Source organism: Triticum aestivum, chromosome 4B, assembly GCF_018294505.1.
Source record: "Triticum aestivum cultivar Chinese Spring chromosome 4B, IWGSC CS RefSeq v2.1, whole genome shotgun sequence".
NCBI classification, from domain to species: domain Eukaryota; kingdom Viridiplantae; phylum Streptophyta; class Magnoliopsida; order Poales; family Poaceae; genus Triticum; species Triticum aestivum.
The window spans coordinates 643,888,377-643,959,514 of record NC_057804.1 but is presented as its reverse complement, the minus strand read 5'-3'; the positions used below and the strand labels follow the sequence as shown (position 1 = coordinate 643,959,514).

General features: G+C 46.2%; 4 protein-coding genes across 4 annotated transcripts; 2 read left to right on the top strand and 2 right to left on the bottom strand.

Annotated features, from left to right (window-relative positions):
- Positions 1–1,291: 1,291 nt before the first annotated feature.
- Positions 1,292–3,665, top strand: LOC123089562 (protein HOTHEAD). The gene is made up of 4 exons (XM_044511210.1): positions 1,292–2,102; positions 2,183–2,586; positions 2,707–3,278; positions 3,408–3,665. The coding sequence occupies exons 1-4, from the start codon at positions 1,325–1,327 to the stop codon at positions 3,463–3,465; spliced, it is 1,812 nt and encodes a 603-aa protein (XP_044367145.1). The 5' UTR covers positions 1,292–1,324; the 3' UTR covers positions 3,466–3,665.
- Positions 3,666–34,214: 30,549 nt separating this feature from the next.
- LOC123093812 (uncharacterized) lies at positions 34,215–43,678 on the top strand. The gene is made up of 17 exons (XM_044515865.1): positions 34,215–34,704; positions 34,822–34,934; positions 36,581–36,687; positions 37,143–37,275; positions 37,505–37,648; positions 38,010–38,168; positions 38,304–38,377; positions 38,459–38,534; positions 38,672–38,727; positions 38,823–38,910; positions 38,999–39,139; positions 39,226–39,375; positions 39,476–39,652; positions 41,028–41,265; positions 42,071–42,975; positions 43,169–43,238; positions 43,349–43,678. The coding sequence occupies exons 1-15, from the start codon at positions 34,362–34,364 to the stop codon at positions 42,964–42,966; spliced, it is 2,895 nt and encodes a 964-aa protein (XP_044371800.1). The 5' UTR covers positions 34,215–34,361; the 3' UTR covers positions 42,967–42,975; positions 43,169–43,238; positions 43,349–43,678.
- A 294-nt stretch (positions 43,679–43,972) lies between these two features.
- Positions 43,973–46,019, bottom strand: LOC123093809 (uncharacterized). The gene is made up of 4 exons (XM_044515864.1): positions 45,758–46,019; positions 45,138–45,385; positions 44,870–45,050; positions 43,973–44,326 (listed from the first exon to the last, which is right to left on the bottom strand). Exons 1-4 carry the CDS (start codon positions 45,971–45,973, stop codon positions 44,204–44,206), a joined length of 768 nt encoding a protein of 255 aa, XP_044371799.1. The 5' UTR covers positions 45,974–46,019; the 3' UTR covers positions 43,973–44,203.
- A 4,295-nt stretch (positions 46,020–50,314) lies between these two features.
- LOC123089561 (uncharacterized) lies at positions 50,315–51,806 on the bottom strand. Its single transcript, XM_044511209.1, has 3 exons — positions 51,578–51,806; positions 50,856–50,968; positions 50,315–50,672 (listed from the first exon to the last, which is right to left on the bottom strand). Exons 1-3 carry the CDS (start codon positions 51,698–51,700, stop codon positions 50,531–50,533), a joined length of 378 nt encoding a protein of 125 aa, XP_044367144.1. The 5' UTR covers positions 51,701–51,806; the 3' UTR covers positions 50,315–50,530.
- Positions 51,807–71,138: the final 19,332 nt, after the last annotated feature.

The following is a 71,138-nucleotide window of genomic DNA, read 5'->3' as shown; positions in this document are numbered from 1 at the left end:
CAGAGACGTGTGCCGGCTAAGCCAAGTGCCACCGGTGATGGGGACGACGGGGATCTAGGCTGCAGCCCCGCGGTTTGTAGGGACTTGCGGCGCGGGATCGCCCTTTGATCTTCGCCCTTCGATCTCTAGCGGCTTCGTGGGGAGGACGGATCAGGAGGGGGATGTGGCCATGGGTGACTGGTCGGCGGCGCCTCCGGTCAGATCTGATCTGGCCAATGCCGCTGGCGGTGGTGGCCATCTCTTCCGTCAGAGGTGGTCGGCCCGAGGCTGGATGGTCAGATCTCGAGATACGCCATCTAGTTTCGGCTGCGAGTCGAGAAGACATAGTTGCCGGTGTAAACCAAGACGATTGCAGGCGATGGCGGTGTTCTGTGTCGTTACCTTGATGAAGGCATCGTCGTGTAATTACTGTCGACCCACTCGTGCTGCTCCGGGGGAAACCCTAGAATCTGGTCTTCCAGATCGGACGATGATGGTACTGCAGTGTTGTTTTCTCTCTTGGGAGCATCATTTGTGGAGCAAAGCTGGAATACAGAGGCAGGAGGTGGAGCGGCTTCGTATTGCACGGAGCTTTCGGTGGAGATGTCAAGTCATGCTTGGCCGATAGGTGCTACGCTGTGTCATGCCTGGTCGGCAGGTGCTACGCACAACAGATCTTCCAGAATCTTCGCGTCTGGACGGACGAGCGCGTGGTGGTGGCACCGTGGTGGCATTGACGGATGGACGGACTGGCAAGGATTATGCAGATCTCTCTCTTGAAGATGGGTCAGCGGTTCGATGATGATGGCGCCGTCTAAAACGTGTGCATGTGGTGTATGCTTTTGGTCTGCTGCACCGGCTGTGGGTTTCGATACGTTATGTGGATGGTCGGCGATGGCACCGGTTTTAGATATGGGGAGTGAGAACACTCCACTATCAACTTATGTAGGTGTGACTGGTGGCTTCGGGTGGCTGTGAGTATGTTCTTGTTAGAGCTATGTTGAATAATAAATAAAGATGGCTGTATGCATCGATTGACGCGGAGTTCTTAACCTTCTGTTAAAAAAAACAGACGACAACACTCGCTCGCCATTAAAAAAAGGCTAATTACTTTAGCCTGCATGCAAAGGATCCCCATGACGCCTCTGTTCTTTCTATCATCGCTCGTCCGGATCCCTCGGAGCTCATCTTTGCACTAGCTAGGAATCAATCAGCCCGCATCTGCACCCCTAATTGGCAACTACTCTTTATCTAATCGAACTCGAATCACGATCCCCGTCTATCTATATAAACAGAACCAGAGGTTTACCAGCAATGGCGAAGCTAGATTACCCTGACGAAATTCATGGCGGCGCCTGGCCTTCACGGCTTACCGGTGGTGCTAGTCGTCGTCGCGACGGTTCTTGGCTCATTTTGGATCAGACTCGCCGCCTCGCAGCAGCAGGGAGAGGAAGCTGCCGGCGAGGAGGCGGAGAGGCAGAGGTACAACTTCAGGTTCGTGCGGCACGCGCGGGACGCGCCGCTGGTGTCCCACTACAACTACATCGTGGTCGGCGGCGGCACGGCGGGCTGCCCGCTGGCGGCGACGCTGTCGGAGCGCTCGCGCGTGCTCCTCCTCGAGCGCGGCGGCTACCCGTACGGCAACCGCAACGTGTCCAGCGAGTACCACTTCGCGGACGCGCTGGCGGACACGTCGCCCCGGTCGCCGGCGCAGCGGTTCGTGTCGGAGGACGGCGTCGTCAACGCCCGCGCGCGCGTGCTCGGCGGCGGGAGCTGCCTCAACGCCGGCTTCTACACGCGCGCCAGCAGCGAGTACGTGCGCGCCGCCGGGTGGGACGCGCGCCTGGTGAACGCGTCGTACCGGTGGGTGGAGCGCGAGCTGGTGTTCCGCCCGGACGTGCCGCGCTGGCAGTGCGCGCTCCGCGAGGGCCTCCTCCAGGCCGGCGTCACCCCGGACAACGGCTACACCGTCGACCACGTCCCCGGCACCAAGATCGGTGGCACCATCTTCGACAGCGCCGGCCGCCGCCACACCGCCGCCGACTTCCTCCGCAGCGCCAACCCCAGGCGCCTCACCGTGTTCCTGCACGCCACCGTGTCGCAGATCCTCTTCCGGCGCAGAGGTGCGCACATGCAGTGCACGCTATGCCCCATGCATGTACGTATGCAAGTCGATATTGGTCTGAGCCACATTTAAATGCAGAGGGGTCGGCGAGCCCGGTGGCGTACGGGGTGGTGTTCACGGACCCGATGGGGGTGCAGCACCGCGTGTACCTGCGGGGCGTGGGGAGGAGCGAGGTGATCCTGGCGGCAGGGACGCTGGGGAGCCCGCAGCTGCTGATGCTGAGCGGCGTCGGCCCGCGCGCGCACCTGGAGAAACACGGCGTCCGCGCCGTGGTGGACCGCCCCATGGTCGGGCAGGGCGTGGCCGACAACCCCATGAACTCGGTGTTCGTCCCGTCCCCCGTCCCCGTCGCGCTCTCCCTGGTCCAGGTCGTCGGCGTCACCCGCTTCGGCAGCTTCATCGAGGGCGTCAGCGGCTCCCAGTTCGGCATCCCCCTCCACTCCCGCCGCCGCGGCCACTCCTTCGGCATGTTCTCCCCCATGGTATTGACTATTGACCGACACCTTCTCCATACTAACTCCAAACGTGGCAATGGCAATGCCATCGATGCCTCGACGGTGCCCTTAATTAACTAGTACGTGTGCGTGAATGACCGATAACAGACGGGGCAGCTGGGGACGCTGCCGCCGAGGGAGAGGACGCCGGAGGCGATGAGGCGGGCGGCGGAGGTGATGCAGGGGCTGGACCGGCGGGCGTTCCGGGGCGGCTTCATCCTGGAGAAGATCCTGGGGCCGCTCTCGACGGGGCACGTGGAGCTGCGGTCGACGGACCCGCACGCCAACCCGGCGGTGACCTTCAACTACTTCCGGGACCCGAGGGACGTGGAGCGGTGCGTGGGCGGGATCCAGACCATCGAGCGGGTGGTGCGGTCGCGGGCCTTCTCCCGCTTCACCTACGCGAACGCGAGCGCCATGGACGCCGCCTTCGACTGCGCCGCGCTGGCCAAGTTCCTCAACCTGCTGCCCCGGCACCCCCGGGACACGCGCCCGCTGCAGCAGTACTGCCGGGACACCGTCATGACCATCTGGCACTACCACGGCGGCTGCCACGTCGGGCCCGTCGTCGACCCGGACTACCGCGTCATCGGCGTCGCCGGCCTCCGCGTCGTCGACAGCTCCACCTTCAAGTACTCCCCCGGCACCAACCCGCAGGCCACCGTCATGATGCTCGGCAGGTCGGACTTGTGCTTCAACTCTTCTTCTCCTGCATCCGATTTACTCCCACGAAATTCAAATATGTGTGTCGACGTACGTTTCCTGGTCATTTTTTGCATGTGTTTGGATGATGAAACTGGGTCCAACAGGTACATGGGGCTCAAGATTCAGGAGGAGGGGTGGAGACCAGGACGACCCAGAGATTAAGCATATGCACTCCATCCGTTGATCCATTCATTCATGCTTCCTTCGTGCCGTGGTGGGTGGACCCTGCGGCTTGGGAGATGCATGGGATTTCTTGTTTATTTCTTCTAGGGATTGTTTTGTGGACTGGTTACATACACATTGTTGTTTGTTACATGTAATGTAAGCGTTTGCTGAGATAAAATTGCACGTTCGACGCAACATTTGTGAGATCAAACACTTTGCATCCATCGTTTGTGCGATGAAAACACTTTGCATTGATCCTTTTTATAGGGCAACTGTGCATCGATCGTTATTAACTCCAAAAAGGAAAATATTGTACCTCGAAACACACAAGGTGCATCAAATTTGAAATTCACAAACGTTATTATCTCCTCGTGCCCTAGTTGTGGTGATGCTTTATTCCGAGAGTTCACTTCATTTCAAGAGTTCACACTTCACAAACGTTATTATCTCCCCATGCCCTAGTTGTGGCGATGCTTTATTCCATGAGTTCACTTCCTTCCAAGAGTTCACACTTCACAAACGTTATTATGTCCCCGTGCCCTAGTTGTGGCAATGCTTTATTCCATGAGTTCACTTCCTTCCGAGAGTTCAAAACTTCACAAACATTATTATCTCCCCGTGCCTTATTGTGGCGATGCTTTACCGGGCTACGCCTCGGAACTAGATCTATGGTTTCTCTGCATGTTCGGTGCAATTGTTCTTGCGGGTTGAGAATATTTGTCCTTGCAGGACCGGCCTTTTCGATCTGTTTAGTTTTTGTCAGTGTGTCTTAGTGCTTTTGTTAGTTTGATTTTTTGTTGAACTAGAATCTTTCCTTGGCTCTACAGTGAAGACCTTGTGGTTCGACAATTTGCACTTCTAGGGGATCATCCCGTCCCAAGTTCATTCACAGTTGAAGGCTTCCCATATTAATAGGTGGGCGACTAAAGGGGCTCTCTAAAACCTCTACCGGTGTAGTGCCTTTCTTGATGCCTTGGTAGAATTCCGCCTTCCAAAATTTATTACCATATAGAAGGTGTATGTGAGAGGCTTTATTGAAATTCTTAGTTTTGGAAGTTACTTTCTAATTTTTGGGATCTTTGATCCAAGCATTGTGTGTGTACATTCATAAGGGTGAGTGTATGCGCGTGTATATGAGCGCTTGCGTCTATACTGTGTTCAAAACAAAGTTGGCACGTTTGAAAAAAAGTTATAGATATCTTTAAAAAAAAGGGAAGTGAGCCTACCCAAAAAGAGAGCCTATGTGGGCTTGATAAAGGTGAGATATTACACACACACACACACAATTTCTTGCCCACGAGGCTATTTCATAAAGAGCTCCTATTGGATGCCCGCATGCGTCCAATAGTCGAGCTTTCGCTGAAGAGGCGTGCAAACGGGTCGGCCCATTCGCAGACGTCTAGCAAATTTATATTTCACGAAAAATAAAATAATACATGTGGGGAGTCGAATTGCCGACCTCACACTGGTCAGCAGCGTCACTTACCAGTCGAGATGGCGACTAAGGTGTCGTAAAACGCAGCGCTAAAGTTAAAGTACATTTTTTTAAAGATTATCAATGTTTCTTTGAAAACATGCGACCATTTTTTCTTAGATAATACGAATAATGTATGAAAATTGTGAACAAATTTTGAAATACAAACAAACTTCAAAACGTGAACAATTGTCAAAAATTAAAATAAATAAAAACATAACTAATTATTCTAAAAGTGAAACAAAATTTTCAAATTCTGAACATTTATAATTTACATATGCTTAATTTTTTAAATATACATTGAACACTATACGTTGAACAATTTTCAAATACACATTGAATAGTTTTCTGATATACACTGAACAATTTTTAATCCACATTGAACATTTTTATGATATATGCTGAACAGTACTTAAGTACACAATGAATTTGTTTTTAAATATGTTGAACATTTTATGAATATATGTTGAACAATTTCTTAAATATATTATTTATATTTTTTAATACAGGATGAAAACTTATATAATACAAAAAAAAGGAAAAAGAAAAATACATAAGAAACACAGATTGTTTATCATATTAATGAAAAAACAAAAAATACACAATGGAATAGTTTCTTAATGTATTAATCAAAAAGGGGGGAAATAAATGGAAAACCAGAAAGAAAAATTGAAAATTAAACAATGTAAAAACAGAAAAGATAAAAGGAAACAAAAAAGCAACAGAAGAAACGAACGAAAAAAACGAAGCAGCGAACTCGCTGCCGCGAATTGGGCTGGCGAATCACAGGCCCTGAGGCCGAGCCACTGCTGTTTGCCGCCGGCGGGCGACAAATAGAATCTCCCTGTTTTCACCCGTTACGAGTCGTAACTCGGTCTTTCCTATGGGCTCAATGGCGTGGGCCAGCCCTGTACTCTAGCGCCTTTGGCTAGACTATCTATTTTCTCTATGTTGTCATTATTGGATTTTTCATTTTTTGTTCTTTCTTTACCGTTTTTTTCTGCTTTTCTTCACCGTGCTCCATCCTTTTTTTTTGTCTTTTTTTTAAGATATGTCTAATTTTTTCAATACGGATTGTACATTTTTTGTATACGTGTGGAACATCCTTTTGATACACGTTGAACATTTTTCATATACATAATGTACTTTTTTTCGGAAATACTTGCTTCGAAAGAAAATGCATATGAAATATTATTTTAAACTATGGGATTTATTTCATATACACGATGTACCTATCCTCCCCTCTTGGCTTCCTCGTTGACGTTGTTAGAGGAGGCATGCTGATGAATCATGTGCAGTAGGTGGGAACAACGGGGTTTCTCGGGGCCATAATAGTGATTGAAGCAACAATGTGAAGGTGTGGCACGGCGCCCTTGTTCTAGATCCAATGCAGAGAAACATGTGCATGATAGACAAAGAACCGAGCCGCTCTCTTCCGCCCTTCCTTCTTGGTGTCGTTGTTGTCAGTGATTGTCAACTTGTCATAGTGGCGATGGGGCTACTATGTGAGACCTTTTGTGGCGGCACATGGGTTCATGGGAACTGCAGTTTGTGGCCTTGGCAGCCGAAATGGGCCGTTTCGAGGCGGTGCGTCTTAACATAAATATGCCTGAGTGTGCTGGATGCGGCTCCCCGCTTCCTAGTGGTATGGGCATTAGCGTGGTGGCCTCAAGACTAGTGAGCCAAGGGTTGTTTTCATGTCGGAAGCCAGTAGCATTGATGTATAGATGCCGTATATTCGTTGATTGTATTGGTTAGAAGCTTCCTAATAATAACCTGAAGTTTGACCTTGTGGTTAGACCCGAGGTATGCCCATGATAAATTATTATTTTCTGGCGGTGTTGTCTTTGGGTACCACACTCATTCTTAAATTCCAAGTTTGTTTTGCTCGTACTTTTTTTCTATATGGTTCGTAGGTTTGCCACGGACTTTTAGGGATGCCGGCGGTCGTGACATTGGTCTCTAGTTTCTTTCTTAATTTCGTATACCGATTTAATCAGCATTGATAAATGGCAATTTTTAAATAAAATTATGGTTTTATGTGTAAATTGCACGAGGGAGTCAAATGCCTGGTTTCATACAAAACCGCCGGCTAGGAGAGCAACCTCTAGTCTAGTACTCTAGTCCCGTCGAACCCAATAGACAATAATATTTGATTTATGTTTGCCGTGGCGGCTGTTGCTTTTCTCCCGTTCCCGCTGGGGAAAGGAAATCAGCATTCAGACGTCAGCGGTAGGAATTAACAACAACTTTTGACTTTGAAGTAGACCGACATTCTTTATTTTCGTTGATGTTGCTACTTGCTAGTTACTACTAGTAATGCTGGTCGTAATGGTAGTATCATAGCTAGTATCATGCATGCCAACTAAGCTATTTTGATGAGGTGTCATAGTATTAAATGAAGAAAGAGAGGGTGTAGTATCATATCATGATACCGTATCATATTAAATGCTATGCAATTTTGTGTCATGCATGACAATAAATAGAGTACTATATGATACTATGATACTAGTATATGATACTCCTCATTACAACCAGCCTAACACTGTTTTGGCGCAGCCACGGCTGCGACTTGGGCGTGGAAGCAGCCACCATGACGCGCGACGCCCGACGGCGACTGTGTCTTCGTCGCCGCCGACCGGTCCCTTTCCGAACCCCGGTCATCCATGGTAACGGGGCGGCGATCAATCAACCTGATCGGGGGAACGAGGGCGAATTGATGGGGTGTGCACGCGAATTCATGGGTGTTGCCGTTCGTTCCCGTGCTTGGACCACGCCTCGCTCCCCTGCCGACGGAGACACCTCGCGGCCTACCGGATTAAATCCGCCGGGGATGCACCCCGCCGGCAACCAACCAACCGCCAACCAGCTCGCGTCCCCGCTACCTGTAGCTGCTTCCCATGCTGCCTCCATGCGGCGGCACTGCAGCACGCCGTGCCGGAGAGGACGCGCTGGTCCCCGGCCGGCTCGACAGACGCGTGCCACGACGCTCCAGTTCACTACAGTCTCCATGTCTGGATGTCTGATCGATGCTTCTTTTCTGCAGCAATGTCTGATCGATCTTGATCGTTCCTCGTCGTGGAATGTCCGGACGAGTTACTCAGCCGGGCAGTACAATCGTACAAGTGGGTGCGCGTTCTAGGAACGTCTCCGGACCAATACAGTGGCACCAAATGCGTACTCGTCTCAACATACTGTATCATTAGTGCATTTTCAACCTGCACCTCTAAAACGAGCACGCTATTTGTCCACATACTGATCCGGACTCCTCCACGAACATTACATCCGAGATAACCGAATCTTCAACAAGATTTTTGCATTCATATTTCCAAATTCAACGATAGTCATCTACTTGTGTCTCTTGTGGTGTTAATCTTTCTGCATGCTAGCTAAGTCGTGCCTTCTCCTGGGTGTCAATTTTTTTTTCTCTTCTTCTGTAACCTTGTTACCTTTATGATTTTCGGCCCGATTTTTCTCATAAACGTGATCAACTTATTTAGGTTTTCGATCCAGTTTCCCTTATAAACTGGATCAGCCAAAGCTTATAAAATTGAGTGAACCAATGAACTTGCCAATATGTAGAGCAACAAAAAGCAAAACTTACGAACGAAATGAAGATATGATAACCCACAAGTATAGGGGATCGCAACAGTTTTCGAGGGTAGAGTATTCAACCCAAATTTGTTGATTCGACACAAGGCGAGCCAAAGAATATTCTCAAGTATTAGCAGCTGAGTTGTCAATTCAACCACACCTGAAAACTTAGTATCTACAGCAAGGTGTTTAGTAGCAAAGTAATATGATAGTGGTGGTAACGGTAACAAAAGTAAAGGCAGCAAAAGTAATGTTTTTGGTATTTTTGTAGTGATGATAACAGTAGCAACGGAAAAGTAAATAAGCGTAAACCAGTATATGGAAAACTCGTAGGCACCGAATCAATGATGGATAATTATGACGGATGTGGTTCATTATGTAACAGTCATAACATAGGGTGACACAGAACTAGCTCCAGTTCATCAATGTAATGTAGGCATGTATTCCGTAAATAGTCATACGTGCTTATGGAAAAGAACTTGCATGATATCTTTTGTCCTACCCTCCCGTGGCAGCGGGGTCCTATTGGAGACTAAGGGATATTAAGGCCTCCTTTTAATAGAGAACCGGAACAAAGCATTAGCACATAGTGAATACATGAACTCCTCAAACTATGGTCATCATCGGGAGTGGTCCCGATTATTGTCACTTTGAGGTTGCCGGATCATAACACATAGTAGGTGACTATAGACTTGCAAGATAGGATCAAAAATGACACACATATACTCATGAAAACATAATAGGTTCAGATCTGAAATCATGGCACTCGGGCCCTAGTGACAAGCATTAAGCATAGCAAAGTCATAGCAACATCAATCTCAGAACATAATGGATACTAGGGATCAAACCCTAACAAAACTAACTCGATTACATGATAAATCCCATCCAACCCATCACCGTCCAACAAGCCTACGATGCAATTACTCACGCACGACGGTGAGCATCATGAAATTGGTGATGGAGGATGATTGATGATGACGACGACGACGAATCCCCCTCTCTGAAGCCCCGAACGGACTCCAGATCAGCCCTCCCGAGAGAGATTAGGGCTTGGCGGCGGCTCCGTATCGTAAAATGTGATGAAACTTTCTCTCTGATTTTTTTCTCCCCGAAAGCCAATATATGGAGTTGGAGTTGGCGTCGGAGGGCATCCAGGGGGCCCACGAGGTAGGGGGCGCGCCCAAGGGGGAGGGGCACGCCCCCACCCTCGTGGACAGGGTGTGGGCCCCTGGTCTTCATCTTTGGCGAGGATTTTTTATTATTTAGTATAAGATATTCCGTGGAGTTTCAGGTCATTCCGAGAACTTTTATTTTCTGCACATAAAACAACATCATGGCAATTCTGCTGAAAACAGCGTCAGTCTGGGTTAGTTCCATTCAAATCATACAAGTTAGAGTTCAAAACAAGGGCAAAAGTGTTTGGAAAAGTAGATACGACGGATACGTATCAACTCCCCCAAGCTTAAACTCTTGCTTGTCCTCAAGCAATTCAGTTGACAAACTGAAAGAGAAAAAGAAAAACTTTTACAAACTCTGTTTGCTCTTGTTGTTGTAAACATGAAAAGCCAGCATTCAAGTTTTAGTAATTATTATGAACTAACCATACTCACAATAACACATAGGTCTCACAATTACTCATATCAATAGCATAATCAGCTAGCGAGCTATAATAACAAAACTCGGATGACAACACTTTCTCAAAATAATCATAACATGATATAACAAAATGGTATCTCGCTAGCCCTTTCTGAGACCGTAAATGCAGAGCACCTTTAAAGATCAAGGACTGACTAAACATTGTAATTCATGGTAAAAGAGATCCAGTCAAGTCATACCCAAAATAAACCAATTATAATGAATGCAAACGACAGCGTGCTCTCCAGCGGGTGCTTTTTAATAAGAAGGGTGATGACTCAACATAAAAGTAAATAGATAGGCCCTTCACAGAGGGAAGCATGGATTTATAGAGGTGCTAGAGCTCAATTTTGAAATAGAGATAAATTATATTTTGAGCGTCATACTTTCACTGTCAATGCAACAACTATGAGATGGCTGTATCTTCCATACTACACGCATTATAGGCAGTTCCCAAACAGAATGGTAAAGGTTTATACTCCCCCTCATCCACAAGCATCAATCCATGGCTTGCTCGAAACAACGAGTGCCTCCAATATTCAACGGGTCCTAGGGGGAGCTTTGTTTAATTATTTTGATTTGCTTTGATCTTTTTGGATCATGGGACTGGTCATCCCGGTTACCGTCCCTTTCTCGTGAATGAGGAGCGGAGTCCACTCCTCTTGAGAATAACCCACCTAGCATGAAATATATAGGCAGCCCTAGTTGCACATGAGCTGTTCGAGCATATAAAATAGAATTTTATTTGAAGGTTTGGAGTTTGGCACATACAAATTTACTTGGAACGGCAGGTAGATACCGCATATAGGAAGGTATAGTGGACTCATATGGAACAACTTGGGGTTTAAGGAGTTTGGATGCACAAGCAGTATTCTCGCTTAGTGCAGGTGAAGGCTAGCAAAAGACTGGGAAGCGACCAACTGAGAGAGCGACAACAGTCGTAAACATGCATTAAAATTAATTTACACCGAATACAAGCATGAGTAGAATATAATCCACCATGAACATAAATATCATGAAGGCTATATTGATTTGATTCAACTACATGCGTGAACATGTGCCAAGTCGAGTCACTCAATTCATTCAAAGGAGGATACCATCCCATCATACCATATCATAATCATTCTAATAGCATGTTGGCATGCAAGGTAAACCATTATAACTCATAGCTAATCAAGCATGGCACAAGCAACTATAATCTCTAAATGTCATTGCAAATATGTTTACTTCATAATAACTGAATCAAGAACGATGAATCATCATATTTACAAAAACAAGAGAGGTCGAGTTCATACCAGCTTTTCTCATCCCAATAAGTCCATCATATATCATCATTATTGTCTTTCACTTGCACGACCGAGCGAAGTGTATAATAATAAGAGTGCACGTGCATTGGACTAAGCTGGAATTTGCAAGCATTCAACTCAAGAGAGAAGACAAGTAATATGGGCTCTAAGTTAGATAAACAATAATGCATATAAGAGCCACTAAGCGTTTTCAATATAGTCTTCTCGACCCCCAAAGAAAGGAAAAGAAATAAAAAAGTATTTACATGGGAAAGCTCCCAACAAGCAAAAGAAGAATGGGAAATATTTTTGGGTTTTCTTTTTAATTCTACTACAAGCAAGGAAAGTAGACTAACTAATTTTTTTATTTTTTTCTTAAGGTTTATCAAACACACAAGAAGAAAGCAGGAAAAAGAAAATAAACTAGCATGGATATTACAGTGAAAGAGTATGAGCACCGACATCTAGCAATGAGTGTGTGTGAACATGAATGTAATGTCAGTGGGAAATACATACTCCCCCAAGCTTAGGCTTTTAGCCTAAGTTGGTCTATTGCCAGGGATGGTCTGGTGAATATCCGTATGTGTAGCTGGGGTCATACTGTGATGAAGTGGCTATCGCCTCCTGAGCTGCAGCGTGGCGTCGAGCAGCCTCCGCTCTTCTCTCATACTCATCTGCCTCCTCTCTGGTAATAATATATCTCCCTTTTGTCTGAAAATCAAAGAAGGCAGGAGCAGGAAGAGCAATATGGACTACATGTCGTTTGTTAAAGATTAGTCGATACTGAAAAGGTGGTCCAGTCCTCTCAATGAACTGGTGAGAAAACATAGAATCAAGATCTAAATAAGAAGGGGGTAACTCCATATCACCCTCACGAATGTCTATATCAAGAAAACTAGCTAAGCGGGTTGCATAAATTCCTCCAAAGAAATATCTGTTACGTCTATTAAGATGCAACCTACGAGCTACAATGGCTCCCATATGATAAGCTTGGTCCCCTAACACAGCGCTTCTGAGAATGCTGAGATCAGGGGCACACATGTGACATGCTTCATCCTTAGCATTTATGCATCTACCAATAAAGAGAGCAAAATAATGTATAGCAGGAAAGTGAATGCTCCCTATAGTGGCTTGTGTTATATCTCTAGATTCCCCCATAGTTATTCTAGCAAGAAAGTCTCTATATTCGGATTTAGGGGGATCCCTGACATTACCCCAAGATGGAACTTTGCATGCAAGAGTGAAATCTTCTAATTCCATGGTATAAGATTTGTCATAAAGGTCAAACATGACTGAAGGAGAATTACGCGAAGATGAAAAATCAAACCTCCCCACAAATGAACTTGTGAGGTAATGATACTGGGGGCATTTATCAGCTTCAAAGTCCTCAAGACCGGCATTACGCAAATATGCGTAGAATTCTTCTTTAATTCCCACTTGATTCATAAAATTTTCTGAAGACCATTCACAGGGCCTCACGGGAGCGTCTCTTGGTGGTTCCTCGTCACCATCACGCATTGCAAGCCTGGGACCTTGCTTCCTTGAAGAACCACCTTGGAACATCCACCTAAACATATTGTTTTCTCTGAAAAATAATTCTGAAATTTTTAGTAACTTCAAATAAAAGTTAACCAACTTCAATAAAATCTATAGTAACAACTCCCACAAGTGCCTAGAGCCTATATAAAGCATTAGAACTACTTGGAACCAAATAAATTTGACATGCAAGCTCAAGAACATGGTCACCTATGCAGCACAAATTTGCAATGAATAAAGCACTAGAACAAAAACTAATTGGACCAATGGAGGAGTCACATACCAATGAACAATCTGCCCAAGCAGTTTTGCGAGAGGTGCTTTGAGCAAGGAGATCGAAAATCACAACAACGGGGCTGGAATTCATGCTTGAGTTGGTTTTTCGGGTTTGTGTGAGACAGAGGAAGAAGATGGGTGCAGGGATAACTGGAGGAGGGCCACCGTGGGCCCACGAGGGAGGGGGGCGCGCCCAGGGGGGTAGGGCGCGCCCTCCACCCTCGTGGCCAGGTGGCAGCTCCCCCCACGGTGATTTTTGCATAGTAAATTCTTAAATATTCCCGAAAAGATCATATAAAATTGGCATGGTATCTAAGGACTTTTATTTTCAGGATATTTTTATATTGTACGGATAAGTCAGGAGACAGACAGAAAAGTACTATTTTACTTTATTTCTACTAAAAATCAGAAAATATAAAGAGGGTACAGAAGGTTGTGCTTCTAGTTTCATCCATCTCATGCTCATCAAAAAGAATCCACTAACAAGGTTGATCAAGTCTTGTTAACAAACTCATTCCGATAATCATGGAACCGGAGAAATTTCGAATAACACTATGTTACCTCAACGGGGATATGGACATCCCCAATAATAAGTATATCATATTTCTTCTTGACAGTAGGGAGAGGAAATTCAAAACCTCCAAATATAATCGATGGAATTTTTCCAATAGAGTTGACACTATAAACTTGAGGTTGTTTCCTCGGAAAGTGTACCGTATGCTCATTACCATTAACATGAAAAGTGACATTGCCTTTGTTGCAATCAATAACAGCCCCTGCAGTATTAAGGAAAGGTCTTCCAAGAATAATAGACATACTATCATCCTCGGGAATATCAAGAATAACAAAGTCCGTTAAAATAGTGACGTTTGCAACCACAACAGGCACATCCTGACAAATACCGACAGGTATAGCAGTTGATTTATCAGCCATTTGCAAAGATATTTCAGTAGGTGTCAACTTATTCAAGTCAAGTCTACGATATAAAGAGAGAGGCATAACACTAACACCGGCTCCAAGATCACATAAAGCAGTTTTAACATAATTTCCTTTAATGGAGCATGGTATAGTAGGTATTCCAGGATCTCCAAGTTTCTTTGGTACTCCACCCTTAAAAATGTAATTAGCAAGCATGGTGGAAATTTCAGCTTCAGGTATCTTTCTTTTATTAGTAATAATATCCTTCATACACTTAGAATAAGGATTTGTTTTGAGCACATCAGTTAAACGCATACGCAAAAAGATAGGTCTAATCATTTCAGCAAAGCGCTCAAAATCCTCATCATCCTTTTTCTTGGATGGTTTGGGAGGAAAAGGCATGGGTTTCTGAACCCATGGTTCTCTTTTTTTTACCATGTTTCCTAGCAACAAAGTCTCTTTTATCATAATGCTGATTCTTTGATTGTGGGTTATCAAGATCAACAGCAGGTTCAACTTCTACATCATTATCATTACTAGGTTGAGCATCATCATGAACATCATCATTAACGTTTTTACTAGGTTCATGATCATTATCAGATTGTGTTTTAGCATCAGACATAGAGATATCATTTGGATTATCAGGTGGTTCAGCAATAGGTTCACTAGAAGTTTGCACAGTTCTATCATTTTTCTTTTTCTTCCTTTTAGAAGAACTAGGCATATCAATATTATTTCTCTGAGAATCTTGCTCGATTCTCTTAGGGTGGCCTTCAGGATACAAAGGTTCCTGAGTCATTCTACCAGTTCTACTAGCCACTCTAACAGCATAATCATTTTTCTTACTATTCATTTCATTAAGCACTTCTTTCTGAGCTTTAAGTACTTGTTCTACTTGAGTGGTAACCATAGAAGCATGTTTGCTAACAAGTTTAAGTTCACCTCTAATATTAGCCATATAATCACTCAAGCGTTTAATCATAAAGGTATTCTGTTTTAATTGTCTACCAAAATAAGCATTAAAGTCATCTTGCTTAAACATAAAGTCATCAAACTCATCCAAGCACTGACTAGCAATTTTAGTAGGAGGGACTTCAGTTTTATCATATCTGTAGAGAGAATTTACCTTTACTACCTGTGTCGGGATGTCGGGAGGTTCTTCATTAAATAAGTAATTGAGATCATATACTTCTTCAACAGGCGGTAAATTAAGACCATGTATTTCTTCAATAGGAGGTAAATTCTTAACATCTTCAGCTTTAATACCTTTTTCTTTCATAGATTTCTTTGCCTCTTGCATATCTTCGGGACTGAGAAATAGGACACCTCTCTTCTTCGGAGTTGGTTTAGGAATAGGCTCAGTAATTGGCTCAGGAGCTGGCTCGGGAGTTGGCTCAGGAGGTGCCCAATTATTTTCATTTGTCAACATATTATTCAATAGAATTTCAGCTTCATCCGGTGTTCTTTCCCTGAAAAGAGAACCAGCACAACTATCCAGGTAATCTCTGGAAGCATCAGTTAGTCCATTATAAAAGATATCAAGTATTTCAGGTTTCTTAAGAGGATGATCAGGCAAAGCATTAAGTAACTTAAGAAGCCTCCCCAAGCTTGTGGGAGACTCTCCTCTTCAATTTGCACAAAATTATATATATCCCTCAAAGCAGCTTGTTTCTTATGAGCAGGGAAATATTTAGCAGAGAAGTAATAAACCATATCCTAGGGACTTTGCACACAACCAGGATCAAGAGAATTAAACCATATCTTAGCATCACCCTTTAATGAGAACGGAAATATTTTGAGTAAATAAAGGTAGCGCGATCTCTCATTATTAGTAAACAGGGCAGCTATATCATCTAACTTACGAAGATGTGCCACAACAGTTTCAGATTCATAGCCATAAAAAGGATCAGATTCAACCAAAGTAATTATATCTGGATCAATAGAAAAATCATAATAATCCTTATCAGGAACACAGATAGGTGAAGTAGCAAAAGCAGGGTCGGGTCTCATCCTACCTCTAAAAGATTCTTTACTCCATTTAACTAGCAACCTATTATGTTCAAGACTATCCTAGCAAGCAAGAATAGCTTCAGTAGATTCAGCATTAAAAAGGTAACCCTCAGGAATAGCAGGCCTATTTTCATCATCACTAACATCATCGTGTTCAGTTTCAATAATTTCTCTTTCTCTAGACTTAGAAATTTGTTCATCTAGAAATTCACCAAGAGGCACAGTAGTATCAAGCATAGAAGTAGTTTCATCATAAGTATCATGCATAGCAGAAGTGGCATCATCAATAACATGCGACATATTGGAACGAATAGCAGAAGCAGGTTTAGGTGTCGCTAGCTTGTTTATAACAGAAGGTGAATCAAGTGCAGAGCTAGATGGCAGTTCCTTACCTCCCCTCGTAGTTGAGGGATAAATAGTTGTCTTAGCGTCTTTCAAGTTCTTCATAGTGTCCAGCAGATATAAATCCCAAGTGACTCAAAGAATAGAGCTATGCTCCCCGACAATGGCGCCAGAAAAAGGTCTTGATAACCCACAAGTATAGGGGATCGCAACAGTTTTCAAGGGTAGAGTATTCAACCCAAATTTGTTGATTCGACACAAGGGGAGCCAAAGAATATTCTCAAGTATTAGCAGCTGAGTTGTCAATTCAACCACACCTGGAAACTTAGTATCTGCAGCAAGGTGTTTAGTAGCAAAGTAATATGATAGTGGTGGTAACGGTAACAAAAGTAAAGGCCACAAAAGTAATGTTTTTGGTATTTTTGTAGTGATGATAATAGTAGCAACAGAAAAGTAAATAAGCGTAAACCAGTATATGGAAAACTCGTAGGCACCGGATCAATGATGGATAATTATGCCGGATGTGGTTCATCCTGTAACAGTCATAACATAGGGTGACACAGAACTAGCTCCAGTTCATCAATGTAATGTAGGCATGTATTCCGTAAATAGTCATACGTACTTATGGAAAAGAACTTGCATGACATCTTTTGTCCTACCCTCCCATGGCAGCGGGGTCCTATTGGAAACTAAGGTATATTAAGGCCTCCTTTTAATAGAGAACCGGAACAAAGCATTAGCACATAGTGAATACATGAACTCCTCAAACTATGGTCATCACCGGGAGTGGTCCCGATTATTGTCACTTCGGGGTTGCCGGATCATAACACATAGTAGGTGACTATAGACTTGCAAGATAGGATCAAGAACACACATATATTCATGAAAACATAATAGGTTCAGATCTGAAATCATGGCACTCGGGCCCTAGTGACAAGCATTAAGCATAGCAAAGTCATAGCAACATCAATCTCAGAACATAATGGATACTAGGGATCAAACCCTAACAAAACTAACTCGATTACATGATAAATCTCATCCAACCCATCACCGTCCAACAAGCCTACGATGCAATTACTCACACACGGCGGTGAGCATCATGAAACTGGTGATGGAGGATGGTTGATGATGACGATGGCGACGAATCCCCCTCTCCAGAGCCCCGAACGGACTCCAGATCAGCCCTCCCGAGAGAGATTAGGGCTTGGCGGCGGCTCCGTATCGTAAAACGCGATGAAACTTTCTCTCTGATTTTTTTCTCCCCAAAAGCCAATATATGGAGTTGGAGTTGGTGTCGGAGGGCATCCAGGGGGCCCACGAGGTAGGGGGCGTGCCCAGGGGGCAGGGGCGCGCCCCCCACCCTCGTGGACAGGGTGTGGGCCCCCTGGTCTTCATCTTTGGCGATGATTTTTTATTATTTATTATAAGATATTCCGTGGAGTTTCAGGTCATTCCGAGAACTTTTGTTTTCTGCACATAAAACAACATCATGGCAATTCTGCTGAAAACAGCGTCAGTCCGGGTTAGTTCCATTCAAATCTTACAAGTTAGAGTCCAAAACAAGGGCAAAAGTTTTTGGAAAAGTAGATACGACGGAGACGTATCAAGATACTCTTATGATTGCGGACGTGCCGGAGGAACTCCATCCGCTGATGCTATCTGAATGCACCAAGTGATGTCTTTGGTAGTTTTTAGGTATTCATCCTAAAAAAAGAAGCAAGACTTACGATCTCCATGATTAACACACTTGGTGGCCACCTTCTCTCCACTTGCGCAATCGCAGCGCAATACTTCATGACGGGGTTAGAGATGGTGCATCACCGATGGACTAGCGACTTCACATTGAGCTCATGGATCACGTGTAAGTCATAGGACACGAAGTGCTTTTGCTCATGAAACGTGTGGAGCCCTTTGCCCCGTGCCTACAAAGTCCACAGATACGACTAACCACACATCGCACAATAACTCATCCTCCATCACCAAGTCCACTGCCATTGTACTTACTCTAGGAAACAACGAGAAGGTAAAAAAACCTCAATGACATTTTACCGAACACCTGTCGGGTGTGGTGTCCGCCATGGACGACGTTGATAGCCGGCGGTGGGTACCTCGCTGCGGACAGATCCGAGGTGGACGACGATGTAGTGCAGAGCTGGCAAGCACGTGGGCGGGGGTTGCGGACGTTCGACAATGCTTGGTCGTCGGCCAAAGAGGTTCAATGGCGACATCAAAAAAGGAGGGTGTGGATGCAGAGCAGGGGGGTTAGGGACGGAGTTGGAAAAGGTGGCCCGGGAGGGGATTTGAGTGGGCCGGGGCGGTTTACAGGAATTTAGACAAGCGTGCATGGACAAATACGGGCCCATGTTGGATGACAAAGTCGACCCTTAAATCGCCCGCAAACGTATGGCTGACGTGTCTGGACGTAGTTTCTCATCCAACGTCGTCCCACATACGTCCGCCGACTCATCCAACAATCCGAAACCCCGTAAATCGGTAGGACTTTGATACTCCCTCTATCTAGGTGCATTAGGCACCTAACGAAATCCAGGAATTCGTATAATGTAAGGCATTGCAATTAGCTAGCGTGGTGTGGAGTAATTAATTTTATGAGTCCAACCCGGATAACAAGGCACATACGGCCAGTCATTGCAAACGGTCACTGCATGCAAGCCCTAACACATAATTGCTGGACGTGCATGCAAACGGCCACGCATCATGGTTGGATGCCTAAATGCACCTCCCCACTAAATACACATATAAAGTCGTGCTAATTAATTTTGACTAGTCCAATCAATACACGCCTAGGTCGCGCTGCACCTTCTTAGGTGCCCTATGCACTTGGACGGAGGGAGTACCCCTGGCCCACCAAAACTCACCCGGAGACTGCACATCTTGTTAGGAAACTTAGTAGAAAAAAAATTGCCCTACGATCAACCAGGAACAACATGAAGATGCAATAACGGTTTGGACCGGATCGTTACCAACTTCGAGTTGCAGTGGAAGAAGATGAGACCGTGTAGATCGTACTTGAAGTCCCTCAAACCATCGATGAACGGTCCCTTTAATCGTCCATGAATAGTCAAGTACGGCCTCTCCATAGATTGCAAGCATATGGTCTTCACAATCTAGCGGCGCTTCGCCGTCCAGAGCTAATCGTCGCTGAAGAATTAGAGGGAGGAGATTAGAACCACACTAGGCTTCTAATTATAAGGATTAGAAGATCTAGGTCTAGCTCTAATTGGATCAACTAGAACTAGAACTAGAGAACTAGAGGAGGCTCCAAAACTTGTGTATCCATAAGTGTCAAAACCTCCAGTATACATAGGTTAGAGGGAGGGGAGGAGGCGCCACACAAGGGGAGGGGAGTCTCCCCCTTGGCTGGCCAAGATGGGGGGGGGGACTTCCCCTCCAATTCGGCCTCCCCCTTTGTCGGTGTCAAAACCGGCGGATCTCGGGTAGGGGGTCCCGAACTGTGCGTCTAGGCAGATGGTAACAGGAGACAAGGGACACGATGTTTTTACCCAGGTTCGGGCCCTCTCGATGGAGGTAAAACCCTACTCCTGCTTGATTAATATTGATGATATGGGTAGTACAAGAGTAGATCTACCACGAGATCGGAGTAGCTAAACCCTAGAAGCTAGCCTATGGTATGATTGTTGTTTGTCCTACGGACTAAAACTCTCCGGTTTATATAGACACCGGAGAGGGCTAGGGTTACACAGAGTCGGTTACAATGGGAGGAGATCTTCATGTCGTATCGCCAAGCTTGCCTTCCACGCCAAGGAAAGTCCCATCCAGACACGGGACGGAGTCTTCAATCTTGTATCTTCATAGTCTGGGAGTCCGGCCAAAGGTCTTAGTCCAGCCATCCGGACACCCCCTAATCCAGGACTCCCTCAGTAGCCCCTGAACCAGGCTTCAATGACGACGAGTCCGGTGCGCAAATTGTCTTTGGCATTGCAAGGCGGGTTCCTCCTCCGAATATTCCATAGAAGATGCTGAACACCAGTGTAGTGTCCGACTCTGCAAAATAAGTTCTATATTCCATCGTAGAGAGAATAATATTTGCATCAATCAGATCTGCTGATGTATTCCGCGGCGTGACATCATGCCCCGGCCAGGTTTTATTCATTTTACTGTTCCACCTCAGCGCGTTTAGCGAGGCGGTTTCCTTGGCACGTCTTGTCAAAGCAGAGATCGTGTCCCCTTATTCCGGGATTCTCATCAATACGGGCATGGGTAACCCAACCGTGACTTAGGTATGACTCCCTAATTGAAAGCGAGTCTCAAACGGTCACGGGGAGGGCTCTTGGTATTCACCTCCTTTATAAAGGAACCAAGGCCCGGCTCCCTTCTTCTCAAACCAATCAAATCCGCCCCTCGCCTCGAGTTCCAACACCCAAAGCTCTAGTTTTAGGCGCTTCAGACCTTCGAAGATGTCCGACTCCGACTTTCAAGGCCGGTGGATGCATTCCTCCATTACGGAAGAAGATGTGCGAAAGTTAAGAGATGCCAGGTATCTAACCAGCGAAATTTCGCATAGACTGCCTACTCAAGGGCAAGCTGTTCCCGCTCCCCAGCCCGGTGAAAGCGTGGTGTTCGCATCTCACTTCCTTCGGGGGCTAGGCTTCCCGATCGATCCCTTTGTGAGGGGGCTTATGTTTTACTACGGGCTGGAGTTCCACGACCTAGCTCTGGAGTCCATCCTCCAGATCTCATCATTCATTGTCGTGTGCGAAGCCTTCCTCCATATCACCCCTCACTTCGGATTGTGGCTAAAAACTTTCAAAGTGGAACCGAAAATGATCGAGGGGCAGCACGCTGAGTGCGGAGGGGCTATAATAAGCAAGATGGACGACGCTCCATGGCCCGAAGGCTCTTTTCAAGAGGAGCTCGGCTTATGGCAACGGGACTGGTTTTACATCACAGCCCCTAGGGGCACCACATGGGTGGCACCACCTACTTTTCGCTCGGGTCCCCCACCACGGCTGGCGTCATGGGTTAATGAAGGACTTATCTGGGGGCCGCCCAAAGACGTGCCCTTGCTGCAGGGCCGTATTCGAGATCTTCTAGAAAGAGATATCAATTTGACCGTAGTGGCGCAAGTCATGGTGATTCGCCGCACACTGCCCTGCAAACGTCGACCTCTCCGCCTGTGGGAGTTCAATCCGGAGGGACCACGAGTCCTACAACATTTCATGGGAATGACACCCATGGAGATGTACAAATCGTTCTTCGGATCACAAGCAAGGTGTCCGGATTTGTCCGAGGACGCAGGTCTGAGCTGCAATCGCCCGGATGCTAAAGTAAGTAGCCCCGTATTTGGATACACCATCCATATTTTTATCAAATCTACCCTTTAGCAGAGTTGTCCTTTGAACAGGAGTGGATGGCGAAGGCAAAGCTTATCAGGTGTCCAGCCCCCCTGCCCGAGACCGTGCCGAATCCCATGCTGACCAGGATGCTGGAGGTCGCGCCGTTGGCGGAAGGCGAAGGGGGGACCCAAGGAGCTACCGCCTCCACGAAGGAGGCCGTTAGGAAGGGAAGAATCAAAAATTCTCCCGACCAGGGAAAGAAAAGGACTGCCTCTGAAGACCCGGAGGTGATAACCTCAAAACGGGGAAAGAAATCTTCGTCAGAGGGTTCGGCACCGGAGAACGCCCCAGCCGAATCGCCCCCTAAAGGGGACCCGCTCTCCCCCGAGACGTAAGTGAAGGGAGGGGTTCCATAATGAATCACACTCATGTTTTATTCCTGAGGGAAATAACCGAAACATTATCTTGCAGTTCGGATCTCAACCCTTCTCAGCAGAGCTCATCTTCAGGGGATCTTCGTCCAGAGATGATAGAGAGCGAAACGCCTCCCCTTGTTCCACCGTCTCACGAGGCTGGCGACCCCGAGGTATCGTCCCGGAGGGTTTTTTCAAGTCCGGACCCTGGAAAAGGTCGTCAGACTAGTCCGGCACCCTCTTGCGCGCCGGCGGAGGGGCTGAAGGATCTGCTTGGTAGGGCGTCCATCTCAGAAGAACACCGTATGTTGATGGATACGGTGATTGGAAGGATTTCATCCGCGGAAAGCGGATTGTACGAAGCTGCCAGGAGTTTACTAACAGGCTTTGAGGTACGTAAAAGGTGTACCTTTTGGTAGAGCCGCATATTAAATGTGCCCTGTATGAATAGTAGCCCCTGAGACTCTGTGTGTCGTCACGAGTGACGGCGCACAGAGGATCATAACCCCAGGTATAATATGTCGCCTATTCCATGAAGGTGGCGAGGCGTTCGGTGGCTAGCCGGACTGATGAATCTGCCGAACTAAAGCGGCAACTTGACGTAGTAGATGCCGACATCGTGCTTGTAAATAAGCGGCTAGACGTGGCTCAAGGTATGTTCAAAATACACCCAGTAATAGGAGCTTGATGCTCGGGCCTTATATGTATATACTTTATGTAGATGGTGCTGCTGCCGTGGAGAACCTTCGGGCGGAACTCGCCCGAGCCAAGGAGCAAGCAAGGAAAAGTGATGCGGCTGCCGTTAAAGCGGCTGAAGAGCTAAAAGCCGAACAGGCTGCTCACTGCCAGAGCAAGAAGGAAATAGCCGAGATGGCCATAAAATTGAAGGATGCTACCGACCGCTGTAAATTTCTTGAACAAGAAGATAGGGCGGCTCAGAAGGACCTTGAAAAGATCACTGCCGAAGCCAAGGATACTCGCTCTGCCATGAGAGCGATGAAGGAGGAGCTGCGTCAGGCCAGAGATATCACGGCTGGAAAGCCTTATATGCTGCGGATGAAGTTCGGAGACCCCAAGTATGTTCCATTAGACCGGCAGTGGAGTGCGGAAAACGCTTATCTGGATTTGGCAGCAAGTGCGGCGGACGCGACCGAACACTTCCGCAGCCGAGGTGACCATGAATTGGAAGAGCTTTTTTGGTCGCAGTACCACAATCCAGAACGCCCACTGTCAGTATCCGACCGTTTAGCCGCCTGGGCGGAGCTGAACAGGTTATCCGGACTCGCCATGAGGTATGTTGCGAGTCGTCTGTGGCCGGAGAAGCCGGAGCCGAAGAGTTATTTTGGCTTGGTGCAGCAGTTCCTTGGTTCGGTGCCGCATGCTGATGCAATGAAGAGGTCGGCGTGCATAGAGGGCGCACAGATGGCTCTTGCCCGTGTCAAAACATACTGGGCAGATATGAAGGCCAGTATTGTTGCGTCCCAGGATTCGGACGAAAGCCGAGTACCTGCCAAGCACTATTTTGAGGAAGTTCTTCCTGGCGCTCGTATAATAGAGTCGCAGTGCTCGAAGGATGTTGTGTTCGAATAGCTTATACTATTTGTAAAACGAATTTTGTTTTTATGAAAAAAGCTTTTTATACTTGTGCTTGCAAGAATCATGATGCCTCCTGTGCGGCCGTTTAATGTATATATTTGTATATAACCTGAAAGATGGCAGTCGTTGGCTTCAGCCCCCACGCATAGAATGCGGGGGTGTTCGCAAAAAGGCGCCTTTTCACACTTAATCCAACGTCTTGGTCCTACAAAGGAGGTGGTGGCGCGGCGAACTAGGCAACCGGACTATAATGCTTTATCACTTTCACTTAGCCATAGGAGTTTGACAGTGGGGCTACTGAATAGCCCCTAGGGGCACCGCGCTCGCCCGAATTCGGGGCGCGAGTGTGCCTGACCGGGAAGCGGCCCTTCGTTAATGCGGGGGAATCCTAAAGATTCCGAAAGTCATCGAGTGGTTGACCAGTCTCTCGCTATATCATGACAGTCAGTTTTCGGCTTTCTCTACTGAGGTGCTCACCTGGCCGAACCGGGGCACAATCGCAGTAGTTCTCCTGGTGCCGCGTTAGCCGATATAACGGAACGTAAGGCAGCAAAACACAGGAGCCGGGCAAACCCAACATTTGACCAAAGACATGATTCGGAGCTGATGCATATAGGGCCAAACTCGCGACGCCGAACACTCCCTAAGGTATTCGGTCTTTATGAAGACGGGCCGAAATTGAGCCCTTGGTAAAAAAGCCCCTAGTGTCCAGGTACGCGCAAATATTCTGGCGTGGCCACATGCCAAGACGCCAGCCTCCTCCTCGGCTATAGAGAAAGCCGGGGGATGTTATCAACAAGAGACAGTAAAAAAGGTTTACGCAGGGTCTTAATCTGAAAAGAATCCTTGAACGGGTCCCTGCTGCACGTCTGCGCCTGTGTCTCCGTTGTGCCGTATCCTGGACGGGCGTAGCACGATGTTCGTCTGCGAAAGAGAGGAACTTAGTAAAAAATAATTGTGCGAGAAATCGAAATAAATAAAATATAGTTGGAGCAAGAGTTGGGCCGTATTGTCTCCGGGCGTGAGCACACGGAGCCCCTTGCATGGGGTATGCGGCTATTAAGCATGTTGACGCCGGACTCGTCGAGCCGTGTCCGGGATAGTAGGGCTGGATTTGTGGGCGGCTGTCTAGGCAGCCGCACCCTTGCCCGTACTTTGGGGGTCAATTTATGTTCCACTGTAATGAAATGATGCCCTTTGGGCTGGGCATTTTTAGTGTAAGGGATGCGTAATGCGGTATTGCGTTAAAGCAGGCGAAAGCTTCACGTCCCAGTAGCGCTTGATAGCGACTTACGAATGGGGCGATGTGGAATGTTAGCTTTTCGCTTCGGAAGTTGTCGGGTGATCGGAACGTGACTTCTAACGTGAGGGAACCCATACTTGGGGTATCCGGGCCTGGCGTTACTCCTTGAAAGGAAGTGTTGCCAAGGTGTATTATAACTGGGTTTACTCCGAGTTTGCAAACTGTGTCCTGATATAACAGGTTCAAGTCGCTGCCGCCGTCCATAAGGGCGTTTGTAAATTGGAGTCCGTTAATAATTGGATTTACGACCAAGGCAGTCCAGCCTGCGTTCTGGTCTCCTCTGGAGTAATCCTGATGATCGAAGGTGATTGGTTGTAACAACCAGTGGGGTTGCTCCTCCGGGGCTGGCTGTACGGCGCGTGTCTTTGTAGGTGCCGTTCTGCTCTTCCCTTTTGTCACATGAAGTAGATTTACTGTCTTGACTTCTTGTGGGAACTTCTTTTGTTCCTCGGTGCTTTGCTTGTGGGGTGCATCGTCATCTTCGCTTGGTGTGTTGAGCCCCTTGTGTTCGGCGTTGAGCTTGCCGGACTGCTTAAAGACCCAACAATCTCTGTGGGTATGGTTTGCAGGTCTCCCCGGAGTGCTGTGGATTTGACATATTTTGTCCAAAATTTTGTTGAGGTTGGATAGCTCGTCCCTATCGTCTTTGGGGGCGACTTTTTATGATTTTGCCGAGAGCTTTGAATCCGGCGTTTACTGCCGTGCTCATCGGGCTGTTGTCCTTTATCCGGCGCGGTTCATTGTTACGGCGCGGCTTCCCGTTCCCATCTCTGGGTTCGGACATATTCGGGTCACTGATGTTGCTTCTTGCCAACCAGCTATCCTCTCCTGCACAAAAGCGGGTCATGAGGCTTGTTAACGCGGTCATTGTTCGCGGCTTTTCTTTGCCGAGGTGTCTGGCGAGCCATTCGTCTCGGATGCTATGTTTGAAAGCTGTCAGGGCCTCTGCGTCCGGACAGTCAACTATTTGATTCTTTTTGATAAGGAATATGTTCCAGAGCTTCCAGGCTGATTCTCCGGGCTGCTGAATTATATGACTCAGATCATCTGCATCCGGGGGTCGGACATATGTCCCTTGAAAATTTGCCCGGAAAGCATCCTCAAACACTTCACAACTTCCCATGGTGTTTTCGGGAAGGCTTTTAAGCCAATGCCCGGCTGGCCCTTTGAGCTTAAGGGGTAAGTATTTTATGGCGTGGAGGTCGTCTCCTCTGGCCATATGTATGTGGAGGATGTAGTCCTCAATCCAGACTCCAGGGTCTGTTGTTCCGTCGTATGCTTCTATGTTCACTGGCTTGAATCCGGCTGGGAATTCATGGTCCAGTACCTCATTGGTAAAACATAGGGGGTGTGCGGTGCCCCTGTATTTAGGCGTGTCGCGATGTTCGGGTATTTGTTGCATTGCGTCACTCCCTGGAGCTTGCTTTCTTGGCCTATAGATGGATCTGGTTGGGCCAGTTTTCTGATGCGAATTCTTAGACGGATCGCGCGCCATATTGAGTGCAGCGTCCTTTGATGTGTGAGATTGATCGTAGGGTCGTCTATCCGACCTTGTGGCTTCCTTATTTTTTGACTGTGGGGGCTTTATGGCCTCTTCATCAAATTCCGGTAGTAGTTTCCGCTTTGGATAGCTCTTTGTGTGGCGACTACTGCCGTACTTGTGTGCCGTATTGAGTACTTTGCCCCATCTGATCCTGAGTGCATCTTCTGCTGTCTTGAGCCTCCGCTTCTTCTTTTTCAGGCTACGTGCAGTGGCAACGAGCCTTTGGTGGAGGTTCTGATGTTCCAGCAATTTGTCTGGCGTGAGGTCGTCCAGGCTATTATCTTTCCCGGGGATTGGTTGTTCGGATTGTCCGCCCTGTTTGGACGGATGCTCAACGGCATGTTCGTCGTCCGTTGATTCACCCTGCTCTATGGCTGGGTCTTTGTCGAGGTGGGGCTTGGCCTTGCGCTTACGCAGCCGCTTTGATTGTTTTTCGGGGGTGCGATCCCTGGCCGCATCCTTTTGGTCCTCGTTGTCGTTTTTGTTGTATGTGTCCACCATGCATACATCGTATGATGAGGTGGCTTTCCGGCGCCCTATAGGTGCTGGTTCCTGATCGTCTCCTTTATCGGCGTCCATACCGTCGATATCTTCAGAGTCGAAATCGAGCATGTCGGTTAGATCGTCGACAGTGGCTATCAAGTGGGTGGTGGGTGGGGTTCGAACTTCGTCGTCCGCATCCCAACCACCCCGACCGTAGTCCGGCCGGGGTTCTTTTGACAAAGAGAGAGACTTTAGCGAATTTAGGATATCGCCAAAGGGCGAGTGCTGAAAGACGTCCGCGGCGGTGCACTTCATGATCGGAGCCCAATCGGGTTCGATGAAAGGGGTGCGGAATATTCAGAGTCCGGAACGGAGTCCGGCACCTTGGAGTCACGGGCCTTGCAAAGGACTAGGCTGGTATTCGGCTCTATCACCGCAGAGATTGCGACTCCTGGGGCGGCGTCCAACCGTCTGTCCCGGGCTAGCGCAGTCGGCTCGGAGATAATGGTCGGAGTGAACACCTGAGCGGCACTCTGGGCGTTGTCCGGCGGCAGAGCTAGATCATGCCCATCGAGACAGTGCGGCGCGCCCGGTCGTGGCTCGAATCCGTCGAAGATCAAGTCCCCGTGGATGTTGGTCGTGTAGTTTAAGCTTCCAAACCTGACCTGATGGTCAGGGGCGTAGCTTTCGATCTGCTCTAGACGGCCAAATGAGTTGGCCCGCAGTGCGAAGCCGCCGAATACGAAGATCTGTCCGGGGAGAAAAGTCTCATCCCGGACCGCATCGCGATTGACAGGCGAAGAAGCCATCGGGCCTAAAGGTGACGACACAGAGGAACTTTCAATGAAAGCACCAACGTCGGTGTCAAAACCGGCGGATCTCGGGTAGGGGGTCCCGAACTGTGCGTCTAGGTGGATGGTAACAGGAGACAAGGGACACGATGTTTTTACCCAGGTTCGAGCCCTCTCGATGGAGGTAAAACCCTACTCCTGCTTGATTAATATTGATGATATGGGTAGTACAAGAGTAGATCTACCACGAGATCGGAGTGGCTAAACCCTAGAAGCTAGCCTATGGTATGATTGTTGTTTGTCCTACGGACTAAAACTCTCCGGTTTATATAGACACCGGAGAGGGCTAGGGTTACACAGAGTCGGTTACAATGGGAGGAGATCTTCATGCCATATCGCCAAGCTTGCCTTCCACGCCAAGGAAAGTCCCATCCGGATACGGGACGGAGTCTTCAATCTTGTATCTTCATAGTCCGGGAGTCCGGCCAAAGGTCTTAGTCCGGCCATCCAGACACCCCCTCCAGGACTCCCTCACCCTTCCTTCTACAAGGGGGAAAGGGGGTGCCACTTTTATTGGGCCCAAGTGGCCCAAGTAGCTTTCCACCATTTGGCCTTTTAAGGTCCATTGATATTTAAATAAATATACAGCCTCCTAATTATATTTAGAGCCTTTTAATATTAATTTAGCATCATCGAAAACAATTTTTCACCTATATATAATTTGTCGATATTACCCTAATAAACCTTGAAACCCTTCAGGTGACCCCGAAACGTTTCTGGTTACTCTCGAAACTATTTCAAGTATTAATAAAACTATTTCATAAATATGTCTTCATTACTCCTATTCTACTAACACTCAGTAAATCGTGCTTACCTTCAGCTTTGTGACCCAATGTCATTTCCTATTTTTTGCATGTTTTTTGTTTCGCAAAAAAATTATCTAGGAAGGTTCAAACACGATGAAAATTTACGGTAATTTTTTATTAACCGAGAAGGACCCTAGAAGCTCCAGGAGGCAACCAGAAGAGGGTTGAGGGGCCCACAAGTCACCAGGACACGCCACAGGGGGTGGTCTCGCCCCCTGCCTTTGTGGGGCCCCAACACTCTCTTTTGGCATGAATCCAACGCTAAAAATCCTATAAATAAAGGAAACCCCAGAAAGAAACCTAGAATAATTCATCCGCCGCCACAACTCTCTATTTTGACGCGATCTCATCTGGAGGCCTTCTCCGACACCTTGCCAGATGGGGAAAGCATTGGGGAGGCCATCTTCATCAACCTTGCTGCCTCCATGGTGATGTGTGAGTAGTTCATCCTCCAGGTTGAGGGTTTGTACCAGATGTATCATGAGCTTTATCAATATAGTTGGATCTTATGATGTTCACCCCCTCTCGTATTTTCGTGGTGAACTGAGTCTTGTTCTTTGAGGTTTCTTTATGTTGGATTGAATATTGTGGATTCGAGATCACTTGATGCATGTCTTAACTTGCGGATACCCGTGTTGACATTGGGGTGTTCTAGGTGACATAAAGATCAATTGATATGTATCATATGGTGTTGTCGTAGTACGATCTCTAGGACTATTTGTGACAATGCGGGGGTGGTTCAATAGATTGATTGGAAAGAAAACTTTGGGGTGGTTTCTCTACCTACACGATTTCATCCTACTACCTCCGATAAAATAGAAACTTTGGAGTGATTCTTTGTCGCTTTTTGAGGGATTATCATGTGATTCAATTACGTTAATGATGTTGAGAGGTTACACTAGCGAAAGTATGAACCCTAAGCCTTATTTCTAAGCATCGAGACACCATTTTGCTTGCTTTTTCTACTTGTTATCTTGCTGTTTTTATTAGTTTAGATTTCAAAAACCTATTTCTACGGTCCATACACATCTATCATCACCTTTTTGCTGAACTAGTGCGCATATACAACTGATAATTGTATTGGATGTGTTGGGGACAAAAGAGACTCATTGCATTTGATTGCATGATTGTTTGAGATAGAACCATCTTCATCCTATATCTCTCATGTATTGATAAAGCTTAGGTCATTCACTTGAGGGAAAATTGCTGCTGTCTTACAAAACTCCGCCAAGAAAGTCTACAAGAATAAAGTTGCATACATAGTAGACATCACTAGCCACATTCTTTCCTTGATTCACACCAACCGCCAAGATTCGTAGAAAGCCTACAGTTCTGGTGACATCTCCCCTCACATGCCCTTTGTCGCCATAGGGATTAGATATTGTAGAGTCCAGAGAGACCTTATTCCAACGCCATCGCCGATCTCATGACCTGTTTGCTTTTAGATGAGGTTCTTATCTAAATTTAGCAACAATTCTCCTTCATGCGCTATTTTTCGCATGTTATGTCACTAGCCCCTTTCTGGATGCTACTTTTCTACTAGAGTTTTTGTGCATGCTGTGATCGCACAGAAACAACTTGTAGCCTCCTTTTTGGAACATTCTTCTTCTAACGTGTTTGGACGGGTTACTTCTCACCCCGACAAAAACAATTAATGGTACCTAATGGGTTGTCATTCTTGTTGTGACCTATCATGGTAAATAAAGTGGTGCTAGATGGGTTGTCTATCTCATGGTAGCGTATCCGAGCAAATATAGTGGTACCAGATGGGTGGTCGCCTCAGAGTACGATATATCGCCAACAGACTAAAGGAAGATGGCTCGTGCAATACTCTCAAGATGTCGGGTGGTAGAGTTATGAGAGCACAATTTTAAATGGGGAAGCTAACTAGCGGTCACCCGCTCGGCACCCACTGGTTGTCGTAGTTATTTTTCTGACCATGTTCTTTTTTCGTATTTGGTAGTGTTCCACCTTCCCATGTTCTTGCCTTTTAGGGGTTAGCCTCTTTTTTTTCTCTGCATGTTGCATCGATATTCCCTTTCCGCGCGCTAGTTTCCAACAAGAGTTGTTATCCATTGTTATAGTCCCGTGGAAACCCCCTGTTGCCTCCTTTTTGGCGCCGTTTCTTGTTTCATCATGTCTGAGTGGGTTTTGGATAGATGTTCCCCAATAGTAGCGTATCTAGACAATGTCTTATTCCTCTGGTTGTACGTCACCCGCCAGAGCTTGAAAGCTGCACTGAATCGACGTTAAGGGAAAGAGACAACTGCAACGTCCCTCACCATACTAGGTTTTAACACCCCAATAGTCACTTGCTCGAACAGACCCGAATAGGGTCCTCTTGTCTCATCAAACAATACAAGGCGCATTAGTTTCATGATCAAAGGTCAAACAACTTTATCATCTTTTATGACCGGTCTAGTTTTTTCTTTTCCTTTTTCTTTTCTGAGAGCCACTCACTGGTCTAGTTAGTTTGTTGTGGAAAATACCAATGCCCGCAAAGCCAAACTGGTGGCATCATCAGGTTTCCCATCAAATATGAAATATTTATGTCATATTTTTATCGATTTGGGGTTGTAGGTGCGTTGATACACTTGTCGAAGATTTGAACCGTGTAGATTTTTCATATTCTAATGGATGGGGGGTCGTAAAGCAGAAATTGATGGCGAACCCTGGTGCCGCCCACCCTCCTCTCCCCGGATCCGATCTGCCCGGCAAGCCGCGTCGCGCTCGTCGACACGGGAAACTCCACGAGGACCGGACCAGGACAAGGACTCAGCGCACTGGCGCCTGCGGGCAGGCGGCGCCAAGGCCGCCAGCCAGACGATGAGAATCGGGCGGGCGACGCCCACGTGCCCGGATGCCCGAGGTCGTCACCCCCACCCCACCCCGCCCCGCCCACAATTACCACGACCACCTACCACCCGCCCGTTACCATCTAAAGAAAGATGGCTCGTGCAATACTCTCAAGATGTTGGGTGGTAGAGTTATGAGAGCATAGTTTTAAACGGGGGAGCTAACTAGCGGTCACCCGCTGGTTGTCGTAGTTGTTTTTCTGACCATGTTCTTTTTTCGTATTTGGTAGTGTTCCACCTTCCCATGTTCTTACCTTTTTGGGGTTAGCCTCTTTTTTCTCTGCATGTTGCATCGAAATTCCCTTTCCGCGTGCTAGTTTCCGACAAGAGTTGTTATCCATTGTTATAGTCCCATGGAAACCCCCCGTTGCCTCCTTTTTGGCGCCGTTTCTTGTTTCATCATGTCTGAGTGGGTTTTGGATAGATGTTCCCCAGTAGTAGCGTATGTAGACAATGTCTTATTCCTCTGGTTGTACGTCACCCGCCAGAGCTTGAAAGCTGCACTGAATCGACGTTAAGGGAAAGAGACAACTGCAACGTCCCTCACCATACTAGGTTTTAACACCCCAATAGTCACTTGCTCGAACAGACCCGAATAGGGTCCTCTTGTCTCATCAAACAATACAAGGCGCATTAGTTTCATGATCAAAGGTCAAACAACTTTATCATCTTTTATGACCGGTCTAGTTTTTTCTTTTCCTTTTTCTTTTCTGAGAGCCACTCACTGGTCTAGTTAGTTTGTGGAAAATACCAATGCCCGCAAAGCCGAACTGGTGGCATCATCAGGTTTCCCATCAAATATGAAATATTTATGTCATATTTTTATCGATTTGGGGTTGTAGGTGCGTTGATACACTTGTCGAAGATTTGAACCGTGTAGATTTTTCATATTCTAATGGATGGGGGGTCGTAAAGCAGAAATTGATGGCGAACGCTGGTGCCGCCCACCCTCCTCTCCCCGGATCCGATCTGCCCGGCAGGCCGCGTCGCGCTCGTCGACACGGGAAACTCCACGAGGACCGGACCAGGATAAGGACTCAGCGCACTGGCGCCCGCGGGCAGGCGGCGCCAAGGCCGCCAGCCAGACGATGAGAATCGGGCGGGCGACGCCCACGTGCCCGGATGCCCGAGGTCGTCACCCCCACCCCACCCCGCCCCGCCCGCAATTACCACGACCACCTACCGCCCGCCCATTGCCACCTAAAGAAAGATGGCTTGTGCAATACTCTCAAGACGTTGGGTGGTAGAGTTATGAGAGCATAGTTTTAAAGGGGGAGCTAACTAGCGGTCACTCGCTGGTTGTCGTAGTTGTTTTTCTGACCATGTTCTTTTTCCGTATTTGGTAGTGTTCCACCTTCCCATGTTCTTACCTTTTTGGGGTTAGCCTCTTTTTTCTCTGCATGTTGCATCGAAATTCCCTTTCCGCGTGCTAGTTTCCGACAAGAGTTGTTATCCATTATTATAGTCCCGTGGAAACCCCCCGTTGCCTCCTTTTTGGCGCCGTTTCTTGTTTCATCATGTCTGAGTGGGTTTTGGATAGATGTTCCCCAATAGTAGCGTATGTAGACAATGTCTTATTCCTCTGGTTGTACGTCACCCACCAGAGCTTGAAAGCTGCACTGAATCGACGTTAAGAGAAAGAGACAACAGAAACGTCCCTCACCATACTAGGTTTTAACACCACAATAGCCACTTGTCGCTAAAAAAAGATCGGGTGATCGTCGGGCATCACCCCCACGTATTGCAGGCTTGCAATTCTCCACTACTAATCCAGAGGGTTTGGGTTGGAAAACCCGAGCCATGTTGCGGAACAAAATGGAACAGGTGGCCGAAGTTGGCGCAGCAAGAGGTAGGCAGCAGATGCCTCCCTTGATTCACACGAGAGCAGCACCAAGATCCAAAGAAAGCCAACAGATTTGACGACACCTGCCCTCACATGCCCTCGTCGGCGGCCGATTAGACGTTGTTGAGATAGTGAGATTCCGAAAAGACCTCATTCCAACGTCACCGCCTTGGGATTGTCGCCATAAAACAAAAACTAAGAGACACGGATATCTATTAATTAGACCTATCGGCGAAAGTGTAAGTACTCAGAAGCTATTGGGATGCTCGAACAGACCCGAAAAGGGTCCTCCCATTTCATCAAATAATACAAGGCGCATTAGTTTCTTGTTGTCTTTAGCTTCTGATGATTGTAAGGATCTTGTGTTTGAGTAATACAAGTTTTCACCCGCAAAAGAAAAACTTTATTATCTTTTATGACCGGTCTAGTTTTTTCTTTTCTTTTTCGAGAGCCATCACTGATCTAGTTCAATGCCCGCAAAGCCAAACTGGTGGCATCATCAGGTTTCCCATCAAATACGAAATATTGATTTCATATTTTTATTGATTTGGGGTTGTGGGTGCGTTGATACACTTGCCAAAGATTTGAACCGTGTAGATTTCTCGTATTTTAATGGATGGGGGGGCCGTAAAGCAAAGCAAAAAATGGTGGCGAACACCGGTGCCGCCCACCCTCCTTTTCCCGGATCCGATCTGCCCGGCAGGCCGCGTCGCGCCCGTCGTCGACACGGGAAACTCCACGAGGACCGGACCCGGACGAGGCCTCGGCGCACTGGCGCCCGAGGGCAGGCGGCGACAAGGCCGGCAGCCAGCCGATGAGAGTCGGGCGGGCGACGCCCACGTGCCCGGATACCCGAGGGCGAGGCGACAGCCGGTCGATACTACCGAGGTCGTCACCCCCACCCCGCAATTACCACGACCACCTACCGCCTCCCCTTTTCTCCCAGGACACGGCCAGGTTCCGAGCCGCAGCCAAGGAAAAAATCCTTCTCGAAAAGGGCAGCGGCGAGCAGCGTATATATACGGCGCGGAGCCGGCTGGGAGAGTGTCCCGCATCCCTCCCTCCCTCCCTCCCCGCTATCCGCTCCCCGTCCGTCCGTAGGCTCCTCCTCCTCCTCCTCCCCCTCCCCCGTCCCGGCCGTCTCCGACCCCTCACTGGTACGGTGCACTCCCGGCCGCCCTTCTGCCGCCTCCCCGCTCCGCGATTCGACTCGATCTGGGAGGGAGAGATTGCAACCCGTCTCACGTCTGTTCTTGTTTACGTGTTGGTCGCAGCTCGAGTTTGGAACCAGGGAGGAGTATCTAGAGGAGAGATGGCGGCGGAGAGGGTCAAGGACGCCGGCGTCCTCGCCATGGACATCTACTTCCCGCCCAACTGCGTCCTCCAGGTTACATCACATCACACCACACCACACGTCACTCACACATCCACCCACACCATCCTCTCCCTCTCTGAATCCCATCACATCTTCTCCTGCTGCTGTAATCTTTTTTACTTGGGTCCCTGTTGCTGTAAAAAATAATAAAATAAACGTTTCACTGGCCGTTTCCCTGAAACGCCATGATAAAAAAAAACACTACTACCAGTCAAGGGGCACGCACGCTCTTTGTGTGCGGTTGGCGGTTTTTACCTTCAAATTTTCCCGGGGTCAGTTCAGTTGTTCACCGCGACCACGAGTTCCTTTTTCTCGGGCTGGCTCTGCCTCGCCTGCCTTGTGCAGTGCAGTGCAGTGCAGAGCAGACTGTTCACAGCTGCGATGCAGACCGAGCGAGCCCTTTGAGATTGAGACGAGAGGCCGAGGTTATCTCAACATTATCTGTTGATAGCTTGTGTCTACTCTGGAGTGGGGGCAGGCCACCGTTCAGCCTATTCTACGGCTGGCCAGATTCAGGGAATGCTACCGTCACCTCTGTTCCCAATTACTATAAGACGTTTTGGATATTTCAATATGGACCAGATACATGCTAAAACAAGTGAACGGACACACTAAAACGCGTCTATATACATTCATTCGATTCAGAAATACGCTAGACCATCTTATGTTTAGGAACCAAGTTAGTACTCCCTCCATCCGAAAATACTTGTCATCAAAATGGATAAAAGGAAATGTATCTAGATGTATTTTAGTTCTAGATACATTTTTTTATCCATTTTGTAGGGTGCTTCCAGAGTGTGATGAAAGATTCCGAAGAGACGTAACTGCATACACGAGGAATGTTGGCGCACTTTGTGGAAAGCAAAATTAATATGCCAAGACCTAGAACATGCCAGCTGAAAGAGCTTGCTGGGAGTAGTAGGGCCCAAGGTCCTCTGTTTACTTGAGGCTGCGTGGACGATTAATCAGCTGATGCTGATGCTGATGTTGATGGCTGTCAACTGTCTCTTTCCTTTCCTGGGCTTGTAAACCGAGCTGGTCTCTCGTGCGCGTGCAGTCATCGAATTCGGAAGCGTTGCTGTCCATGTGGATCTGCCGATCTTTTTGGCTGTAGGAAATGTGTTCTGAAAAGGGAGGCTTGATATATATTATTAGTATCATCGTATATATTAGGTGGAGGTTGGACAAGGTTGACCCTAACAAGTGAGTAAGAATGATGATCTGTTGATGTCACCGATATGTCTGAACTTTTTTTGTGCCACATAAGGCAAGGTGTTCTGAAATATACAGTGCTGTCTTGGAAATAAGAGATAGGTATCGTCAGGCTTTAACTGTTGTCGTCCTCTTTGAAAATTGTTCTGTTAAAGTACTGATATTTCTTATTTTATAAGATTCTGTTGACCATAAAAGAATCCATGAATTTTAATAAATCATATAAGGAATTTACAGGCCACTGTACAACAGCCTATCACTACCCAATGGCGTCTTCAGACTTGTATGGTTTTCATTTGGGAAACTTACGAGATCTCTTGCAGTATCTCTTTCATTTTTGTTTTTGTCGATCTCACTTGCAGATCAATGTTTTATTTCATACGCTCTTTACCATTTTCCAAGAAGTTTCTTTACTAGCTGGAAAATTTACATGATGCTGGTTGCAGGAAGAACTGGAAACTCATGATGGCGTGAGCAAAGGGAAGTACACCATTGGGCTTGGGCAGGATAGCATGGCCTTCTGCACTGAAGTGGAGGATGTCATTTCAATGAGGTACGGTTATTTCCTCAAGTACATAAGTACTCTCATTCTCCTATCGTTTTTCTTTCTTTTCCTTGAAACCATTTATTCCCCTCCGTATTCCTTTGAAATGTGAGGACACAGGTTGTTAACACCAACAGATTTGTCATTTGTGCAACCTATGATGATGAGGGCCAATTTTTAGAATCTAAATAGAACATTATGCCATGCTTGTTTTAAGTTATACTATTTGACACCAGTTCTCTATTGACTACCTATGATGTTAGTGAAACGGTACAATATAGATGGATGTGAATATAACAGCACAGTGTTGTGCCATTCGAGATGCCTTATATTTGTCTCTCAAGTCCAAATATATAACGTTTCAAATGTCCTGACATGAACCATTTTATGTTTTAAACATATGAACAGTGTATTGTTTACCATTTTAGTTCTGTTTATCTCGTCTGATTAAGATTTTGTCTCAGCTTGACAGTGGTGAAGACTCTCCTGAAAAATTATAACATCGATCCAAAGTGCATTGGACGTTTGGAAGTTGGCAGTGAAACTGTAATAGACAAGAGCAAGTCTATAAAGACATGGTTGATGCAAATATTTGAGGTTTGTTCCTTTCAGCAAGAACATGCTAATAAGTTCGTTCACCTTTAGTTTCTTGGTGTAATTTGGTCTAGCGTACCTTATATATGTAAAAATTAAAAGAATTGTATTTGAATTCTCATCATCACTCTTGAGCATTTTTTTGAGATTTTTGTAGTACTAGTAATTCAATTCACTGCCAGACAATTCCTTTTGGTGATGCTCTTTTTGTAACAATGTTCCTTAATTGCAGGAGTGTGGCAATACTGATATTGAAGGAGTTGATTCCTCAAATGCATGTTATGGTGGAACAGCTGCTTTGTTTAATTGTGTTAATTGGGTTGAGAGCAACTCATGGGATGGACGTTATGGGCTCGTTGTTTGCACAGACAGCGCGGTATGTAATATATTGTTTCAGTTTTCAGTATCCAATTTCATACTGCACGGCTTCTCAGACTATTTTACAACCTTGAGCATTTTATAGAACTTAGACCATATGCATATGTATTCCTGTCACAATGTTTTCGTATTTTTTTACCATCTTTTATAGTTTCTCTAACTAGCCTCAGTTTCCCCATTCCTCAGGCAAGCATAATTGCCTGCTCTATATTCTGTTTCCTTACTTTTGATGTTTGACACCCATATTGATCCACATATGAAATATCAATTTTGTGGTCGGGACACAATACTGTATTATTGAAAATGCTAAAAATTATAAGTCATGCTGATATATTAGATGCATGTTGATACCTTATCAGGTTTATGCTGAAGGGCCGGCTCGTCCTACTGGCGGTGCAGCTGCTATTGCAATGCTGATTGGACCAAATGCTCCTATTTCATTGGAAAGCAAATTTAGAGGGTCTCATATGGCACATGTTTATGACTTTTACAAGCCTGATCTTGCGAGCGAATATCCGGTACATCACCATTCCATACAATTTATGCATCCAAATTCTGTTTAGGTGGAGCAAGCTTGAGATACACTGGAAATGAATTTACGTGATCTGCCAATGTGAACATCCCTTTTGACAAGATAGCAAAATTGCATGCAGGTGGTCGATGGGAAGCTGTCACAGACATGCTATCTCATGGCACTGGATTCCTGCTACAAGACCTTCTGCAAAAGGTAAGTTGTCATCTTCTTACTTAACAGGTCAATCAAGTTGACAAGCCGATTTAACCAGATCCCCTTGCTTTGATCTTTCAGGTACGAAAAGATTGAAGGGAAGCCATTTTCAATCGTCGACGCAGATTCTTTTGTATTTCATTCTCCATACAACAAGGTATCATAGAACCCCATATTATTTTCTCACTGCAATCTTGGTTGGACATCACATGCCTTGCTCTCCAGATACACTTTATGTATAATCATCTGTTCTTTTTAATATTTACAAGTTATCCATGATTGTTCTGTGTGCAGCTTGTACAGAAAAGTTTTGCTCGTTTATACTACAATGACTTCTTGAGAAACTGCAGGTTGGTCAGCTAGACAGCTAGTGTATTAGGAACTCTGTGCCTTGTATGTTATTTAGTACTTGTTTACTAACTGAAATTTCTGTTGTGTCAAATAGCATTGTTGACAAAGACTCAAGGGAAAAATTGGAGCCCTACTCGGGCCTGTCATCCGAAGAAAGCTATCAGAGTCGAGACCTCGAGAAGGTACCAATAACAGTTAAATTATAAAAAATTATTCCTGTATGTAATAACTGATGATTGTAAATTGATCTGTGCTACCTCAAATATGCAGGTTTGTCAGCAAGTTGCGAAGCCGCTGTATGACACCAAGGTTCAACCAACAACATTGATCCCGAAGCAACTCGGGAACATGTATACGGCATCGCTCTATGCTGCTTTTGCATCAGTTGTCCACAACAAACACGATGCTCTGGTATAAATCACACTCCGCCGTGTTTTCTTCGCTCGCGATCAATGCTGAACCAAGTTTCCTCTGTTCACTCTTTCGAAATGTTCCAGGTGGGCCAGAGGATCGTCATGTTCTCCTACGGCAGTGGCATGACGTCGACAATGTTCTCCTTCAAAATCAACGAAGGCCAGCATCCGTTCAGCCTATCGAACATCGCAAGCATACTGGACATCTCCAACAAATTGGAGTCTAGGCATGTGGTAAGTCTGTCTTTCATGAACTTCCCCATCTAGCACCAGAGCATCTTACCCATTTCAAACCTCAAACTTGGCTCCGTCTCACTGTGCATCTTCCACACAGGTTCCGCCGAAGAAATTCGTCGAGGCGCTGAAGCTGATGGAGCACCGCTATGGCGCCAAGGACTTCGTCACCAGCCAGGACACGCGCTTGCTCGTCCCAGGCACCTACTACCTCACCCATGTCGACTCCATGTACCGCCGGTTCTACGCCGTGAAAGGCGACGCCGCGGCAACTCCGGTAACAAATGGCCATTGACTGATGGCCCTTGCCCAGCCTGAAGAAGCTGCAATAAGCGCCGCAAGCGCTCTTAGATTATTTACCTGGCAGGGAATTGAAAGGGAAGGGTGGAGGTTGCCCAGATTAATCTCTGTAAACTTGTTCTAAGTTTGTAAAGTTAGATAGTGCTGCCATTGTCGTAATGCCTTTGTCTGTGAGAATTCTTGGCTCTGTAGTGGAAAATTCGTGCTCTGCTGGGTTGTAAACTTGTGTAAGTTCTGAATAATCCTCCGAATTACCGGCAGGCTTAAGGTGCGTGCGTGAGTTGTGACAAGAGGCATGATCGGTGGCTTCTGTGTGCCAGGTTTAGATGAAAATGATGAATGTGTTAAAAGAAAAAGGAGATGAAAATGAAGGCATAATCGGTTTTCGTAATGTTTTAGCTGCAAGATAATGCGAATTTGAACTTTGGTTGTCACCAGTTATTTTGGTTAGTTTCTGCTCTGTCCTTTATCGCATCGATGGATTCAATTTCAGTGGCCACATGCAGATTATTTCGCAAAAAAAGAAAAGAAAAAAAGTGGCCATATGCAGATTCTTTAACCCCTATTATTTGAAAAATAAAGGACCCCGATAAACCCCGAACGCTTGGATTATGCAGATTCTATAACCCCTATTATCTAAGAAATAAAGGACCCCGATAAATCCCAAATGCTTGGATTTTAAGCATGTCATCCCGAACGTTTTTTCATGACAACTTTAGTTGACTTGAGATGGCTACTAACCCATGACAACTTTGTCCCGGTTCGTTTTTTTCGACAGAAAATTGCCATGTTTCCCAATCTCGCGTGAAATAAAATTGCGATGAAAAGCGTTCGGGTTGCCATGCTGCTTAAAGTCCGAATTTTCGGGATTTATCATTTCCGAAAATAAAGTCGAAGTAAAAAAAAGTTGCCCTGTGCATTTCCGTGCGTGTGGGGGTTAAAGTAGCTTTGTAGCCAACCGACTTGACCAAACCTCTGCTACCTTCCAGCGCCTCCTCCTCCCTCTCCAGCCTCCAGCCGCCGCCGCCGCCGCCGCCGCCGCCGCTTCCTCCACCGCCATGTGGCGAGACGAGGGGGTCGAGGACGAGGAGACCCTGAGCGCGCTCCTGGAGGCCTCCAAGACGCGGGAGGGCCGGGCGGCGCTCTCCGACGCGCTGGCCGACACGCTCCACCTCCTGCCGGCCTCCCCGGCGCCGCTCCTGCTCCTGCGCCTCCGCCTCCTCCGCAACCTCCTCGCCGGCGACGCGCTCAACCAGGGCACCTTCGTGCTCCTCTCGGGCCCCGCGGCCGTCGTCTCCGCGGCCCTCGCCCTCCCCGCCCTCCCCCCTGACCTCGCGCGCGCCGCGCTGCAGGCCCTGGGCAACGCCGCGCTCGGCGGGGACCGGCACCGCGAGGCCGTCTGGGACGCGCTCTTCCCGGGCGCGCTGCGGGAGCTCGCGAGGGTCCGGGACGCCGGCGTCCTCGACCCGCTCTGCATGGTGCTCGACACCTGCTGCTCCGGCGACGGCGGCCGCGGCAGGGTCGAGGAGCTCTGCCATGAGGACCTGGGCCTGCCCGTGCTCGTCGAACTCGTCGCCACCGCCTCCCGATGTGAGCCCACGCCTACCCACCGCTGCTAGTACTGGTTTTTATGCTTTTGCGTGTTCGCCCATGTCTGCTGCTAGATGCCTAGATGTGCAACTGTTTCAGAGCTGCATTTGCTTTACAAATGTAGTAGAAGTGTGGGTTGCTTAAGCTGTTTGTTCTTATGAATCCTTGTTATGATGATCATACTGTGTAGGTTATTATTTCAGCAATTGAAAGATTTGGCAAAGTGTTCAATAGATCAGCTCATCAGCAACTGTAGACAGGAATTTGGACCAATTGGATGTCAGATATTTAATGCTTCTGTGACATTGCCAAGAAATTTTAACCAACTATGGACTCGGCCTTGCTCATTGGTTGTAATGAGTTCACAGTTAGATTATGGTCATTTGCTATTTAGTGAAATACGGTTTTCGGTAACTTTGGTTATGTCACCTGTTCGTTTGGTTCATCTTTCTGAAGCATGCTAGCATGCCTGCTCGACCTGTTGCAACTTCTTAGCAAGAAAAAAAACGTGGTGTCATACGTTTGATGTGTTGCTGAAGTATTAGTCACTTGCTTGATAGTTGGAACTGTTACTATGTGTTAAGTGTAGAGTCTGAGCTTACATGTGAGATACTATCAGAGAACCAAATCTGACTTATTGAAGGCAATTCTTGCTGCTCTGTGACTTCTCGACTGTTATGGTTAGCTTTTTTTTACTTCTTAGGATGTAGTCGGTCACATATTGTTCTCTGGTTAATTCATTTGATTCTCCCATTTACTCCTTGGTTACTTTGCACATGATGCTAATATAAATTATGAAATGCAGTGGGGCACAAGGAAGAATGGTTGGAGTGGCTTCTCTTCAAAATCTGTGTTGAGGAGGAAAAGTTCGAAGCCTTGTTTGCAGCCCTAGATTCAACTGATGGTGGTGAATCTGGGGATGGGTTCAGTGCTAAGCATGCATTTCTTATGGGTACATTGTCAAAGTGTTTGACTGAACGACCTGAAGAAGTTAGTATCTCAAACAGTTTTGCTCTTCATGTATTCAATATACTGAAGCATGCTGCTGAGACTCTGGATTTTACTTGCCGAGGTAGCTCTGCTCTTCCAACTGGTTGCCCTGGAATTGATGTCCTTGGATATTCATTAGTGCTCCTGAAGGACATATGTGCTTGGGAACCCTCTTCATCAGAGACTGAAGCACCTGTTGACTCACTGTTGCAGGCTGAGCCCTCCTCATCGGGGACTGAAGCACCTGTTGACTCACTGTTGCAGGCCGGTCTGGTAAAACGCCTCTTAAAATACCTAGGTGAGCTTGAGCCTCCAAGTACAATCAGGAAGGCGATGGCAAAGGAACAAGGAGATCAACAGCCAGCCCTTGCAACTGCAAAGGTCTGCCCATACAATGGTTACAGGAGAGATTTGGTGGCTGTCATTGCCAATTGCTTGCATGGAAGGAAACAGGTGCAGGATGAGGTTAGGCAGCTGAACGGGATTATGTTGCTGTTGCAGCAGTGTGTCATTGATGAAGGAAATGCATACTTGAGGGAGTGGGGTCTGCTAGCTGTGAGATATTTGCTTGAAGAAAACGAGGAAAATCAGAAGGAGGTATCTGAGCTTCAGATGCAAGAACCTATTCTAACTCCAGAGGTCGCAGAGTTAGGCCTAAGAGTGGAGATCGACAAGAAAACGGGTCATCCAAAATTGGTCAATTCCTCCTGATGTAAAAACGTAAGTTAGAATCTGATGTCTAAATATAACTGCATCTGCCTGTGCCGCACATCCTGTGCTCCTCCTACACTTGTTATTTATTCATAGTTGGTTCACATAGTTTCCAAATTGCTTAGCGTATAGCATTTCTGGCTCTTTTGAAATCTTATTCGTACATCTGCTGTCTAAATTTGTGCTTGTCCTAATTCTGCAGCTCCTATCTTGTATTGGCAATGCCTGGACTTACTATCTGGATGCATGTTTAACTTCAGCACATGATGAAGGTACTGCTCTTTAGTAATGCTATAAATCTTTGTGGCAATCTTGAATGCTCATGCTTTGAAATGTGAACTGGCCACATTTGTGTTATCTGAGAGACTGTCTGATTTTGCAGATTTTTCACTTTGGTCCCGCCCTGTCTGAGACGAAAACCAGGAGAAACTTACGCTGGTCATGGTTCCTCTAGGCATCAGTGGGAGAAATGTAAATGTTGGATGCTGCCGCCCCGGGGGAAATAGGGGTTATATTCTCATTAAGTACTTCTAGTTCTGGCTATGACTACCAGATGCAATGTCTGCCATTTTAAACCCTTGCGCTGGGCTATGATTACAGATTCAAACATTTTATGCAGTGTAGACATTTGAAATGTTTTTGGATCCGAACCGTTATGTACTGTCGCACAACAGTGATGTGGGAATAGGCATATGGTTTGATTGCCGTTTCATGTTTTGTTGCTGAAGTCGGTGTGCAGTAAAACAACATGAAATGTCTTTCATTGTGTATGCATTGACAGTCACTGCTTGTTTTGTTTTGGCTACTTTGGTGTTGGACATTTGTAACTTCTCTTTTACTAGATTTTAATTTTGCTCAGTAAAAAGCTCGACCTGCTTCTGGACGCCCAGTCCTGACCCAGGAAAGGACGGAGGCGGTAGAAGCTCCAAACTAGATTCAGGATTCAACTTTTGCAGGTTACAGTCATATGATGTGGAGGACAAAGTAGAGTAAAACATCTCCATGATGACAAACGGTAGAATGATTTTGAGCATTTCCAGCATTGCAGCAGTTAAAAGAACTCTTATACAACGGTGCATGATAGAACACAATTTTTGATCAAGCAGGCCGGCATTTCCAATGTTGCAACAACTACCTCTCAATTTTACCTCTGGGGCCTCTGTTTTTCACACAGCACATATCACAAAAAGCTAAACCTGTAGGTCCTTGGTCTGAAACTGGCCTGGAAGCATTTCAGCTAAGCAAACACGACGTCGGAACGGAGCACGTACTTGACGTTCTTTTTCACGACGCGAGCTTCGTGCAGCATGCACCTGGCGCCATGTAGATGGAGTAGAGCCATTCCTTGCACGGGAGCAACCTACATACATGTAGATAGCTTCACATTAAGGCCAGCGAGCTTGGCAGTGACAGTGTTACTAACTGTATGTAAGAACAAAAAGGCTAACCATGATACTCCCTCCGTAAAGAAATATAAGTGCGCTCAGATCACTACTTTAGTGATCTAAACACTCTTATATTTCTTTACAGAGGCTAACCATGTATGATACCCTCTTGATTTTCATAATCTAACAGTCGTTAACAATCCAAGAGCAGACTCGTAATACAGCGAACATGTGCATCTCATACTCCTTTTTCTGATTTCTCCGCAGACATAATTCTCCAGTTCCCCCTCCTCTATAGCTAGATCGGATAGATGCTCATATGGGCACACATCAATATCAATCTTAGCCACCAGATGAGCAAGTCTAATATGTGTGACAAACAAAACCAATGACATAATGCATATCGATATCCGACCTTTACTACTAGCACTGGTTTTCCACAGCAGATGAACTGGCTGACAAAGCAACGAGGCAAAAAAAATTATATCAAACAGATGGGTTTTGGAATCAGGAAGTACCTCGGCAACAATTCCGCCTCGGTGATCATAAAAGACAGTCCCCCCTCCAACAAGGGCCTGCGAATCCTTTGCGCTCCCCTTTCCAGAAAGGTACACCAGCAATGTATACTGTGTCCTCGAACCGTCCCCAAGGCTGACGCTCTCATCGATATGCCTGCCGAAGCGCTGGCCTTCAACGTACCTACAAGCAACAACATCAGTGACCGAACCTGCCCAACAGCACGATACTAACACCCACAGATCTGAAGTTATAAATCGGTATATATACCTGTAAAGCCTGATATTTGGGTTCAAGCCGGTCGCTGCTTTGCCGGAGATGTTGATGTCGACGAATACCCTGTTTATCCCTGAATCCCAGAGCGTTTGAGCGAGCAAGGGGTCCGTGACAGATATCCGGTCGTTGTCTCTGTAAGCTTCCCCCTTGAGTGGCCCAAGGCTGCCCTGGTGCGTGAAGCCCATGGATTCAGCAACATCGACGAAAGCCTTCGCCTCCGCCGAGGTGAGGAAGTCAGGGACCTGTGTCAAGTGTGGCAGTTGTCCATGAGCAACACAATCAGGTAGAGATAAATCCAACAAACTATCATATCAATTCAGGCATTTTTCTATCATTCGTTCAGTTTGATCAAACAGTATCTCATCACAAAAACATCCTCCCCTTCATACTCGCTAGGTAATACTTTTCCACAAGTGCCGTGACAAAAAAATTGGTGCAGGCTGAGTCTCCCCTAGATGCTCAGCAACATCGTCAGACGTCAGCCCTAGATGGTAATCCCCTTCCCCTCCTAGCGGAATCAGATCGAGCTACCTGATGCCTAGATGCGGGCGTGTGTCGAGGTCCCTATGGTAATCGCGTCAGATTTAAAAGGGGGGATTGATTGATTGGCTTACGGTGAGGAGCTGGGTGCCCTTGAGGCGATTGACCAGGAGGTCCTTCTTGGGCTTTATCGCCGGCCATGCCGCGCCGCTGCCGCTGCCGGTGGCGCCGCCCTTCTTCGCATTCTTGGCGGCGGAGGATTTCTTGTGGCGCTGCTGCGGAGCGCCGTCTCCGGCCTCGGGTTGCTCCATGGGTGGTGGCCTCTTCCGGTCCGGCGCCGGTGGTGGCATAGCATCGGGTCGTTGAGGCGGCCGGGTTGGACCCGGGCCGGTTGGGTCGCTGTCTGACTCGTCAGGTCTTCAGTTATTTCTTTAGTTTTTTTTTTGCAGGGGATTTCTTTAGTTTTTTTTTTTGCAAATGAAAAAAAAGTTGCCATCCTGATGGCATGTATTTTATTTATTTGAGAATCACCCTCTCGACACTTTATTATTTACTAGTAAGCATGCACGTGCAACGCACGTCTCTGCAGTGGCATGTCGGGCGACAACCCCAGAAGCGATACAAGTTGAATGCGCAAGGCGTGTTGGAGCAGTTGATGTCAGGGTGGCGGCCGCGAGAGCTTTGCAGCTTCGACGACATGGACTTCGTGTCGTGTGGGTTGCAACTAACACAGGCGTGTGGAATGATTGTCTCTTCATCACTGCAGGAGAGTGCCCCATGACTTCTTTCCCGCGAGTGATGGAAGAGCGGCTTGTTCGGCAGAGAGAGTCCCTCCAGCTAGTGTGTGTTTGTGTGGTTGGCATTTGTTGGGTCATTCAGCGGCACACCATGCAGAGTGGTGCTTACGGTGTTCTGGAAATTAATGAAACGTCAAAGCTTTTGCTTCGTGTTTGAATTTACTTGTACTCTACTCATTTACTCAACTAAAATCAGATATATCTAATGTGTTTTTTTTACCAATAAACACAAAGGATAACACTCATGTATGTTTTCAAAATCCACCAAGATAAAATCGAAATTAAGAAGCAATTAGGTGTAGAGGATACATCATGGTTTCCAGGATCATAATTCTTTTTAACGACCTAATTCCACTGAATTTCTTGAATCAGTCTTTTGTCTCGCTTTATAAATAAAGCTCAAACGACCGATCCAATACAAGGCGATAAGGAAACCACTCTAAAAGGATGTCAAAATACAAACAACAATTGAGTGAGAAGCGAGAACACCGCCATGGGATGGCTTTGCTTAGTTCCGTCCGGGTCTTGCCATCCGCCTGCCGATTCTCCTGGTCACATGGGTGGAAGGTACTCCTAGGCACATGGGTGGAAGGTACGTTGGCCCGAGCAGCCCTATAAATGTGGTCTTCTTTGGAGGCGCCTGGCAATGGTTGTGACGTGGCTTTGACGCTCTGAGTCTAGCTGCCTCGTCATTCATGGTTGGAGGTTGGACAAGGCAAGACCTTTCATTGTTGTTGTCTGTAGTTGGTGGCACCTCCTCGCCTGCTCATTCAATGAGGACGGTGGTGTGTGTGTCCCTTCTGCTGGGAGGTTGTACCCTGTACCTCTATTTACTTCATGTTTAATGAAATGAAACGCAAAATCTTTTATGTTTTATCAAAAAAGAGTCGAAGAGTTTTCTACCATGATCAAAGCATGCCTGAATACATCGACTTGTTGTGGTCAGAAGGTACCTGAGCTCCACGACAAATGCCCCTAAGAGGGTGACGACGCAAACATGTTGCCGATGTTGAGTCTGAAAAGACGGACAAGGATTTTCGTCTAGAGCTCCGACACAGAGATGAGGGACCACAACGACACTCCTGAGAGGGGAGCGACACCTACAGATACCATTGTCACCGATGCCGGAGTGTGGAGCTTTTGCTCAGAGCCTCCTCTGTGCCACCTGAGATGCCAAGGTCGATGACCCAACATGAGGGGCGGACCGCCACAACCAGCACAAAGTGAAAGTGCATGTAGTCTTCATGTGTGGTTTTGGTAATTAATTACAATCCTTGTGGACGGTGTTCTTATTGGGTATATGTGTAGGAAAGATCCATATGCAATGCATGAAGAATATTGGAGGGATCGAAGGATGAAATCCATCAACATAAATATATGCATTGACACTTGGTAATGAGTAAAAATTCCTACGGACCAACAATGTCATCAAGCTATATACATGAAAATATGTTCCATGGGTGATGCAATAAGGAGATTGGATGGTTTTGGAATGAATGCCATCAAAATCTAGATATGCATCAAGATTGAGTTCAATGATTGAATGAAATATGATCAAGATAAATTCCATGTGATGAACAAGATGTTATCTAAATGGAGTCCATAGGAGGATCTCAGAGGTTGTCATGCTTAGGCTAATGACTTTAGCCGTGGTGGATCAAGATCTTGAGAGAATAGTTAAAGAGAAGAATTATATAAGTGGCTTGAATATGATATTATGATGACATCATACGTTGATTCATGGTTGATCAAGTCATCAAGCAAGTAATTCAAATGAAGAATTCATTGTGCCTCTCAAGACATTGTGATGGAGCATGAAAAAGAGCAAGCGATGACCAATATGTTATTAGTGGAGAAACTCGATATGGTCATGAGAGAATTGTGTATTGGTGGTCATGTCTTGAAATGATGTCATGCTTTGTGCAGAGGATTGAGTTGTGGCATTTTCGGAGTAAGGATATCAATCCCACGAATAGCTTAGAAAATGGTCTATGCCTCTCCAAAATTTATCGCTAAGTGCCTGCAAGTTAATTGTGGTCCCAAGCAAAAGCGATGCGGAAGTGAAAATATTGCAAGAGTGTTGTGACGAAAATCAAAGTGCGCTAGAATAGAAATAGAGAACTAAGAGAGTAAATGAGAGTGGTGGAAACTACCGTAGAGCTAAAATGTTTTCAGGGAGTCCGGATTCGCTCGTTAGTGTGTATGTTACCTAATTACATAGGTGCACAATTCTAGGTTCAGATACGTTCAGATAATTGATCCACTTTGTATGTTTTTACCTGTGGGCGGATCCAAATAAGATACGTACATAAGTGCATACGTTCAGATAACTAATCCACTTTATATGTTTTTATGTGTGGGCAGATCCAAATAAAAATACACATATACTGTTGTAGCTTTGTATCACGCATGCCACCACCATCATTTCTCCTGCCGGATGATGATTAAGGGTCTTCCCATGGACACAGCTTAAGGCTTTGAGGTGGTATAAATTCTTGCAATCCGCTGACTTGCATACCGACGAATTATAATCGTGGGTCGGCACCATAGAGAATCAGATCGGATACACACTAGAGAACGATTTACCCAGGTTCACGCCCTCGCGGTGAGAAGGGGGTCACTTCATTGCCGCAACAACGTGGTTCATACCACACGTACCAGATGCGGAAGCCGCTGAAACGCTTGCTCTTCATAATGGTCTTCTTTTGGCAAAGCAGCTGGGATGTAACAAACTGATGGCGAAATCCAATTCTTTCCTGGTTATTGATGCTACAGACTGAGAACTATTATGGCCCCAATGTCGCCGCAATCATTGAGTGTTTCCATATTTCAAAAGCTTTGACATGGTTAAATTCTGCTGGTGCAAAAAGGAAGCAAATGAAGTTGCAAATTGTTTGGCGGAGGAGTGTTATACATCTAAATCTTCGTGCTTTTGGGACAACTCTGCTCCTGATTTCATCTCATCTTTGATTGTAAACGATCTGTCATTTGATGAAATATTATCTTATTCCCGTAAAAGGAGAACTATGAACATGCTTTTTTTTTTGCGGGGTAACTATGAACATGCTTGCAAAGGGGGGAAACGGCATACCACGAAGTATTGAAGCTCTGCTGCAGCAGTTGTGCTGCATTGGGTGGCCCATGCCCTAATGGCAGCGACAGATGCTGTGCAAATTTTCTTTGTTTTCACACTTAAGACCTGTTCGGATCCTCTCCGCTCCACAACTGCGGTTCCCGGAGTGAAGGGAGCGGCAACACATTTTCAGGGAACGGCTTAAGCCGAGCTGCTCATTTCCTCTACAGCGCAGAGCAGGTTTTTAGAATGGAGAGGTTCCGAACAGGCTCTTCTCATTTCCGTGACCAAAACACAACAACCAAAAACAAATTTACAACCAGGAACAGGTACGAACGCATTATAGTGCCCAGTAAAATCAAAGTGTACTTCGAGTAGCAAGCTCACATGCACATGGTACAACAGTAAATTTTGAAGAATACAATGAAAATCAAAACATACCTAATTTTTTCTTTACAACAAACATTGCATAGCTTTCCATCTGCGTGCAATTTTCCGTGATGACATGACATTCATGGATGTTTGGTAAGAAAACAAATACTTTCAAAACTAATCTTTTTAGGGCATCGATTTTTTTCCTTATCCAGACCTTCACAAATGTCATTCTATCATGAGATTTGGCACATGAGAAATTCTCCTCAATTTTAATCTAAAAATATATTATTATCGTTATTAGTATTATTTGCTATTCCGTCATGTTCTGCTGTTCATCCTGGCGCAGAAACTGAATTCTGTATATATTTCAGATCTCCCGGGGAGGGGCCTAAGAATGCCATAAAGAATGAGTAGTAATATTTGACAGTTGACACATGAGAGATTGCTGAAACATCAAGAACGGAAAGCTGGTAGTCAGACCGTATAAACTGAGTTGCTTAGCAGAGTGCTGGTACATAAGACACGGAAGGCTGGTTGGTAGTCAGGCCATATATAAGCATAGTTATACTTGACACATCAGAGACAGATAGCAGAGACTAGGGGATGGGATAAACAGAGAGCTCCATCATGAGACATCCAACAACATCAACGGCAGAGTGCCCTCACTCCGAATGTCCAACACTATCCTGACGTGCCGAAATCCCCAGACGTACGAGCTCGACAACGGCGCCAGCACCAAAGAACCACTTCACCTTTCCATATATACCCTGCAAAACTCTTGGCATGACATTCTCGTCGTACTCCCTTCACAAAAAAAAAGATGACAAATTGTTAAGTCAGAGAGATGCTGAAGTTACACTAAATGATAACTACAAAGGGTAAAATGCCATCTTCGACATTCCACATTTCCAAAAAGGACCTCACGTACTTAGGGTACTTAGGATCATCATCTGTGTAAAATAAAGCAACAAACTGTAATGATCTTACCTGATATGTGACAGATTTTTGTCAATCTGTTTATCTAGCAATCTTGCCTCCCGAATGACCTCCTCTTCAGTGGCTGACTCAAAATCAAAAATTCTTTTCCCATGGTGTTCACCCTGCAAAACAAGTAAACCAACATAAGCAGGCAATGTGAAATGCAAACTTGCTGTTCAAGTGTTCATAACTAATATCGCAAAAGAAAGATACATCTAAATCCAAACATCTTCATAGAAAATGCAGCTCTGCCGGTCTATGCAAGAATCCATTCATCTCCATGCCATGTACACGCTTTACTTCTTCATTCACAGCGGCATTTAAGTGAGTAAGAACCAACATCAATTACACACCATGGACTTGATTGAAATAAATTATTTGTCAAGTGGCCTATTTATTTATCTGATACCTGAAGCATGGACATTCTTATGTTATCCGGTAGCTTACCTGTAGTACTTGACCAAGAAGAAGTAGCAGAAGAAGCACAATTGCAAACAATCTTGGAAGCTGTATTTGGTGTGGCAAATCTTTGTTTTGCGAGATAACTGCTGTGCTTTGTGCTTTGATTCAGGCCGGATCAGAGGGGCATGGCATCCATCTAACGCAACGCACCAGATGGCTATGTATTTTACGCGGCGAAATCACGCGGCTGAGGCTTGCTGTGCCTGCCGGTGAGGAATCCCAATTCTTGAAGCGGGCGGGCAAGGGAGGCGGGGAACGAACGAACGAACCTGACGGGGGGCTGCGGAGAAGGGCCACGAGCGGACCGCCGGCGACCCGCGGGATACCGACGGCGGCCGGAGAGCGGCGGAGAGCGGGGCCCGCACCTTGGTGACCAGGTTACGCAGCGCCATGGGGTGGGATGAGATGGCCGAGATCGATCGAGCTTGGAGGCGGCTAGGGTTCGGACCCCCTAAAACAAAACCTTTTCTACAACGGACCCCTCGGGCAAAAAAACTTCTTCTACAACGGTTGTCGTCTCTTGACGCCGCAAGCCCGCGACCGTGCTTCTCATCGGACCGTGGGGCAGTGGATTGAATCTGTTCCGCAACTCTGCCGGCGAGTTCGGTCCGAGGTTGTGGAGCGAGAGCGAGCGTCGTAGACGACTAGCTTTATTAATGAATGATCAAGTGGGGACGGAGAACTCAGCCCGTGACTTCCCTACCCTAGCCGCCGCCACGCCAGGCGACTAGGGAGGCGATTTTCTTCCTCCGATCTCAGCCGGCCAGGGCGTTGGCTCCCCTCTCCCTCCGGCTGCTCCGGCGGCAGGAGGGAGGGGGACCCTGTTTCTCCGTTCTGTAGTTAGGTTTTGGATTTATAGGTCGTGGTCCGTCGTTGGGATGGTAGAAGCGGCACCCGGACGAATAAATCTGCCTCAGCTTCACTCCTACCGGCGGTGCCGTTCATGACGGCGTCTCAGAGTTGATGGCATCGTGTGATTGTCGATCCTTCAGATCGGCTATGTTAGGGTTCATGGATAATGTCGGCGAGGCGGCAGCGGCGACTCTATCAGGTGTGTCTCTCCTTTTGCTCTGTCCCCGTTGCTGTGGGGTTGTCTCCAATGTCATGGTGGAGCAGGGAGGTTTTGTCATCTAGGAGTATGCGCAGACGATTGTCGGTATATATCTTGCTCATCTGCCTCTCCATTGGCAAATATGTTAGCGATTTAGGCTGCTTGAGTGCGGTGTTTGCTTCTTGCTGTAGCTCAAATCTCAGTATTTTCTGTTGCAAAGCTGTGTATTGCTTGGCAAACTGCAGCAATGAGTTGCCAGGGCTCACGTACCGCTTCAAAACAGCATTGAACCCCTCGCCGCACTGTGTAGTCTGCAGAAATGGAAAGAAGCACTGCATGAAGTTGGCCGGCACCCAGTACATTCGCTTCTCCCACAGCCCAATAAGTGTCTCGTTGTCTTGGACTTGGTATGTTTCAATCATAGCCGTCCAACTCCATTCAAACTCCTCCACCGTCAGGTTGCGGTCCACGCACAACTTGAATGCCTTGTGCAGCTCTGGACGGTCAGCAAAAAATGGTCCTAGCGTCTCCTCAGCTTTTTTAATAATATGCCACCTGCAGGCTGTAGTGCCTATGCACTGCCAACGGAAAGACCTCCCCTATGCCTGCACGCATGCTAAAATCCTGGTCTGTTATTATGTTCATCGGAGCAAGTCCATCCATGCACTCCAAGAAGGTTTTGAACAGCCAAGTGTAACCATCCGTATCTTCGTTCTGAATGAGTCCGCAACCGAACTGCAATGACTGATTGTTGTTATTTATTCCTATGAATGGAGCGCAGAGCATCTTGTACATATTAGTGAGATATGTCGCGTCGAATGATATGCAATCATGGAAATGTTTGTAAGCCCTTCTTGCAGCACCATCCATCCAATACATGTTTCTGACACGGTCCTCATCGTCCAATCTTATCCTGTAGAAGAAATTAGCATCTTCTTTTGCTTTCTCTTCAAAATAGGCTATCATGGCTTCTATGTCAGCCAACCTGCTCTCTCTACGGTATTTTGCCTTTAAGTTTGTGACATCTGCTGGTATGTAGGGCATGCTACTCAGTCTACCATCTCCGTCGTGGATCAGGGATAGTATTTGGACCATTCTTGATGGACCGACGTTACAATCATGTAGCAACTTTACGAATTTCTTCTCGAGGGGGCTGAATCCTCTGTGGGCGCTCAGAAATTTTACCAGGTCAAACTTCTTTATGAGTTTGTGGTTGCGTTCGTCGAAATAGTCGGTGACCATCCACTGTGCTCCATCTGCGTTTAGCTTACATCGGACAGGGCATTCTGTCTTGACAATGATACCTCTCTTTTGTTTCGGCACGACAGGTGCAACACCTTTCCTCTTCTTGTTCCTTCGTGCCTTGTAGCACCTTATCTCACCTCTGTTGTACTCGTTACTTCTTTTAATTTTCCTATGGTATTCGGTGTTCACCGCAAACCCATGGAACATTGCATATCTCTGGTAGAATTCTTTGGCATCTTGAAACGAATCAAATCTCTGACCAACATATGGTGGTTGAGGTATCATGATTTCCGATTGCCCATCTTATTCATCCCCTTGTGCTTCATCATCAGTTTCATCATTCACTTCAGTATTGGTGGTTGTTTCATCTGCTTGAGTGTTGCTTGTGCTTGTCGGCATTGCTGGAACGATTGCCATTTCCGACACTGATTCTACATTGTCTGTGGCAGGACTGTTGACTGGCTGGTGGAACGCTTCTTCCGCGTGCTCAGAGGTTCCCGCAGTAGATGTCCCCGTGCCACTGTTGATTGTAGTCGAAGGCCCTGCACAAAAAACAGGTGCGTGTGTAAGCATTGCTTCAATGGCAGGTTTATCGCAACGGAATATAGCAACTGCATCTGATTTGTATTGGCATCATTCATAGAGAAAGTCATGGCATCTGCATGTGGCCATGCATGGCAGCTGCAATTTTTCATTCATGGCAGCTGCAGTCCAACAAACATGGCAGTTACTGTTGCCAAGGTATGGAACTAACATCTTTTTAGTATCAAAACTTGGATACTAGGTACGAGCTCACTAGGCAAATGGAATCAATCACGAATGTTGCACACAGGCATACAACAATTGACAAATCCTAAAGACAATAGATGACTATTTGCACGCGCCCACTTGGTAGCATTTTTGTTGTCTTTCCGCCACCACCGTGACAAAAATCCACTCCCCCCATGCTTTTCCACAAAAGCAAATGCACTACGGTTTTTTGGTTCACATTTTTTTACCTTGTTGTGCCGCATGTGCTAACCGCATCTGGTTTGTCATTCCAATTTGTTGTGCTCTATCTGCAATAGCGTTGGCCTGCAACTGTGAAGCTTGCCATGAGATGTTTGCCGGTGTGGTGCCACCATAACAACCTGTGATCATTTAGCAGCTGGTCAATGCATGGCAACTGTAGTTTGTACAACATGGCACACGTAATGGTTCAACCATGCCACACAGATTTTTGTTCACACTTGTCATCCACAGTTGTTTAGACACATGCAATCACATTTGATTAGGCATGGCAACTACAATTGATTTGCCATGGCAACTGCATCTGTCCAGGCATTACTTCTTCACATCGGCATTTAAGTGAGTAAGAACCAACATCAATTACACACCATGGACTTGATTGAAATAATTTCTTTGTCAAGTGGCCTATTTATTTATCTGATACCTGAAGCATGGACATTCTTATGTTATCCGGTACCTTATCTGCAGTACTTGGCCAAGAAGTAGCAGAAGAAGCACAATGGCAAACAATCTTGGAAGTTGTATTTGGTGTGGCAAATCTTTGTTTTGCGAGATAACTGCTGTGCTTTGTGCTTTGATTCAGGCCAGACCAGAGGGGCATGGCATCCATCTAAGGGCCAAGAGCGGACCGCCGGCGACCCGCGTGATACCGACGGCAGCTGGAGAGCGGCAAAGAGCGGGGCCCACACCTTGGTGAGCAGGTTACACAGCGCCATGGGATGGGATGAGCTTGGAGGCGGCGGCTTAGGGTTCGATTTCTTCTTCCTGCTCCTTTTCTTTCTTTCTCTCTTTCTTTCTTTTTTCTCGTCGTCCCGCGACTTCGGCACACTCGACTTCGGTCCCGTACGAGCGTGGGCTGGCAGCCCGCTTAGGCGACATGTGGCCCGTTTGGTGGCAAGACATGTTGGGGAATGTAGCAGAAAATAAAAAATTTCTACGCATCACCAAGATCAATCTATGGAGTCATCTAGCAACGAGAGAGATAGGAGTGCATCTACATACCCTTGTAGATCGCGAGCGGAAGCGTTCAAAAGAACGGGGTTAATGGAGTCGTACTCGTCGTGATCCAAATCATCGAAGATCCTAGTGCCGAACGGACGGCACCTCCGCGTTCAACACACGTATGGTTGGGAGAGACATCTCCTTCTTCTTGATCCAGCAAGGGGGAAGGAGAGGTTGATGGAGATCCAGCAGCACGACGGCGTGGTGGTGGAAGTAGCGGGGATCTCGGCAGGGCTTCGCCAAGCTCAGCGAGAGGGAGAGGTGTTACGGGGGGAGAGGGAGGCGCCAGGGGCTTGGGTGCGCAGCCCTCCCCCCTCTTTATATAGGGGACCGGGGGGGCCCTAGAGATCCAGTCTCAAGGGGGGCGGTGGCCAAAGGGGGGAACTTGCCCCCCAAGTCAGGTGGGGCGCCCCCGTCTCAAGGGGGGCGGCGGCCAAAGGGGGGAACTTGCCCCCCAAGTCAGGTGGGGCGCCCCCCACCCCTAGGGTTTCCAACCCTAGGCGCAGGGGGAGGCCCAAGGGGGGTGCACCAGCCCACTAGGGCCTGGTTCCCTTCCCAATTCATCCCATGGGGCCCTCCGGGATAGGTGGCCCCACCCGATGGACCCCCGGGACCCTTCCGGTGGTCCCGGTACAATACCGGTGACCCCCGAAACTTTTCCGGTGGCCGAAAATGGACTTCCTATATACAAATCTTTACCTTCGGACCATTCCGGAACTCCTCGTGACGTCCGGGATCTCATCCGGGACTCTGAACAACTTTCGGGTTACCGCATACTAATATCTCTACAACCATAGCGTCACTGAACCTTAAGTGTGTAGACCCTACGGGTTCGGGAATCACGCACACATGACCGAGATAGCTCTCCGACCAATAACCAACAGCGGGATCTGGATACCCGTGTTGGCTCCTACATGTTCCACGATGATCTCATCGAATGAACCATGATGTCGAGGATTCAAGTAATCCCGTATACAATTCCCTTTGTCAATCGGTACGTTACTTGCCCGAGATTCGATCGTCGGTATCCCAATACCTCGTTCAATCTCGTTATCGGCAAGTCACTTTACTCGTACCGTAATGCATGATCCCTTGACCAACCACTTGGTCACATTGAGCTCATTATGATGATGCATTACCGAGTGGGCCTAGAGATACCTCTCCGTCATACGGAGTGACAAATCCCAGTCTCGATCCGTGTCAACCCAACAGACACTTTCGGGAATACCTATAGTATACCTTTATAGTCACCCAGTTACGTTGTGACGTTTGGTACACCCAAAGAACTCCTACGGTATCCGGGAGTTACACGATCTCATGGTCTAAGGAAATGATACTTGACATTGGAAAAACTCTAGCAAACGAACTACACGATCTTGTGTTATGCTTCAGATTGGGTCTTGTCCATCACATCATTCTCCTAATGATGTGATCCCGTTATCAATGACATCCAATGTCCATAGTCAGGAAACCATGACTATTTGTTGATCAACGAGCTAGTCAACTAGAGGCTCACTAGGGACATGTTGTGGTCTATGTATTCACACATGTATTACGATTTCCGGATAACACAATTATAGCATGAATAATAGACAATTATCATGAATAAGGAAATATAATAATAATCATTTTATTATTGCCTCTAGGGAATATTTCCAACAGTCTCCCACTTGCACTAGAGTCAATAATCTAGTTACATTGTGATGAATCGAACACCCATAGAGTTCTGGTGTTGATCATGTTTTGCTCGTGGAAGAGGTTTAGTCAACGGATCTGCGACATTCAGATCCGTATGCACTTTGCAAATATCTATGTCTCCATCTTGAACATTTTCACGAATGGAGTTGAAGCGACGCTTGATGTGCCTGGTCTTCTTGTGAAACCTGGGCTCCTTGGCAAGGGCAATAGCTCCAGTGTTGTCACAGAAGAGAGTGATCGGCCCCGACGCATTGGGTACGACTCCTAGGTCGGTGATGAACTCCTTCATCCAGATTGCTTCATGCGCTGCCTCCGAGGCTGCCATGTACTCCGCTTCACATGTAGATCCCACCATGACGCTTTGCTTGCAACTGCACCAGCTTACTGCCCCACCATTCAAAATATACACGTATCCGGTTTTAGACTTAGAGTCATCTAGATCTGTGTCGAAGCTAGCGTCGACGTAACCCTTTACGACAAGCTCTTCGTCACCTCCATAAACGAGAAACATTTCCTTAGTCCTTTTCAGGTACTTCAGGATATTCTTGACCGCTGTCCAGTGTTCCATGCCGGGATTGCTTTGGTACCTTCCTACCAAACTTACGGCAAGGTTTACATCAGGTCTGGTACACAGCATGGCATACATAATAGACCCTATAGCCGAGGCATAGGGGATGACACTCATCTTTTCTCTATCTTCTGCCGTGGTCGGGCATTGAGCCGAGCTCAATTTCACACCTTGCAACATAGGCAAGAACCCCTTCTTGGACTGATCCATATTGAACTTCTTTAATATCTTATCAAGGTATGTGCTTTGTGAAAGACCTATGAGGCGTCTCGATCTATCTCTATAGATCTTGATGCCTAGTATGTAAGAAGTTTCTCCAAGGTCCTTCATTGAAAAACACTTATTCAAGTAGGCCTCAATGATGTCCAAAAGTTCTATATCATTTCCCATCAAAAGTATGTCATCTACATATAATATGAGAAATGCTATAGAGCTCCCACTCATTGTAAACGCAGGCTTCTCCATAAGTCTGCATAAACCCAAATACTTTGATCGTTTCATCAAAGCGAATGTTCCAACTCCGAGATGCTTGCACCAGCCCATAAATGGATCGCTGGAGCTTGCATACTTTGTTAGCATTATCAGGATCAACAAAACCTTCTGGCTACATCATATACAGTTCTTCCTTAAGATAGCCGTTAAGGAATGCCGTTTTGACGTCCATTTGCCATATCTCATAATTGTGGTATGCGGCAATTGCTAACATGATCCGGACGGACTTGAGTTTCCTACGGGAGAGAAAGTCTCATCGTAGTTAACCCCTTTAACTTGCCGATAACCCTTAACGACAAGTCGAGCTTTATAGATGGTAACATTGCCATCCGCGTCCGTCTTCTTCTTAAAGATCCATTTATTTTCTATCGCTCGCCGATCATCGGGCAAGTCTGTCAAAGTCCATACTTTATTTTCATACATGGATCCTATCTCGGATTGCATAGCTTCAAGCCATTTGTTGGAATCTGGGCCCGCCATCGCTTCTTCATAGTTCGAAGGTTCACCGTTGTCTAACAACATGATTTCCAAGACAGGGTTGCCATACCATTTTGGTGTGGAACGTGTCCTTGTGGACCTTCGAAGTTCAGTAGAAACTTGATCCGAAGTACCTTGATCATCATCACTAACTTCCTCTCTAGTCGGTGCAGGCACTATAGGAACATCTTTCTGAGCTGCGCTACTTTCCGGTTCAAGAGGCAGTACTTCATCTAGTTCTACTTTCCTCCCACTTATTTCTTTCGAGAGAAACTCTTTCTCCAGAAAAGACCCGTTCTTGGCAACAAAGATCTTGCCTTCGGATCTAAGGTAGAAGGTATACCCAATGGTTTCCTTAGGGTACCCTATGAAGACGCATTTTTCTGACTTGGATTCGAGCTTTTCAGGTTAAAGTTTCTTGACATAAGCATCGCATCCCTAAACTTTTAGAAACGACAGCTTAGGTTTCTTCCCAAACCATAATTCATACGGTGTCGTCTCAACGGATTTAGACGGTGCCCTATTTAAAGTGAATGTAGCTGTCTCTAGAGCGTATCCTCAAAATGATAGCGGTAAATCGGTGAGTGACATCATAGATCGCACCATATCCAATAGAGTGCGATTACGACGTTCGGACACACCGTTACGCTGAGGTATTCCAGGCGGCGTGAGTTGTGAAACGATTCCACATATCCTTAAGTGCATGCCAAATCCGTGACTTAAATATTCTCCTCCACGATCTGATCGTAAGAAATTTATTTTTTGGTCGCGTTGATTCTCTACCTCATTCTGAAATTGATGTGAACTGGGACCGATCTTTCGATGAGAGGGAGATAACTACGATTTTGGGTGGGACTTGACCCTCACGATCCGGCTACCAACCGTACAGGGAGAACCGTACACGACTGATATCCACGGCAATTGCTGAACCAACTCCACGGCGTTATCGACCGAGCCAACGACACGATCGACCTATCCACGAAGGATTTTTCCTGCAAGCAAATCGAAGAACATGCAAGAAAATAATAGCCAAGCAATCTGAAATTGCGGATATGCTAGATGAATAAATCTCACAAATTGGGGTTTCGAGATGTCTTGACGGTCGCACTAGCCGCTATGAGCGAAGACAAATAAAAGTAGCAATAGCTAAACTTCTCTAAACAAAACCCGAACGTAAACCGTAAACACTACTAGCTAGTATTTATTAGAGGACCCTCTGCCGGCGGTTGTCTCGTGTTATCCTGGGTTTCCTTGGCGCTGACGAAAGGTGGACAGGCCTCGGCCTTTGTGCATTGGACGTTGATGCTTATGGGCCAGCCCGTGCGTGCACATGCTCAGGGGACAACTTGTGCCATGCACGTGCAGGTGCACGTAATGCAAACATGCACGTACTCGAGCTCCCTTGTATGATGTCTTGACTAGTATTGGTCTCCTGCATGCACGTACATGAGCCCCTCTTCCTTGGCTTGACCACATGCATTGACTTTTAGAATTTGTATACTCATATGCTTTGAAATCTTCAGTATAATCCCGCCATCTAATCCATACTGTGTACGTGTTTCCAATAATTCTCCATAAAACACAAAAATATGTAGTATTTATGTGTCCAATAGTAAAATAATAATTGAATAGTTATTATTAGAAATCACCTGACAAATATGTCGTATAATACTTGTATATGTATCTATGGTGAGTATGTCCACATCATCCTCCCTTTCTTGAAAATAAAGCCGTCCTCGGCTTTCACCTATGTCAAACACATCATAGAGCAAAGCAAAAATAGATGCAACATATATAGGCCGTTCGAAAGGCGTTAGCTCATGAGGGTCTGATAAATTTGTGATAGCACCATTCTGAAAATCGTGATAAATTTTCTCATGGCGGAACATAACATCATGATAAATTGTATCCCATGCCAAGTGTATATATATATTATGGGGACACAAATGAACTTTCTGACCACCCGGTATGTCCAGATCATAAGTTGAAACACTTAATGGAAATAATTCAGAATTGATAGCAAGCATACTATGTGTAGTACGATCCGTTGATTTAGCTTTCGCATCATTTATAATTTCATCGGGGGTCATAGGAAGCAAGTTAATGGTTTTTCCTTCAAATATGAGACTATACAAATTTGTTCTACCATGATGGATAACACTATTATCATATTGCCAAGGTCGACCTAACAATAAAGAACATGCTTGCATAGATACAACATCGCAGTCAACATAATCATGATATGAACCAAGTGTAAAATGAACCCTGACACGACGTGTTACCTTCAACTTACCAAAGTCGTTGAACCATTGGATGTAATATGGATGGGGGTGTCTCGTAGTGGTGAGGCAAAGTTTCTCGACTATCTTTATACTCGCCAAATTATTGCAGCTTCCGCCATCAATGATCACACGAACGGAATGCCCTTTGACAACAAACTTAGTTTGAAAAAGATTATGGCGTTGAGGCATCTCAGTATGCCCAACATGGGCACTAAGTACTCGCATGGTTACAAGGCTAGGGTATTGATATGCCATTGTAGCATTAACATGTATCGCCTCGGTCTCATTTTCCTTAGTGTCACCTGCATTATTAGTGGCAAGCATAGCATGTGTATCTTCATCCAAATCACTAGCGGAGGAGTACTCACCATCTTCCCGCACAATGAATGTTCGTTTATTTGGACAATTCTTCATCAAGTGCCCGCCACCCTTACATATATGACACTTCATGTCCCTTGTGCGTCTAGACGAGGTGGTGGGTGTTAGAGATATTGCTTTCGAAGCCTCAGATGTTTGTGGAGCTGATTTTGAACTTGATGGGTGTGCACCATTGTGCAACATAGGTGGTGTTGCCTCAGTAATGGACGGAACAGTAGGAGTGGGTGTCCATGATGTGCGACGACCTGAGGAAAAATTACCTCGTCCCTTGTTGTGTCATCCCTGTACTTCCCTTTCTGCTTTACAAGCAAAATGAAACAAACGAGTAATAGAATTGTACTCCTTATAGTCCAATATATCTTGAATATCACGATTATAACCACCTAAAAATCTAGCCATCATAGCATCGTCGGTTTCAACCAATCCACATCACACTAAGCCAGTTTGCAATTCTGGATAATAATCCTCTACAGAACTACTACCTTGTTTTAAATGTTGCAATTCATTCAGTTTGTCACGAGCATAATATGAAGGAACATAACGTTGTCGCATAGCTCGTTTTAAAGCATCCCATGTAGAAGATATATTATTTGCATTAATACGACAATATTCACTCCACCACATGGAAACAAAGTTTATAAATTCACTATTGGCTGCCCTAACTCTTTGGTTCTCAGGAATATCATGACATGCAATTTTTTGTTCAACAGAAAGTTCCCAGTCAAGATAAACATCTAGATTATATTTACCATTGAAAGCAGGCATAGTAAATTTGATTTTGGCACTAGAGTGCTCATAATTTCTAACATCATACCTGGGTTGACCTCGTGCCATACCGTGACGGTTGAAACGTAGTTGTCGATGAGCACGGTCGTTGTGGTGGTTGACCATTTGGTCGTCTTCGGTGTCACCAGAATAATCCTCGTAGTTGTCCCCATGTCGCTCGTGGACGCGAGGAGGAATTTGTGGGTGCTGGTTCATGGTGGCAGCATCGGTGGCAGTAGAGGGGTGCTGTGGATGACCCATGGGCACACGTCGAGCTCGCGAAGTAGCGGCAACACCCGTGGAATTGTGAGGAACATCGTTATTGTTGACGGGGCGTGTAGTCCGCAGCTCGTCCAAACGTAACAAGATGACCTGTAGTTGTGTGTTGGCAACACCTTGTGCATCCTCAATGGCCTTGAGCCTCTCTTCTGCCACAATCTGAGCACCCTCAAGTTGGGCGAGACGCTCACTGGTGACTTTAACATTCGCGGTGAGTCCCTCAAGTGTGGGTTGATCCTGAGCCATTGTTAGCGAAAGAGAAAAAAAACACAATGTATAATCCCTATCAACTAGTAGGATGTGGTGGAGAAAAATCGCTCACACTCAAGCTTAATATCAAATTCTTACTTGTTCTTACCAATGCAACAGGTGGTGATCGGCGCGTTGGTGTTGGCTTCAAACTACCGATGAAGATTGGACGGAGCGATAACCAGGAATCAGTAGAGCCGGAACCTGTACTTGTTGGTAGAAAAAAAAGTGTAGCTTGGCAAAGGCTTCTCAACTCACAATATCAGTGGCACAATTTAGCAAAAAGCAATGCAAGTTGAATAATTGCTCAAACTCCTAACTAGTGCTGGTAGTCGACTAGTACGAGAGAAAACAATCTAAGCCCAGATACTGAATCAAGCTAGTGAAAAAGTGTGAAGAAAATATGTGATAGTATGAAAGAGTGGGTATAATCAAGAGATACTGTGTAACAAAGCTCGAAAGTATATGATAGATGGTGCGGTGAGCAAGTGGCAGCACAAATATTGTCCTCAATATAAACTGAACAATCCAGAGACTAGCCGGCCTGTTTTTTTTTTCTTTTTTTTCTTTTTTTTCTTTTCCTTTCCTTTTCCTTTTCTCTTTTTTTTTCTATATTTTTTTCTCTCTTTGTTTTTTCTTGCTCTTTTTTTTTCAAGCCGGAAAGAAACAAACAATCTAGCACTACCAAAGATGAGAGCTCATGGCACGCGTGCTAACCAGATGGTTGTTTTGATGGAATCGTGATGCTTGGTCACGAGCGGCGGAAGGCTTGGCCGTGCACACGAAGAATTTTTAAAGGCGGATGGGATGTGTGGCGGTGTGGGGCACAGACGCAGCTGGCCTAGGCGCGTATGGAAACAGAACACGCACGGAAATCGGCGGACAAGGAGGACAAAAAAAACTGATAAATACGTAAACATGACAGATGAGATACGTTGTACGCGGACGATGCGGCAGGCGGATGGACTTGTGTGGTGGACACGTAGCTAAAACGAAGGAAGATTTGTTTAGTTTGTACCTTTCCAGATCGATCACGGATGAACTTGCGGCGAAAAATACGGCGGACAAAAACAAAGTTTGATCTAGTAGATAATTTCCTCTCTGACTAATCTAGACCAGCACTAGTATTAGATAAATGCAACCAAAAATTCAACTACACAAATACTAGATGCAAAAATTGCCGAAGGCTAAAAAGGTAGGTGCAGCGGATGAACTAATCTATTTTTTTTGCTTTTTTGTGGGTTGTAGGACTGAAAAACAATCTAATCTAAGAAAACTGTAAATCTCTCACCGATGAAACTGAAAACTGATACCACTTGATGTGAACTGGGACCCGATCTTTCGATGAGAGGGAGATAACTACGATTTTGGGTGGGACTTGACCCTCACGATCCGGCTACCAACCGTACAGGGAGAACTGTACATGACTGATATCCACGGCAATCACTGAACCAACTCCACGGCGTTATCGACCGAGCCAACGGCGCCATCGACCTATCCACGAAGGATTTTTCCTGCAAGCAAATCGAAGAACATGCAAGAAAATAATAGCCAAGCAATCTGAAATTGCGGATATGCTAGATGAATAAATCTTACAAATTGGGGTTCCGATAGATGTCTTGACGGTCGCACTAGCCGCTACGAGCAAAAACAAATAAAAATAGCAATAGCTAAACTTCTTTAAACAAAACTCGAACGTAAACCCTAAACACTACTAGCTATTTATTAGAGGACCCTCCGGCGGCTGTCTCGTGTTATCCTGGGTTTCCTTGCGCTGACGAAAGGTGGACAGGCCTCGGCCTTTGTGTATTGGACGTTGATGCTTATGGGCCAGCCCGTGCCTACACATGCTCAGGGGCCAACTTGTGCCATGCACGTGCAGGTGCACGTAATGCAAACATGCACGTACTGTACTGGAGCTCCCTTGTATGATGTCTTGACTAGTATTGTTCTCCTGCATGCACGTACATGAGTCCCTCTTCCTTGGCTTGACCACATGCATTGACTTTTAGAATTTGTATACTCATATGCTTTGAAATCTTCAGTATAATCCCGCCATCTAATCCATAGTGTGTACGTGTTTCCAATAATTCTGCATAAAACACAAAAATATATAGTATTTATGTGTCCAATAGTAAAAATAATAATTGAATAGTTATTATTAGAAATCACCTAACAAATATGTCATATAATACTTGCATATGTATCTATGGTGAGTATGTCCACGTTAGAAATTCCTTGAACTTTTCAAAGGTCTTATACTTGTGTTTCATCAAGTAGACATACCCATATCTACTTAAGTCATCAGTGAGAGTGAGAACATAACGATAGCCACCGCGATCCTCAACGCTCACTGGACCGCACACATCAGTATGTATAATTTCCAATAAGTTGGTTTTTTTCGCTCCATTGTTCCGGAGAGCGGAGTCTTGGTCATTTTACCCATGAGGCATGATTCACACGTGTCAAATGATTCGAAATCAAGAGACTCCAAAAGTCCATCTGTATGGAGCTTCTTCATGCGTTTGACACCAATGTGACCAAGGCGGCAGTGCCACAGATATGCGGGACTATCATTATCAATCTTACATCTTTTGGTAGTCACACTATGAATATGTGTAACATCACGTTCGAGATTCATTAAGAATAAACCATTGACCAGCGGGGCATGACCATAAAACATATCTCTCATATAAATAGAACAACCATTATTCTCAGATTTAAATGAGTAGCCATCTCGTATTAAATGAGATCCAGATACAATGTTCATGCTCAAAGCTGGCACTAAATAACAATTATTGAGGTTTAAAACTAATCCAGTAGGTAAATGTAGAGGTAGCGTACCATTTCCGACGGGCATCATCATCTCGTCCTTCGCCAGTCTCCGCTTATTCCGCAGCTCCTGTTTTGAGTTACAAATATGAGCAACCGCACCGGTATCAAATACCCAGGAGCTACTATGAGTACTGGTAAGGTACACATCAATTACATGTATATCACATATACCTTTGGTGTTGCCGGCGTTCTTGTGCGCTAAGTACTTGGGGCAGTTCCGCTTCCAGTGTCCGCTTCCCTTGCAATAAAAGCACTCAGTCTCAGGTTTGGGTTCATGCTTTGGCTTCTTCCCGGCAACTGGCTTACCAGGCGCGGCAACTCCCTTGCTGTACTTCTTGAAGTTCTTCTTACCCTTGTCTTTTTTGAAACTAGTGGTTTTATTGACCATCAACACTTGATGTTCCTTTTTGATTTCTACCTCCGCTGATTTCAACATTGAAAATACCTCAGGAATAGTTTTCACCATCCCCTATATATTGTAGTTCATCACAAAGCTCTTGTAGCTAGGTGGGAGCGACTGAAGGATTCTGTCAATGACCGCCTCATCCGGGAGGTTAATGTCCAGCTGGGACAAGCGGTTGTGCAACCCAGACATTTTGAGCATGTGCTCACTGACAGAACTATTTTCCTCCATCTTACAACTGTAGAACTTGTCGGAGACTTCATATCTCTCGACCGGGGCATGAGCTTGGAAAACCATTTTCAGCTCTTCGAACATCTCATATGCTCTGTGTTGCTCAAAACGCTTTTGGAGCCCCGGTTCTAAGCTGTAAAGCATGCCGCACTGAACGAGGGAGTAGTCATCAACACGCGACTGCCAGGCGTTCATAACGTCTTGAGTTGCTGGGAAAACGGGTGCTTCACCTAGCGGTGCATCTAGGACATATGCTCTTTTGGCAGCTATGAGGATGATCCTCAAGTTCCGGACCCAGTCCGTATAGTTGCTGCCATCGTCTTTCAGCTTGGTTTTCTCTAGGAACGCATTGAAGTTGAGGGCAACATTAGCGTGTGCCATTTGATCTACAAGACATATTGCAAGGTTTTAGACTAAGTTCATCTAATCAAATTATTTAATGAACTCCCACTCAGATAGACATCCCTCTAGTCATCTAAGTGATCCATGATCCGAGTCAACTAGGCTGTGCCTGATCATCACGTGAGATGGACTAGTCATCATCAGTGAACATCTTCATGTTGACCGTATCTTCTATACGACTCATGTTCGACCTTTCAGTCTCTTGTGTTTCGAGGCCATGTCTGTACATGCTAGGCTTGTCAAGTCAACCTAAGTGTTTTGCATGTGTAAATCTGTCTTACACCCGTTGTATGTGAATATTAGAATCTATCACACCCGATCATCACGTGGTGCTTTGAAACAACAAACTTTCGCAATGACACACATTTAGGGGGAACACTTTCTTGAAATTATTATGAGGGGTCATCTTATTTACTACCGTCATTCTAAGCAAATAAGATGCAAAAACATGATAAACATCACATGCAATCAAATAGTGACATGATATGGCCAATATCATTTTGCTCCTTTTGATCTTCATCTTCGGGGCGCCATGATCATCATCGTCACCAGCATGACACCATGATCTCCATCATCATGATCTCCATCATCGTGTCTTCATGAAGTTGTCACGCCAACGATTACTTCTACTACTATGGCTAACGGTTTAGCAATAAAGTAAAGTAATTACATGGCGTTTATTCAATGACACGCAGGTCATACAATAATTAAGACAACTCCTATGGCTCCTGCCGGTTGTCATACTCATCGACATGCAAGTCGTGATTCCTATTACAAGAACACGATCAATCTCATACATCACATATATATCCTTCATCACATCCTTTTGGCCATATCACATCACAAGGCATATGCTGCAAAAACAAGTTAGACGTCCTCTAATTGTTGTTGCATGTTTTTACGTGGCTGCAATAGGGTTCTAGCAAGAACGTTTCTTACCTACGTCAAAACCATAACGTGATATGCCAATTTCTATTTACCCTTCATAAGGACCCTTTTCATCGAATCCGATCCGACTAAAGTGGGAGAGACTGACACCCGCTAGCCACCTTATGCAACTAGTGCATGTCAGTCGGTGGAACCTATCTCATGTAAGCATACGTGTAAGGTCGGTCTGGGCCGCTTCATCCCACGATGCCGCCGAAACAAGATAAGACTAGTAGTGGCAAGTAAATTGACAACATCTACGACCACAACAAAATTTGTGTTCTACTCGTGCATAGAAACTACGCATAGACCTAGCTCATGATGCCACTGTTGGGGAACATAGCAGATAATAAAAAAATTCTACGCATCACCTGTTGGGGAACGTTGCAGAAAATTAAAAATTTTCCTACGGTTTCACCAAGATCCATCTATGAGTTCATCTAAGCAACGAGTCATGGGAGAGAGATTGCATCTACATACCACTTTGTAGATCGCGCGGAAGCATTCAAAAGAAAGGGGTTGAAGTAGTCGTTCTCGTCGCGATCCTATCACCGGAGATCCTAGCGCCGAACGGACGGCACCTCCGCGTTCAACACACGTACGGTCAGCGTAACGTCTCCTCCGTCTTGATCCAGCAAGGGGAAAGGAGAGGTTGATGATGATGGCTCCAGCAGCAGCACAACGGCGTGGTGGTGGTGGAACAACAGCACTCCGGCAGGGCTTCGCCAAGCACGTGACGGAGGAGGAAGAGGTGTAGCAGGGGGAGGGGGCGCCCGGACTTCAGGGTGCGGCTGCCCCCATCCCCCCTCCCTTTATATAGGCCCCCAGGGGGGCGCCGGCCCTGGGAGATCTAATCTCCCAAGGGGGCGGCGGCCAAGGGGGGTGGAGTACCCCCCAAGGCAAGTGGGGCGCCCCCCCACCCTAGGGTTTCAACCCTAGGCGCAGGGGGTGGGCCTAGGGGGGCGCACCAGCCCACTAAGGGCTGGTTCTCCTCCCCACTTCGGCCTTTAGGGCCCTCCGGGATGGGTGGCCCCACCCGGTGGACCCCGGGACCCTTCCGGTGGTCCCGGTACAATACCGGGTGACCCCGAAACTTTCCCAATGGCCGAAATACCACTTCCTATATAGTTTTCTTTACCTCCGGACCATTCCGGAACTCCTCGTGACGTCCGGGATCTCATCCGGGACTCTGAACAACTTTCGGGTTACCGCATACTAATATCTCTACAACCATAGCGTCACTGAACCTTAAGTGTGTAGACCCTACGGGTTCGGGAATCATGCACACATGACCGAGATAGCTCTCCGACCAATAACCAACAGCGGGATCTGGATACCCGTGTTGGCTCCTACATGTTCCACGATGATCTCATCGAATGAACCATGATGTCGAGGATTCAAGTAATCCCGTATACAATTCCCTTTGTCAATCGGTACGTTACTTGCCCGAGACTCGATCGTCGGTATCCCAATACCTCGTTCAGTCTCGTTACCGGCAAGTCACTTTACTCGTACCGTAATGCATGATCCCGTGACCAAACACTTGGTCACTTTGAGCTCATTATGATGATGCATTACCGAGTGGGCCCAGAGATACCTCTCCGTCATACGGAGTGACAAATCCCAGTCTCGATCCGTGTCAACCCAACAGACACTTTCGGAGATACCTGTAGTGCACCTTTATAGTCACCCAGTTACGTTGTGACGTTTGGTACACCCAAAGCACTCTTACGGTATCCGGGAGTTACACGATCTCATGGTCTAAGGAAGAGATACTTGACATTGAAAAAGCTCTAGCAAAACGAACTACACGATCTTGTGCTATGCTTAGGATTGGGTCTTGTCCATCACATCATTCTCCTAATGATGTGATCCCGTTGTCAATGACATCTAATGTCCATAGTCAGGAAACCATGACTATCTGTTGACCAACGAGCTAGTCAACTAGAGGCTCACTAGGGACATGTTATGGTCTATGTATTCACACGTGTATTACGATTTCCGGACAATACAGTTATAGCATGAATAAAAGACAATTATCATGAATAAGGAAATATAATAATAACCCTTTTATTATTGCCTCTAGGGCATATTTCCAACAGTCTCCCACTTGCACTAGAGTCAATAATCTAGTTACATTGTGATGAATCGAACACCCATAGAGTTCTGGTGTTGATCATGTTTTGCTCGCGAGAGAGGTTTAGTCAACGGATCTGCGACATTCAGATCCGTATGTACTTTGCAAATATCTATGTCTCCATCTTGAACATTTTCACGGATGGAGTTGAAGCGACGCTTGATGTGCCTGGTCTTCTTGTGAAACCTGGGCTCCTTGGCAAGGGCAATAGCTCCAGTGTTGTCACAGAAGAGTTTGATCGGCCCCGACGCATTGGGTATGACTCCTAGGTCGGTGATGAACTCCTTCACCCATATTGCTTCATGCGCTGCCTCCGAGGCTGCCATGTACTCCGCTTCACATGTAGATCCCGCCACGACGCTCTGCTTGCAGCTGCACCAGCTTACTGCTCCACCATTCAACATATACACGTATCCGGTTTGTGACTTAGAGTCATCCAGATCTGTGTCGAAGCTAGCGTCGACGTAACCCTTTACGACGAGCTCTTCGTCACCTCCATAAACGAGAAACATGTCCTTCGTCCTTTTCAGGTACTTTAGGATATTCTTGACCGCTGTCCAGTGTTCCTTGCCGGGATTACTTTGGTACCTTCCTACCAAACTTACGGCAAGGTTTACATCAGGTCTGGTACACAGCATGGCATACATAATAGATCCTATGGCTGAGGCATAGGGGATGACGCTCATCTCTTCTTTATCTTTTGCCGTGGTCGGGCATTGAGCCGAGCTCAATCTCACACCTTGCAGTACAGGCAAGAACCCTTTCTTGGACTGATCCATTTTGAACTTCTTCAAAATCTTATCAAGGTATGTGCTTTGTGAAAGACCTATGAGGCGTCTCGATCTATCCCTATAGATCTTGATGCCTAATATATAAGCAGCTTCTCCAAGGTCCTTCATTGAAAAACACTTATTCAAGTAGGCCTTAATGCTGTCCAAGAATTCTATATCATTTCCCATCAAAAGTATGTCATCTACATATAATATGAGAAATGCTACAGAGCTCCCACTCACTTTCTTGTAAACGCAGGCTTCTCCATAAGTCTGCGTAAACCCAAACGCTTTGATCATCTCATCAAAGCGAATGTTCCAACTCCGAGATGCTTGCACCAGCCCATAAATGGATCGCTGGAGCTTGCATACTTTGTTAGCATTCTTAGGATCGACAAAACCCTCCGGCTGCATCATATACAGTTCTTCCTTAAGATGCCCGTTAAGGAATGCCGTTTTGACGTCCATCTGCCATATCTCATAATCATAGTATGCGGCAATTGCTAACATGATTCGGACGGACTTAAGCTTGCTACGGGAGAGAAAGTCTCATCGTAGTCAATCCCTTGAACTTGCCGATAACCCTTAGCGACAAGTCGAGCTTTATAGATGGTGACATTACCATCCGCGT

Coding starts and splice junctions, on each gene's coding strand:
- LOC123089562 (XM_044511210.1), top strand. CDS start 1,325: ATGGCGGCGCCTGGCCTTCACGGCTTACCGGTGGTGCTAGTCGTCGTC. Junction 2,103..2,182: donor GATCCTCTTCCGGCGCAGAG/GTGCGCACATGC, acceptor ATTTAAATGCAG/AGGGGTCGGCGAGCCCGGTG. Junction 2,587..2,706: donor TCGGCATGTTCTCCCCCATG/GTATTGACTATT, acceptor GACCGATAACAG/ACGGGGCAGCTGGGGACGCT.
- LOC123093812 (XM_044515865.1), top strand. CDS start 34,362: ATGAGAGTCGGGCGGGCGACGCCCACGTGCCCGGATACCCGAGGGCGA. Junction 34,705..34,821: donor CCGTCTCCGACCCCTCACTG/GTACGGTGCACT, acceptor TGTTGGTCGCAG/CTCGAGTTTGGAACCAGGGA. Junction 37,649..38,009: donor TTGTTTGCACAGACAGCGCG/GTATGTAATATA, acceptor ATACCTTATCAG/GTTTATGCTGAAGGGCCGGC.
- LOC123093809 (XM_044515864.1), bottom strand. CDS start 45,973: ATGCCACCACCGGCGCCGGACCGGAAGAGGCCACCACCCATGGAGCAA. Junction 45,386..45,757: donor AGGGCACCCAGCTCCTCACC/GTAAGCCAATCA, acceptor CACTTGACACAG/GTCCCTGACTTCCTCACCTC. Junction 44,327..44,869: donor GAGGCGGAATTGTTGCCGAG/GTACTTCCTGAT, acceptor ACATGTATGTAG/GTTGCTCCCGTGCAAGGAAT.
- LOC123089561 (XM_044511209.1), bottom strand. CDS start 51,700: ATGGCGCTGCGTAACCTGGTCACCAAGGTGCGGGCCCCGCTCTCCGCC. Junction 50,969..51,577: donor TCTCCGCAGCCCCCCGTCAG/GTTCGTTCGTTC, acceptor CTTGTTTTGCAG/GGTGAACACCATGGGAAAAG. Junction 50,673..50,855: donor AAAAATCTGTCACATATCAG/GTAAGATCATTA, acceptor TTTTTTGTGAAG/GGAGTACGACGAGAATGTCA.